This window comes from Phaenicophaeus curvirostris, chromosome 4 (genome assembly GCF_032191515.1).
Source record: "Phaenicophaeus curvirostris isolate KB17595 chromosome 4, BPBGC_Pcur_1.0, whole genome shotgun sequence".
In the NCBI taxonomy this organism is placed as follows: Eukaryota; Metazoa; Chordata; class Aves; order Cuculiformes; family Cuculidae; genus Phaenicophaeus; species Phaenicophaeus curvirostris.
Window position 1 is genome coordinate 22,559,808 of NC_091395.1, and position 72,089 is coordinate 22,631,896.

Sequence of the window (72,089 nt, forward strand, 5' to 3'; positions counted from 1 at the left end):
TAAAATGTTTTCATGCGCCTATCAGGTTTACAGCCTCCTGGGGCCCAACAGCTCAGGCTCAATAGCATGCACAGCTGTGGCTGATATGAAAAGGATTTGCAGAGCTAGTGTAAGGCAACACTGTAACAGTCACAAGTGGCCCCTCTAACTCCACCACATTGCACTTCGATTACTCAAAGCATTTCTCTACCTCACCGCATGCAACAGCTTTTGCTGTGGTACGATATGAATAGCAGAGCTTCAAAAAGCTGTGTGGATGTAAGGGGCCAGCCAGTTCTGCACTCCCTCACTTGGCTTTATCAGTGGAAATTCCTTCCTTGCTGATCGAATGACCAAGGGGAAATTATCTCTTTTTAAAACAGTTCGCATTTCTTTGGATTCAGTTTCAAATTGGCATTCTTAAGCTTATCACAGACCATTTGTAAATGCACTAGTTCCTGACTGAAAGATTTAGCGCGTACCAGATTTGTTATCCATCTAGAACAAACAGTCTGAAAGAGGCATATGCCATACAGTACATTCTCCATAAGCCATTTAAAGGTAGCAAGAGCGCTGCATAATCTAGAGAACATTACTTAAAATTGACAGACCCTTTACCCTGCCATAAAGACAGCCTTCTTCTGAGGCTTTTGGATTTACTTCCATGTTCACCTACCCACTTAAGATCAGTGTAGAAATACAGCTAACCTTCCTGTAACAGCAAAAGTATCCAAGCATGAGTCAAGTATCTTTCTGATTCAGTGTTGCTCAGGCACAAAAGCTGCATGTGATCCTTTTCTGAATGGTGCAAGAATTAAATGACAAGCAGCAATTGCTTGGTTCACAACTTTAAATCTCTTTTTCTCTTCTATTCATTCAGGGTCACAAGCCCAGTAGTTGTTCAGGCTTGTACTTTTTCTTCTTGCTCTCTCTTTGCCTCAGTGGCATTTTTCAGTTGTCTCTCTCTGATTGACTTTTTAAAATTTTTTTTCTACTGCAGTGATACACAATACTAGCGATATATGTCTTGTCTTGAACAGGGTATGTCTGTGTGATTTGGATGAAGGTTGCTTTTCCTATATCTTTCCAGCACTACAGCTTATGTTTTCCTTGATTAAATCCTGCTACTGTAGCTAACAGTGTTGGTATGTCTGTTCCCATTCAGTGGTAGCAAGGGCAAAGATAGAAATCTCTTAAAGTGACTACTTAATTTTGTATCATTCCCATAGCATTCATACCTGGTACTTTTCTTCGTACAGAAAATTGTGGCAGAAGCCTATAAATGGCTAAAAGACCTTTTTTGTCTTTTTTTTTTCTTTTGTCAAGTTTCATTTAATCCTCTCTGAAAGGTGAAAGAACTGAGCTATGTACTTAAACATCTTCATATTGGTGTTGCACTGTTACGTGGAGAGCTGTAGTTAAAAACTTTCAATTAAAACATACAGCACCAGCAGTGCACAAAGTTTTTCTCTGAGCTCGTTATACTCTTGTAGAGTCACAGTAATACAACATGCTCATAGTCAGTGTTACAGTGCAGTGCTACCAAACCAGTTCATGACCTTGAAACCAAGAGAGCTGTCGTTTGGCTTCTGCTCTTTCAATTCACTCATCAAAACTGTAAAAGCATGAAAGTGAGTTGACATATGTCCTACTGAGCAGGCTGCTGCCCAAGGACAGCCTGCTTCCTGTGTGCTGAGCTGCTGGCAGTTTGGGTGTAGGCAGCAGCTTCAATTCCACTGTCCTCTGTGGGTGAATCTGAGCAAGAAAAAAAACTAGAAGAGATTGCCTGGCTCTCTGCCACCTCTTTACTTTAAGGAGCAGCTGGTATCTATAGCAAGTTGTAAGCACTATTAGTCAAAATTCTGTCATGTTTTGTTTACAGAAGGCAAATGACTGGCATTTTTATTTAAAAGGACAACTGACTCGGTCACCAGATTTGTCTGGGCTTGTCACAGCTGTTTGGGTATCTAGGGAGAGGCCCAAAACAGTACCAACCCTGCATCTCCTGGGTGAGCAGGGTAAAGTGTTTCCACCTGGGGCCATATAAGCTTCTCTGGGGCCGTCTTTGCCATACCAAGACCCAGAGGTAGGCAGAGCCTGTACTCCAGGATTTCTGTACATTAGAGTCGTCTTCTCCGTGTCTCTAGCTTTCCCTTTGAATAGCATTGCAAGATGAGGCGAAGAGTAGTAGTTTTTCCATGCTTCTGTCCTTCCATCCTGCTGCAGAGTTTTCTGACAGCTGTGCTGAATCTCTCCCAGGGCTAACTATGGTGAGATGCTCCGTGGTCCAGCTGCCAGGGCATCTGGAAAGGGACTGGTTCTACATGGTTCCCTTCTGTGGTACCTTTCCACCCAGAAGACTAGAGAGAAGGCAAGAAGGCCAGCACTGATGCTCATGTCTGCTGCCTGCACAGTGTCAGCTATGTAACGGCTGCTTTTCTATATGCCAGACACTTTTACCACTTTATTAGAAAGAGAATGAAATTTCCAGTAAGATTTTTATGTTTTATTTTTCCATAAGAAAACAGACAGCAAGTAAAGTATGTCTTGTTTGTAGTAATGGCTGCTACAAATTATTCTTTCGAGAAGATTTAGAAATAAGACAAAAATAACCAAGACAACCCCTACCCCAAGCTACAGAATCCCAACTAATAACATTGAAAAATAAGATGATAATATCAATCCCTTGTGTACTGGTAGTTAAACTTAAAAAATCAGTGGAGAGGGAAACTTAACTGGCCTTTCTGTAGTAGCAGAATGCAAAGCTAAATCCCAAATGTAGAGTTTTTACAGCTGTAAATATAGGGGATGATTTTCAGACAATGTTAAAATTACTGCTCAATTCCCTTTCCTTCAGGAGAAAGGTCCTATGAGGTGCATTTGGAAAGGAATCCCTGAGTATAGTAGATACACTTGTGTGTGAAACAATAAGTAGCTTTCCAGAGTGGCACGTGGAAGGAGTGAGACCAACTTGATCAGCGAGGAGTCCAGCTCTGCCATCACTTCTGCTTTTTTTGCAACTTTAAACATTTGTCCTGTTCATTCAGTCAAATTAATCTCAAAATACAAAGCTATTCCTGGATACAAGTACTGGCGAGATCTGGGATCAGCAAGTACACAAACATTGCTCTAGCAGTGGTGTCCCAAGTGTAGAAAAATCATTAGGCCTTGGTCCTCTAAGGTACCTAGGTGAGACATTCACATTGCTAAATATCTCTGAGGATCTGAGAGCCCAGAATGAGTTCCTGGTATTTTTAACAAAGCAAAACTTTAAGAGCCTAACTGTTCTAGCCACGTTTGTATTTCCTCCTTATTTGTTTTTAGCCATTCAATGTTGTTCTTCACTTGCTCAAGTGACTGACTTCTGGGTGATTCTCCTGCCCCGGCATTAGGATATTTCTCAAAGAAATTTTCCATCTGGAAAAGAGAGAGGAACAGAATTTACATGAAGCAAATAACACTGCTATTGGGAAAGTGGCTTTTTACAGGGCAGTTTCAGCTGGGAGAGATATTTAAGGTCAGGCTAGTAGCACTGTTATAGTTTTACTCCCCTTGTTTTACAGTAGCTCATACTGCTTCACACATTTAGAGGATAAAAGTCAAGTTGCCTGATAGCTGATTGTTAAATATATTGACTTAAAACCAAAAGAAGTGCTGTCACCATACCTGCCAAAGCTGGAGCTCAGTGTTGAAGTTTTGGGTGATAGTTACTATTCGACCAAGATTTCTGTCATTGATAGTGAATCTAGAAAAATAATTTAATGAATTATGTTTGATGCAAAACTGTTAAAAAGGAAAAGGCCCTAGTAATTATTTGAAGCTTAAACTTCTAGCAATGCTACAGTAAAACAGATGCATTCAGATTTCAGCATTTTTGGAAATACTTGAAAAATAGTACTCCTACATAGTATGTATGCTGTTCTCAAATATGTTTACTAATGGAGGGATCTCTTCTGGGGGATATTTTATTAACGGCTTATTGTCTCAGGCTGAAAATTAGGTGCATTGCTGCTCAGCAACACAAATGCTGTCCAGTTCACGGCTGTAGGCTTGCAGGTGTGCTTTGGTTCTGTGCCCTCACTAATCTCTTAGAAAGAAGAGAGAAGTAACTCAAATAGGGAGCAGCAAAGCTAAAAGGTTTGTTGTTACTTCCACTGCTCATCTGTAGGTCTAATGCTTGCTGTTACTACTAGAAGAAATTTAAAAAAAAACTATACATTTCTATACCTATCTTCTTGTTATAAAATCAATAGAAAGTTTGGAGACACGACTGACTAATTTCCATGTGATAACCAGATTTCTCTGGCCTTGGTAGAGCTTTCCATACTTTTTAATCCTTATTTATTGGCAGTGATCATTTAGGGAAGAAGTGGTTTTCCAGCCGGCAGCAAAGTACTTTCTCACAGCAGATGGATATAATTGCATTGAATATGCTTTCAGTTATGAAAAGGCCAAAGATTATAGCTGTATAGTGAAAATATAGAAAAACATGACAGGTAACAAGATACACAAATGGATGTAGACCTCAAATTTCCAATGAACTCATCAGCATACCTGTCAACTAATTGCTGCCAGTTAAGTCGTATCCAATCCCAGGCCATCGTTTTCCCATAGGTGTTATATGAGATGTATCTCAGGACTGTGAACACGTCTTGGGTCTTGATGAGGCTGGTATTGGAAACAGATTTCAGATACCTAAGGGAAATGTCATAAGAGTCAATGAGAAACTTTCATGAAAGTCCATGGAAAGCAAATAATAAGTTAACATTTTTGGTGTAGACTTAACTGATGATGATGATGAGAAATAATGCAGTACTAATATCTGTACTTCTCAACTATTTGCCACAACGGTCTACATCACATTTCAAGCACGAATATTATTTTTGTCTTCAGTATTTTGAAGGTGAAGTACACCGATCTAAAACATAAGTATCTGCTGACAGCTGTGTCAAGAGATAATTGTATTGAAAGAAATCTAAGCAGTTAGGCATTTCTTGAGAAAGTAAGTAGGATTTATGCCTCTAAATTACTTGAAAACAGCCCAAACCCATTATTAGTCAAGTAGTGAAAACAAGATTGGATCAGTCAGTAGGTCAGCCTGTTTGGCCAAGTGCCAAAAAAGTAGTTGTTCAAGCTACAAGGATCTTATAGGGACCGTGAGTACACACACAGATGGCTTGCTAAAGCTGAAATCTTTGCTGTTTGTTCTGAAACTCTTATCCTCACAAAATTAAAATTAACATTTATTTAGACATAGCATGTCTGAAAGTGCCGCAGTTATAATTCCAGTTACTGCACAAATGGTTTTGACTGACAGAGTAGGGGGATCCCTCAGCATCCCTGTTTGCAGGGACATGAGTAGCGTGGTCACAGCTTCACAGCAGCAGCTGTGGAAGAACACTTTTAAGCTGTTGTTTGCTGGGGTTAAAGATTGTCTTTTTTCCTGTACATAAGGGACAATTTTCTCAATCTGTTTGCTCTTTCCCCATTCCTTGTTATTTTAATAGTAAATTAAGTGACAGGTTCTCCCTGCTTTAGGGGGAATTTTTTATTTTCTGCAAGTATAGGCTGATCTAGCTAATTAATTAATGTGTTAAGCATGTCAGATTATGGCTGTTGTGGTCGGAATAATTTAGGAATACAATTGCCTCTTGCCATTAATTTAATTACTCTAATTCTTACATTTACTCTTGTTGAACCTCCTATAGTTCCTTGTTTTATCTTGTTTAAACTTGGACTTCTTCCAAAAGGGCGTAGACTGTTCCATCTTACAATACTGAGACAGAGCTCCCACAAAATGGTGAATAGCCTTAGTGAAGATGTTTGCCCATATCTCATGATACAACTACATACAAAGTTATCAGAAAGGTTAAAGGAGCTGGTGTGTCTATGCAGGAGCAGCAGCCTGGGGAGATACTTGCCCATTGTGACAGCTGGACCAGCCTGGGCAGTATCCGGACTCCCCATCACTACCATGGCAGCATGGATACATATTTCTGGTTCTAGCTCAAGTACCTCTGCACAGTTCGTCAGCCTTCATGGAACTGTTAGTAAAAATTGCTTGAAATTGGTTGCTTAATTATTACTGCTTAGAAGATAGGCTTCTAGTCTTAGCAAAATCCCTCTGTAGCCAATGGTGGGTGAATATTAACACCCAAACCCAATTTTTTCCATTTATTTTAAGTCCCTTCCCTGGTCTGGAATTAACTGTGCTGTGGAAGTCCTGCTTCCCTTCACATAGAGGAAACATAAACGATTAATTTTCTTCTGATGCTGGAGGCTGTTGATTATGTGTAGAAACTAAGATGTGTTCAATATCTTTCCACTGAAGGAGCAAGGATTTTTTTTTTTACTATAGTACAATCTCAGAGGATGATGTTAGATAACTAGTCTTGAAAAATGTATTGCATTCCTCGTGCTGCAATCTGTCAAAAATGACAGTACAGGAGAGAGGAGAGGGTAGTGAGCAAATGGTGACAAATTGCATCTGTAAGGAAAGAAAAATCTTTGCTTTTTTAAATCACCTGTCCAAAAGGGTGATGTTATTCACTGATGCCAGGCCATACAGCAGCTTTTCTTTTTCTTGTGCTAATGAAGTTTTTTGGTATATCTCAAGCATGTAATTCCATGATGACTCATTGCCTGAGTTTTGCATCCCATAGCGATATACCAGCAGTCGGAGATTTGGAGAAACACTAAAATAAAGAAACAGTATTTGAATATTATTCCCCCTTTCCTGCTTGAGATCTGTGACTAAGTGAAGTGCTGTGTTCTTCACCAGCCACAAAAAGCCATAAGCACTCACTTTTTTCCTTGTAGCCATTGCTCAAATAGTTGAGAAGCGTTGTTCAAAGATTCTGTGTCACCCATACTGCAGGCAAAGTCTAGAACAGACGTACGAAGAAGCCTTTAAAAGAGAGAAGAAGAGAGACATTTTCCTCTTGCTTAGTTTTCTTTGAACTCCTCAATAATATGAGAAAGAAAAAAAAAAGATTGTTCAACCTCTCCAAATGGCCTCCAGAATCATTCCATTGCAGTTGATCCACAATGGGTTTTACCAGGGAGCGAAAGTATTCCTGAGGTAGAAAAAGGGCGTTGGTTACTTGTGCAGATTTCTTTAAACAACAATGTATTTTTGTTCATAGTTTATTCTTCTTCATTTTTCTTAGAACTAGCATATTTTAAAGAAAAAGTGACACAGGCACTCCCATGCACAATCTTTCCAGGTCATCAGAGCATGCCAAGCCTGAATGCTTGTAACACTGATGTGCAGGTAGAACAAAGCCAACCTGCTTCTCTCCAGCCTCATCTGTGCTGCCAGATGAAAGTTGGGTTACAGCAAGGACACACTGCCACAACTGTCTTGCAGAGATAATGTTGAGTTCAGGATATACTTATTTTGGTGACCATTAAATCATATTCAGCATGTTAGGTCAACTAATAAACCTGCTTGCTGACACATTGAGATATAGCCATCCTTCGTGCTGGGGAGAGGTATCAGGGATGTTTCTGCCCTATACATGCTTCTTTATTAGATGCAGGACAGCCTTGACTGACAGATGTCTGTACAGTGACTACTGGTGATGGATTATAAGAATAATTAGGCATAATTTCTTTCCTCCAACTGCATAGTCCTGAACTGAGTATCCAGGTAATTCTGAGGTAATCAGCTCTCAGCACTTTTAAAAAGTTCAGTAACAAAACATAAACACTGATAGCTCAGCAACATTGGAAATCACTTGCAATTCAATATTATTGATGTTACAGATCCTGAACTGTCAGAATCAGTGGTACCGTACAGGAATGGGGTTTTTTTGCTTCATCACCTGAAACCGGGGATAGAGATTTGTATCATCTTCAAGCATGTCTGCGAGGTAAGTCACAGATGATATAACTCTGTGCCAAGGTAAATAATCTGTTTCACTTTTTAGGTATTTTGTGAGCTCCAGGGGAACAAAGTAACTCACAAGTCCAGCTCTGTGGAAGGAGAAAACATAACTCCTGTTATTTTAATGAATTTGACGAACTTGCTTCTTTAAAGATATTAGAACACTATTTACTTTAGAAGGTCTGAAATAATAAATTTTGTGAGGTGGAAAATAGTCTGGAATGTAACTTTGGAGGTGCTTTCCAAAAAGGACACCGAGGATCACTGTCGGCCAATGTCTAACTGCAGGAGCTTTCACTGCTTTTAGGAGGCTGCTCACATTGCGCAGGAGCCCAATGTGCCCAGAAGTGGGTAGCTCTCGGTGGAACATATTGACTCCTCTCACACAAAAAAGGAATTGCTAGTTCTGGAGACACTTTGAAAGACTGGGGAGATTTAGGCTTACAGGCTGTTGCAGAAGGTCACCTAAAATTTATCTGTGTCAGCATGGCTGGGTACAAGAGTTAGAAGTTTCAAGTAAGTTTCTAAACAAGATAGTTGAGGTGGTAATTTCATAATACCATGCTATGCATTGTAGGCACGTCTCTGATTTTCTGGACACCTAACTTCTTCTGGAGAGCTTCTGTTGTTGTTACTTACAAGGCAAAACCACCCCTTCCTATGACCTGTGCAATTAAAGCCCTCTTTTTTCCCTTCCACTGAGGAAAAGGGGAGATTTAACTTCATTGGTACTGCAAATTGCCAATGCATGCTTGAATTTGCCCCTATTGAAGGACAACTTAAGCCAATAAAAAATTCAGACTTGTAACAAATTCAGAAATTTTCTTTCAATCCTCTAAGTTGAGTTAATTCTAATTAATAGGCAATGGAAAGTGAAAAACTTGGGTTGAAGTCTCTGCAGGAGATTGGTTTACCTTGCTAAAGAAAAGGCATCATCCAAAATTCCTGCACGATCAGCAGCTGAAAAATCCTGTGTGAAAAGAGGGAATAGTGACCAAGAATATATAGACTATTTGCAGAAAAAACAGCCTCGACGGTCCTCTATAAGTGACCCATCAGACAGGTTAATGTTATGACACTCACTTTGTGGTTGCTGAACAGAAGACTGCTTAAGCTGGCCCAGTTTTGACTATCATAATTCACTCGGTAGAATCCAATGTGGTCTGGATTAACATTTGTAAAAGTATTAGGGAGCGATGTTATTACAATTCCTGCAAAACAAACAAAGAGTGATTGATTTGTGCACCTTCTACAACACAGTACTCACTGGAGATTCCTTGACTCCAAAGTTGCCATTTGGTTTGAATTGATGTCAAAATAAGTTCCAAACCTTAATTTTTTTTTATTTCATAAATAGCTGTGAGTAAAGATGAGTTATTACAGATTTTAATGAATACTAGCACTTGTCCTAGAATAGTGAATTGTAGTAATTACTTGGGCCAGCTAGTTTGTTGTATTTAAAATGGAGATCATCGTGATTAGGGTGAGGGTGGAGAAAATTAATGTCACTGAGAAAGTAAAAAATTCCAGAGAAAATGTTCTTGCAAAATCTTTCTTAAAAGGTTTTTCACCTTTATGGTTACTGTTAGTTTTAAAGTTCTCATATTCTATCCTTTGTTTGTTTCTTTTTTCAATTTATCTCAAATAACTTTTTAAGGGTTTTCCTCCTTGTACTCCTCCCTGATTCAATTCTTGTATCTATAGATAAAGGAATTACAAGGCTGAGACTTTACTCAAGCACTCATGTTTAAGGACATTGAAAAGCTTTATCCATTCATTACTCTTTTAAGAGCAGGGGAAGTTTACCTGCAGGATCTGATGCATTGTAGAAAGTATAGTCTGTTGAACTCCCAGCTCTCCATTTCACTGGTATATTCCACTTGTACCTAAAATTATTTACAGAGAAAGAAAATTAAACGGCATTTGAAGCAAATGCCAAAAATAAGTTTAATGCTTAGATCTTGTTTTAAGAAGCTGTGTGCTTATTTACATATGTATTTACCAAATATCTCTTGTAACAAAGCACAGCATTATACCAATGGCAGTTGTTTAAGTTGTAAAGATGTTTTTCAGGCAACAAAATGTCAGATATCAGTGTGGTATGATTGGGGCAGTTATATTTCCTGAAACGCTAAATAAAAAGTGTGATCTGTCTGAGCACGTTCACACTTTAGGGATGGGGAATAGCAGCAGCTTGTCTTAATACTTTGTATTTATCGGTAGTTGTCAAAATGCATCTAGTGGACTGAGCAAGGGAGTGGAGTAAGATTTTGTCCAGGGTCTGACGTTGATGTATTAGTCAAGTTGATATGGCACAGTGTTAATAATGAGCCTAAAGTTAAGTCTTGGTCTGGTTCCTTTTTTTATTAAAATCAGTGGAACTTCTATGACTGTATCCTTCTGAACGCAATCTTCCCCTTTTGGTGACTCTGTATGCTGGAAAGCATAATAATTACCCATACTCAGAGAGAGATCACGTGAATGAATTTCCATTGTGATAAACTGTGTAGCTGTTACCACAGCTCTGGAACACACAGCCCCACCAAGGAGTAGCTTCCTGTCATGTGAGATAATAATCTAGCAGGGTAAAAGGCAATTCATTTAGTAAAAGATGATTATATGGGGATGGTTGGTGGCACTGTTAATGTTGACGGATCTATGGCTTTGCACAGACACCAGTTAATCTTTGAAACGCTAACTCAAAACAAGTGGTTAAGTACTGTGAAACCTTTTTTACAGATGGGAAAACTGGAAGAGATTTAGTGACCACTATCATACAGTCAATAGGACTTTTTGCCTTTTCCAGTCTATTTCTCCATTATAAAGCACTGGGAGCCAAAAGTGACCTTATCTCTTGCTCTTCAATTCCTTGAATAACTCTAGTGAGTGGGTGCAGGGTCTTCAGTCCAGGGTATGCCCAGGACAAAGCTGAGACATTTGGGCCAGAAAGCAGCCATGGCCAAGGCTGTGACGGTCAGGGAAGTAGGATGGCAAAGCATCTTCTGAGTATAGCTGCACAGCCACCTGCACAGGGCTGCTAAAATCATTAAGCCCTTTTGAGCTGTTAACTGCTGTTTCATGTTAGTATACTATAGGCCATGCCAGGGAAATTTTCTTCCATCTTAAACCTCCTGGAGACCAGCACTACAGGAAAACCTGAGTAATCTTTACAACTCTCAATTAAGTGAATGCTCATTAACTGCCAGGAAATGAAGATTTCATTTCAAAATGAAGATTTCTTCTGCTGCCTCCAGGAAGAAAGATCAGCTATTGTTTTGTATCTTCTAAACAAAAATATCTTAACCGATTTATACATGTCTAGTTTTTACTGTTTCTCTTATGGAGCTTACTGCCATAGAATTTAGAGAGATTATTGTTTGGCCAGAAACCCCAATAATGTATTTTTCCAAGAGAAAGCCCATGAGAGATTTTTTTTTTTTAATAAAAAGAACAACTGGTTTTGTCAATGCATTTAGTGAGGGGGGTTTTATTTAGTTTTCTTCACATGTTCCTGAGATTACTTTTCCTGAGCAGAAGATACAATAGCTGTGTCCTGTTATCAGTGCCTGCTGAGGACATGTTCCTGACATGCTATGCTATAGCTAACACATTCGCCTGGCAACACCATTTTAAGAGCACAAGTTATTTGTTTTGAATGCTATCATGCAGGAGAGGACTCTCTCAAGCCAAACAAGACTGAAACAAGCAAGCAGCTCAAAAGGCTATCCCTGTGGGGTTCAGCATACACAAGGCCTGGAGTTTTCACTGCTTAAATCAAAACCCCACACTCAGACATGAAATGAGCCAGTCCCAGGTGGGGTAAGATCTCTTCAGGAATGTCCTCATCTCCATCTGTGAGGATGGAAGATGTTAATTTTCAGTGGGCTGACTTTTAGGCAAGGGAGTTAGTCTGTCCCAGAATAGATAATATCAGCATTATAATAAGTACTACTGCATTTTATTTCTAAGTAATTTATAAAAATTGCACATGCAGAAACCTTTTCCACTCTCACTTTGGGAATAGCAGGGGCAGTGCATAGCTCTGCTTCTTGATAGGTTAAGGTAGGAACAGTGCTGGGATTTCTACTCAAGAAACGACAAATGACCATGAACTATAAGACCTGAGTCTGCTACCTCAGAGCATAGTGCACTAAGTCAAGATTTTTAACAGAAAGAAGTATTTTTGCCTGAATAATCTGTAACAGTAGCCTTCAGATGGCACAGAGCTGTAGGTTGCAGCTGGAGTTGCTTCAGAAGCCTGCAAACTCTTCTGTTTAGGTTAGAAGAAAACAACATTGCAAATACACAAGCAATTATATCATCCCAAATCTTTTGATACCTATCCAAAACTGCCAGTATCGTGGGCTTTCTCATTGCTTAAGTTTTTTTCTTTTTAATCAGATTGAAATAAAAGGGCCACAACTGTTTGTTCTTTTTTTCTCCTTGTTCTTGCTGTTTGTGTTAAAATAACTAGTACAACCTAATGGAAAACTACATTTGAGTAGATTTAGTTCCAGTTCACACAGGCAAGTTTTACTGATTTAGTTGTATTGGGCTGGTTCAGGGAATGAAACCTTCATAATATGAGTTAACTTGAATATTTTGCAATGAAATGTTGGCAAAGTTGTATTGCCTCAAAATTGGGGTTGGCTAAGAATACACACAATACCAGCTCAGGAGAGTTACTCAGCTGGTTGACATCAACATGCAGCTGGGCCAGTTTTCTGTTCAGGTCCCCCAACCCACCCATCTCCCCTCAGATTAATCATCTGTTAGTTAACAAATATGTTCCTATACAGTATCCCATCTGCCTTGAATAGGTAGATTAATTTCTGCAGCCGTCTGTCTGCATAAGAGCCCAAGATGGCTAGCTTTGACTAGATAACTGTCTTCTAGATGGTAAAAATTAAACAATGCCACCCTGAGTTAAATAGGAAAAAAATAGCTCTTTATGAGGATAAATATTTATACATGACTAGCTATTGCACATGTAGAGAAGACCCTGTATTATATGTGTAGATGGCTGTGATGTATTATAGATCCTATACCACATAGGAAAAGGAATAAACTATTGTAGTATAAAATACCTGGATCATGGTATTTCTGGACAGAGATAATTTTTCCCATATTTTAGCAGACTATAATTTGTAGCAGTTCAAAAGAGGACTTGCAATTATCTGAGCAGCTTGTGCATGGGCATAAGATCTGAATGATGTTGTCCAATTTTACTCTGCTGTCTTTGAGAAAGAAACCCTGAGACAAAGGGCTAACACTGTCCTAAATCTGAAATATTTGTACCTAACTTCCTACTGGTTTCTTTTTTAAAAAAATGCTGAGAGTAAGTTTATCAAGAACAGGTGTAACCCTGCCTATTTGTATGTGAATTAGAGAGAGTATTTGTATGATATTTCTATGTGTTTTGGATAGAGATTTACCACTGGAACTTACCCAAGATCAGAAGGAGGATAAGAAGCATCTGCATTAGGATCCAAGAGAAAACGTTTCTGTGTGAATACTGAATTACTTTCCATCACCAAAACAGGGTAGCCCATCTGTCTAGTCCATGTATCCATGACTTCCTTCACAGGTTTATTACTTGCCTATGAACAATGGGAGAAGGTTGTACTGAAAAAGTAAATTCAGTCCAAGTAGGAAACAACCCAAATATCTCCGATACTGAGACGAAGAAAAGCAGAAAGAGGCAGAGGAAAGAGCAGATTCAGTAAAAAAAAATAATCCATTAAATCATTTTATGGTGCCTGTCATTGAAAGAAGGAATGAGCTGGAAACTTAAACATGGACAGAGGAAATGAGAAGTAGGTGGCCACAAGACTAGCCAGTAACATGGACAAGACATACTGAGGAAAAGCCCCTTGCATGCTCTAAGATATTTCAATTTTTTATTGAGGAAATAACCAAACTGGACAGAAAGGATATAAAGAGACTTTTTAAAGCAAGAAGACTCCTTGCAGCATACAAGTTTTGAGTGTGGAGGAGGAGCCTGTATGAACCACCAGCAGCTGTGCTATTGTAAAATGTGATCCTTTATGTGGACTATGAACTTCTGTCCTAGGGACTGGAGCTGGAGAAAGCTGCCACTGCCTCCCCAGGCTGCCACTCATGAGAGAAAGGAGCTAGGATCACTCCTTCCTTCTTCAGACCAGGTAGATTTATGTGAAGATGCAGAGCACAAAGGAGAGAGAGCAGGAAGAAATCCTGCTGAGCAGGAAGAAGTCTGAGACCAAGGAGAAAATGGAAACTTGAAAGGACACATAAAAGCATAACTTGGGCTGCGTGAGTGTCAGCAGTGGTAGAAGGAAAGGAAATATTATCAGAGGAAGAACGTGGTAGTATGCAAGGGGGCTTTTGGAGGTAATGAGATGGAATGAAAACAGCCCAGCCTTAAGGAAACGGAAAGATCAGACAATGATGGCACAGAGAATGACCCAACTGGGACTCAGAAGTGAGAAATGGAGATAAGCATCAAAATTACTTTTGAGAGCTTTCAAAGAGCTCAGTCTGGATAGAGTGAAGGTAGCATGTGGGGTGCATATGTGTGGTGGATGAGGGGTATTTTCATCTATGAAATTAGTTTGAGTTGTGAGAGGAATGTTTCAGTAGCAGATTGTTATTCCGCTCCCACAGTCTTGTGGCAAAAAATGAGGAAATAATACATATTTGCTAGAAATCAGTTGTGTTGGAATATACTGGGAGGCTGCCTAAATTATGATCCCTCATTGACGGAAAAGCTACAAAATAGAAAAAGTTTGGGAAACTGAAATGAGTGGGTGAGATATGAAACATTTATTAGCAAAGGTTTTGGTTGCTGCAAAACGTACCTCTTCTAGAGCTTCCCAAAATTGTTCTGTCTTGGCATTCTGGAAATGGTGTTTCTTCAAATATGCCTAGAGAGAGGAAGAAGACTGAAAATACTACCTGGTCTTTCTCTTTTTTTTTTCCCTATGAAAACCATGCACATATTCACTTGTACAAAAATACAAAACAGTACAGACAGTACAGATCACTTGTACAGAGCAGCTATCCGTGGATTGTAGTATTTGGAGCAGGAGGTTATATAGATCAAAATTCAGCTGTTGAAGTTCCTTTGCTTTCAAATGCATCCCCTGATACTAAAAATCAGCATTTGCTAGTGTGACAAATAATTTTGAACTTGAAGAGTTCTCTGAATTTTGTCTGCAGAGACACCAGCATAACCTGTTGCAAATTTCTGATCATGTAAGAAGTTGTTCAGAAGGAGGAAGATGTTTTAGGATATTTCACTAGCTGTGGAGTCAGAATGGAAGTAGGAAAAGCTAGTCAGCTCTAAGCTGTGATCAAAATTACTATTGAAAGGCATATTGGTATTCAGCTAAGTGTTTGCACCTCCTAAACATTATTCCTGCCCTATGACTTAGCTGGCTGTTTAACAAATGCTTTCCTACCCTGTTAATCTGGACCCTGATGATGTTTAGTCAATAGATGGTGCTGTTCGTTTCACAGTTAGCCACAGCTACCTACTTTAATGTTCTTGAAGGTTGAGTAGAGGGGAAGTGTTCATCTCTTGTGGACAAGGTGTCTGTATTTTCTCATCTTGTGGAACTATCTGATTGAATATATCAAAGGAAAAGTAAAGAAAAATACAATTGTCTTGTAGGAGCCCATAAATGTGCTCTCCAGGAGAGTGGTAGGTATGAACAAATGCAGTAAATCTGTGCTGTAACTCTTCATAGAACAACAGGTGTCAGTTCAGAGGAAAGGGCAGGTAACCTTTCTCCTTCTAGGAGGGCTCCTTTTTCCCATTTTTAACTTTCTATAATTTTGCAATATCACGTTTTTTTCTCCATGAGAAAGGACTATGAACTGTGCGATATTTTCTACTTTTCTACTCCCTAAAGCCTACCTCAGCTCTCTAGGGCTGGTGCCCCTGCATCAGGACATAGATACATTTACACCTGTAAGACTGTCCCTGCATAGTGGGCTTTGGTGGGCTGGAGGATTGTGGCTGTGTGATGCTGCAGACATGCTTTACAGGTGTACGAGAGGATCCTAGCTGGCAGCAGGAAAGTAGTGTGTGGAGGAGGTTTCTCTTCTAAAAGCTGCCATGAATTTAGGCTATCAAATCTTAATGTAGTTCACGTTCCTGATTCTGTAGGAGCATGGGACTTGTCCCCTTGACTTTGTCCACTCAGTACTGAAATGCATTAAATACTTTCGCTACTGATGCTGGAATCTCTGATATTCACCTTTTGAATAAGGGCTTTACTACCGTCACTTGAGGATGGGCTGTGTTTCTGGCATGCTTTGCTGCCATTCTTACCTGACAGCCTTTCTGGAAGAGTTCCGGCGTAAGCCAGTCTCGAAGCATTCTGAGGATGGATGCACCCTGAGGACAAAGGGAAAGGTGAGAAGGTCATTCCATGCTGCTCTAACACTGAATTTCTGTTCACCTAGAAAACATGTGAATGAATAATTTATAGGGTAAAAATAGAACCTATCCATCAGACTAAGGAAGTGTTTTTACTGATTCCTTTGTGGCATGGCATGCCTGTCTGCTGGAGCTTAATTCTGGGTGTGAGAGCTGGTCTTCAGCTGTGATCAGGCACCCACTTCTAATTTCAGCTGTGCCAGTGGAAGGATCTCCAAGCCCTGTTGCTGGGGGTTACTGCCCTGCCACTCCACCTGTTTGTGAGCAAGGTGCCCTGTTTCATTTTGAACAGGACCGAGGTGAGGGCAGCTGGGGAACTAGCCCCATCCAGCTGCACAAGCCTGATAGCCCAACAGGTAGGGAACTCCCAAAATACTTCAAGTCTAGGACTTTACATGTTGAGGATGCCATCAGACTGAGTGTTGCTGAAGACTAGTGTAAAAGCTTTGGCCTCTGAAGCAGGGTAGAATTGGTATCAGTGAAGTTACTTACTTAGGTGTCACGGAAAAAAACCAACAGTTAGGTCCTTGAAAGAAGAAAAAAACAAAGAGAAGACAGGAGAAAGAAGTCAGAGAGTCACATGGAATGAAGAAAAGTGTGGTCACAAAGTGATGAAAAACAAAAGCAATGCAAACACAATCTGAAGCACAGAATATGATTTTAGGATTAGCATGTTTTCATTTTCTGAACTAAATAAGAGGGCAGCTGAAAGCCTAATGCTATGAGTGATTTAAAAATCCAGTTGTCCCATAAAACCAGACTGGTATCTGAATTCTCTGTAAATCCTGCCTCCTCTATATATGTGTTGTGTCTGAGAAAAACTTTGCTGCACAGTGTTGTCACAGTGGAGGGACTGTTGCAAGAGATATGCCTCAGACTGCTCACCAGACTGTTGGTGCAGAGTCAAGGTGGTCAGCAGGTGATTCTTTTCTGATACAGTAATTCAATATATTTGCCATGAATTATGCTCAAAAATTATTAACTGAAATTTAGAACAGATATCTGTTAGTGGTAATCATAAAGCCCCTTATGATTAATGGTGATCATAAAGCAACATGTATGCACTATGGTATCTCAGTTCCTCAGTTTTGTCTATTAGTCACTTCTTCTGTGGTTTCAATACAGGCTGGGGGATGATGTGATTGCGAGCAGCCCTACGGAGAAGGACTTAGCGGTGGTCATTGAGGAAAAGCTCAACATAAGCCAGCAATATGTGCTCACAGCCCAGAAGACCAACTGGGCTGCATCAAAAGAAGCGTAGCCAGCAGGTTGAGAGAGATGACTCTGCCCCTCTATTCTGCTCTTGTGAGACCCCACATGAAATATTGTGTCCAGTTCTGCAATCTTCAATATAAGAAGGATACGGAACTGTTGGAACAGTTCCAGAAGAGGTCTACAAAGATGATCAGAGGGTTGGAGCACCTCTGCTATGAGGACAGGCTGAGAGAGTTTGCGTTGCTCAGCCTGGAGAAGAGGAAGCTCCGAGGAGACCTTATAGCGACCTTCCAGGACCTGAAGGGGGCTACAAGAAAGCTGGGGAGGGATTTTTTACAAGGGCATGGAGTGACATGGAGAAGGCAAATGGCTTTAAATTGCAGAGAGGAAGATTTAGACTAGACATAAAGAAGTTCTTCATGATGAGGGTGGTGAGGCACTGGCACAGGTTGCTCAGGGAGGCTGTAGATGCCCCATCCCTGGAGGTGCTCAAGGCCAGGTTGGATGGGGCCTTGGGCAGCCTGATCTGGTGGGAGGTGCCCCTGCCCATGGCAGTGGGGTTGGAACTGGATGACCTTTATGACTTCCAACCCAACCCATTCTATGATTCTATGATTCTTATCTGTTATAAGCTTTCCCATTTATATTGAAGGTCAGAGTAGAAATACATACGTGTATATACACTTTGATGGCAGTTAAAGTTTCTTTTGCTTTAAATTGTATCTTCTAGTACTGCTTTTCAGTCTCTTCCCTCTATTCCCGTCATTCCACTGTCATCCATGATAGAGTGTGTTTGAGGAAAACTTATGCTAACAAAATCACCAGTGTTTCCACAAATTTCCTTAACTGTTTAGGAAGGTTTAAGAGAGTAACCTTGATTTGCAATTCTGACCTTGTCTGATGATGATATAGGGGAATATGTTTATCAACACCCACATAACTTCTCCTAGAGAGTTGTAAGAATTGACAATTACATGGCAAGATTGTATGTGGCACAATGTGGAATGTTTAATCCTATGCTTCTTTAGCTAGGAGGTTCCAAATACATGGGGGTCCAAGACCAATTTTCCAGCAGAACTTAGTTAAGTATCTGTTTTTTTGAAAAGGTAATCAATGTTTGAACACCAAAGACAAAAAACTCCCATTTCTTTGTAGACTATTTCACACAGAGAGAGGATTAAACTGGAAAAGAGTTGAAATACAATTCCTTTTTAAAAGCAGAGTAAAAACACTATATACATTAATTTTGTAGTCATCAACTCTATTCCAGCACACATTTCCTAGGCACAAAATACCCTGCTGTGAGAGGTTCCCTTACAGAATACACCACAATTACTCCACAGACCCTTAGGCAATTCATTAGAGTTTTAGTATTGTATAAACTCTGTAATTGCACTGGTAAAACTAACAGACAGCATTCCAAACTATGCTTTATTTGTTTAGTGGTGAATAATATCATGAGGAGGTTATATTTATAAGAAACATAAAGGAGAAGCTGAAATAAAGCCATTCCCCCCAAGTTAATTTTGTCATGCATTTATATAAAAATACCAGCAGTAATTTAAGCTAAATCTACACAAAGGCTTTCTTATTCAACCCAAATTATATCCCAAAACAAATTATATCCCAAAAACACTGTTCCCAAACAATGCATAAGTCCTCAAGTACTTTTGATTAAAAAAAATAGTTCATGTAGCAATTATCTAGGCACAGAGAGATAAGTAAAAGCTAGGAATTTTTCCTCCATTGCTTTTTCAGATCAATCAAAAATGTTTCTCTTGCTGAGCTCACTACTAAAATACATTTTTGTCCAGACTGTTTGATTTGGTTCTCTATGTTTCCTGACTTTAGTTAGTTTGATTTAAGAATAAAGTTACACAATGCAGGTTTTCACACAGTCTATGAATTGACTGAGAAGCATTTATGATGCCATAAATACTGGTATCACTGGATAGAGGATTTAACAATTGAAAACAGAAAACTTTATGGAAATAGATGGATCAAGTCTAGCTAATAAAAGTAATATCTACAGCTACAGACTCCAGCACAGCTAAAGCTAAAGACAATGAAATACACACTTTATGTTTAGCTGATAATGGGAGCTTGGAGGAAAAACAAGTAGGACTTTATAATGGTGTATTTTGTATGTTCAGTTGAGACTTGCTGTGGAATCAGATAGGAAACAATGACAGAATCATACAAGAAGCTGTCAGCACCAACATGGTGTAGCAGGGTCAGAAGCAGCATGGTCTGGGGCATGGTTGACCCAAGACTTAAGGGATTCTTCCAGTGAATTCCAGCTGACTCCTGAGAGAGAATTTATAGCACCGATTCCCCGCAATGACTGAGAAGGACAGCTTAAAGATGAGCAAAAATCTTGTCAAATACCTAATGGGATGTCCTTTACCACTTCCTAGGCTACACACTGCTTTACTGCAGGTCAGCCCCTGAACTCCACAATTCTGAGTGAAATGTGGAGCTAACTTATCACCCAATTTAAGGACAATGCCAGTAGAGACTGATGGTAGCCCATCTTTGCTACGGCTTCTTGGGTGGCTGGGATACTGTGAACGTGAGAAAAGAAAGTTAACTTTCCTGGGTTTGCTACTCTGTCCCTTGCCTTGCTTCCTCAAAACAGAAGTTATGCTGTCCTGAAGGTGTGGTGAGGAAGTGAGAGAAAGGACACCTGAACATCTGTCCTTGCATCATCTACCCTGGAATTAGATTTTGAGGCCTGATATAAATGAGCTGCATCAACTCATCATGAGGTGATGGGAGAGGGTTGTGCATAGCAGCTAGTTTAGGATTATTTTAATATTGACTACTCTAGTGGCAGAATCTCCTGACACTGTGATTTCCTTTCTCTTCTGCATTCTGTGATCAGGTTTGCATGGCACACCATGGCTGACTGGGCCTCTAGCAACACTGCCCCTCTCCCGGTCACTTTGACTGAATCATCACTGACAACAGTTGATAAAGAAAAGAAGATTCACACAGACAAGTAGCTTAGGAGTTATGATTTTGAGCTCCCCTGACTTTTATCTGCTCTCCCAAGCCTCTACTTTATTTGCATCCAAGGTCACAAGAGAAGTATATCCTACCTTACTGTAGGATATCCCATCGAACACAGAGGTGATTTCAGCTGGAGATGACACACTGACCACAATTGCATGGGAAGACAACAAAGAATCGTCCTTCATTACAGGAAGCACATCATCAATTAAAACCTGTTCAAGCTGAGAAAGAGAAGATGTTAGAATACAAACTGAGGCAGGATGATGTACCTAACTTTACAAAGTAAACAACTTGAACAGCATCTTCTCTAGGGGGAGACAGTTGGAAATGGAATGAAACTTCTCTTCCTATACAAAAGGACTTACAAACTCTTATTTCACCTTTGAGAGGGATACATTTTTTCTTCAACTAAGATAAATTACCTTTTGCAAATCCTGTTTTCCCCTGTGCATCATAACACTAAAAACTCAGGAGGCAAAAAAGGAACCTGTATTGCCAATTTCAGCAGTCTGACAATACTTGCAAAGCATTATGGACTTTTCTTGCAGAAATGGATCTGGGGAGGAAGACAAGGAGGGGAGAAATAGGCAGGGTTCCCATACCCAATGTTTGTAACTTAAAAACCCCTATATTTTTTAATTTTTTTAAAAATTTGACCTACACTCAAATTTCCCTTACTTCCTAATCAATATTGACCAAAATTACTAAATTTCTATTTAGTTTTCCTCTTCTAATACTCACTAGGATGATAACATTGAAATGTCTCTAGATCTTAGATGAACGTGGTCTCTTGATGCAATTAAACAGAAATTCTGCTTATGTAGGTAGCACAACAGTTCTCCTGTTTTAAAGTGTGAAAGAAGTGATCCAGGAATGGTTTTGTTCTCAGCCTAACTTAACATGGATGAGAAGAGATATTTATGGGGAACACAAAGGGAGGCAGGGGGAGCCCTAAGTAGGCACTGCCTGCTTCTAATGTTGCTAGGCTCAGGAGCTAGTAGATTTTGAAACCCTGTGCAAAACCTATCCTGCTTCCTTCCAGTGACATATGTATGTTTTAGTAGCCAGATTCTCATTATTCCTGGGTGTCTCGGGGAAATACACGGGCTACGCACATCTCTTTGGGTGGGGAAGAAGGAGAGAGCAGGAAACCTCCCTTTATTCACATACTGTTACCATTCTTCTGAGTATAATGCATGTTTCAGACTACGTTCTTTGTCTGCAACCCCCCTGAAGTGACTGGATTTGGTTTTGCCGCACATTTAGCACTATGGGCTATCCACTGTCACTACCTATTTTGCATTGTGCAGAGTAGAGATAGTCTGAGCTGGAGCATTTGAAACACTACTTAAGATACTGGCAGCAGCTGAATGGGGGACCTTGATATTCTCCTTGACAAACAGCCCAAGCTGTGGAGAAAGGCCCAGGTTCCCAACCCTCACCAGGCTGGATAACAGTCCTAAGACAAGTCCCGTGACGAGACATTACAGCCCAACTAAATAAATAAAGGGGAACCTCCATCTTCCAGGGTTAGACCTTTAAACAACACTGAAAAATTGCTAAGGCTCTGTCCAGAATCCATCTAGGTATTATCTGGCATAATAGTAACCAAACACTTGACTCACTTGTAAGAACCAATGACTCTTCCCTGCAGGCTAAAACTTTACAAAGTTTACTTTGAGTATTTTCAGATCATAACATAGATAGATGGAAAAGGTTATACCAACATTTTCTTTATGTGGCACTGCACTATGCTAGTTTTCCATAAATATACTTTGTCTTTATCATCCTTGTCTAATTTTTACTCCCTTCCCAAACACTCTCCTCAGCCCCGCCAACCCTCAATAAGACAGAAATAATTACCATTTCCCAATCTGGTTCTGCAGCATTTACTCCCAGGAACTCAAAATAACTGGCAAAGCCTTCATTTAACCACAAGTCATCCCACCAGTCCATGGTCACAATATTTCCAAACCACTACAATTATAAACATTGAAAGAAGTAGTGTTAGCTAAATAGTAAATGTACATTTCAGTTTCTAACATCTCCACATAGTGCATTCATTTGTTCATATTTCTTCCTTTTTCCAGGCAAAAATTATCATAATTCCTTAGTTTAAACAGGAATTCAGGCCTCAGTTTTTGTTAAAACATCACTTGCTGATGGTGTCACAAAAAATATTTTTAGTTTCATTCTCTGATGATTTGCACTTGTAAGGATATGTTTTCAGACAGTTTCCACAGTGTATAGCTGTCTGTATTTGCTTGCCTAAAAAAGACATCTGCACATGCAAATTTGCCTTTAAGGTATTTCAGTCACGTTTTCATAAGCTGGCTCAAAGTCTGGACCTGAGCATCTAACTTCCTGAGAAGTTAAAGAAAGTCATTATGGGGCTTTAAAGCACTAACAGGGAACACTTTCAAAGCAATATTTTGCAATCAAATTGTAAGCACACATAGAAGATCCTGAGATGGAGTTAACGACAGTATTTTCAATATTAGAATTTTGTTACTATATATTTGAAGCACTGTAAAAATCAATCATGTCCTAAAACATACCTGATGAACGAGCTCATGGGCTACCACAGCAGCTACTCTCTGTTTATTGGAAGTGGCCGACTCACTGGGATCGTAGAGCAGGTTTGTTTCTCTGTATGTGATCAGCCCCCAGTTCTCCATAGCACCTGTCCCAAAATCTGGAATAGCTATTTTATCTACATTGAAAAAAAAGAGAACGTGATTACTACTTTATGCTTTAAGCCACTTTGCTTGTCCTCTTTCTGTGTATTCACAGCCTGTTGTTTTGCTTGCCATTTGTGCTTCTGGCTTGCTGCAGTGGACCACAGCCTATAACCTGTGTCTAAGAAGCAGGAGACTGGCCTACGGCAGCTGATAGGCAGTGCCCTGATTCTGCTAAGATTAATAGAATCAGGATCAGCTGTACTAGCTGAGGATCTGTCCTGAAAGGTGATGCTATGCCACCTTCTGGGAGCATGTGTATCATGCATTACTTAATTTTGGCTCCAGAAATTAATAGGATTGTCTGGGGATGTGCTGTAGGCAGTAAACCTCCTGAAACTATCTGTAGCATAATGAGGCATGTCATTGTTTGTCACACTGTTGTATTAAAAATATTTATTGACGTGTTAACTGAAGTAAATCCCCCATGCAGTGAACAACATCTGCTTCTACTCCTGGCAATTTGTGGGGGTCACTCATTTATGGTCAGTAATCAATACAGGTTTAAATGAGAATTGTGGACTCAATTGTAACGGCATTTTCTTCTGGAAATAACTACCTCAGCCTTTCTGCATGGGTTAGTGGGAAAGTACAGATGGATTTAAAACTGAATAGAACAATCAACCCGATCTCCACTCTAACAGAAGATAGGCATTACTTATTTTAATTTAAACAACTCAATTAAAGAATCAAAGATGATAGTCTGGCATGGCCTTCACTGATGGTCCAAATGAGGATCACAGGGAGAATCACAATACCAGAAGCCATAAATCAATGAGAGATAGAAATACCATATTTAAATAAACCACTATTTACAAACATTATTTATGAGGTTTGGCCTAAACGATTTCTAATACTGGAGGAACAACGTAAGAAGTCAAGATTTGTGATCCAACAAATAGACATTCTGAGAAAAACAATGTAAATTCTGTAAGAGTCCCCATCCTCTGATATTACTGACCTGATGTTATCAGTCCACCCTGTAGCACAGACAGGCCCCTAACCATACACTGATGTGACAAAATCATCAGGCTTTTACATAAATGAAAGTTTGAATGTAAAACATAGGTGACGTATAGTTCCAGTTATCACTAGGGATCAGTATACAAAATAACACCATATTATATTGGTTTCCCTAATTCAGCTGTCATTGAAACACAATCAGATTTATATGGTGATGTTTTGAAAGGAGGAGGTTAAAATCTGTTGCTAAAACCTCAGGTTAGCCTGATAGGTACATGTATTAACAGCCAATAAAAGATTGGCACAACATTATTAATTGTCTTCAAAATTTTGGTGCTTTTTTCACAATTACATTGCTGTAATTTGTTTGTAGTTAATATTTTTATAGCTTTTTTTTTAAGAAGTTCATGAACCTAACTTCTTTGGAGATCTTAGAAGATGTCATTACCAAAACACTGATTACATCCCCAGCTTCAAGGCCAAGGCCAATGGCATCTTGGCTTGTATCAGAAACAGCGTGGCCAGCAAGTCCAAGGAGGTAATTCTCCCTCTGTACTTGGCACTGGTGAGACTGCTCCTTGATTCCTGTATTCATTTCTGGGCCCCTCACCACAAGAAGGATGTTGAGGCTCTGGAGCGAGTCCAGAGAAGAGCAACAAAGCTGGTGAAGGGGCTGGAGAACAGGCCTTATGAGGAGAGGCTGAGAGAGCTGGGGTTGTTTAGCCTGGAGAAGAGGAGGTTGAGGGGAGACCTCATTGCTCTCTACAACTACCTGAAAGGAGGTTGTGGAGAGGAGGGTGCTGGCCTCTTCTCCCCAGTGACAGGGGACAGGACAAGAGGGAATGGCCTCAAGCACCTCCAGGGGAGGTTTAGGCTGGACATTAGGAAAAAAATTTTCACAGAAAGGGTCATTGGGCACTGGAACAGGCTGCCCAGGGAGGTGGTTGAGTCACCTTCCCTGGAGGCGTCTAAGGCACGGGTAGACGAGGTGCTGAGGGGCATGGTTTAGTATTTGATAGGAATGGTTGGACTCAATGATCCGATGGGTCTTTTCCAACCTGGTGCTTCTATGCTTCTATGCTTCTATGATTCTATGATTCTATGATTCTATGATTCTATGATTCACTAGTTCATATTGCATAAATTGGATCCGAAGTCCAGATAGCCCAAGTTAAAGAATGCCAAACTGCATTATTTTTTTTTGTGCTTGTTTTATAACCACAGCTAAAAACTGATAATGTATCCACTCTCATTTAGATCTGGGTCTTTATTTAGCTCATCAGTAGAAACTACAAATAGTATGCTGGACTACTTTCATTTTTCTAAGAAGTGGATACATGTTCACTTTGCACTAAGGTTTATAAATAGTATGGCATACTCTCTGGCAGCTTACATCCTCACTTACCTCATTACTGATTTACGTTCTGAAATTCCTATGGAAATGGTAAATGTTTTTCTCAAACTTCTTCTGGCTCTATTTTAGCTCACGATGTTCCTTTGCTGACGACACAAATAATTCCCCTGTTTTTCTATAAGACACTTTAAAACGACCACAACCAGTACTTCACTGCAGTAAACTGAACTGTGAAAACTGGTAACTAAACTATTAGAGACCAACTCTCCCATCATGACATTTAAGAACACCTTGAACTATATGGATAGAGTTTTAAAACATCCTGACATAATATCAGCAGTTAACAACCAAATGCTTTCAGGCTCTCTTTTCCACCAATGCACATAGTCCTGTAGAAGAAACATAACCATGACAATGAATTAATAAAATGAAAAATATAAGTACTAATAATCACCTAGTTTTGGAAGAGAATAGCTCAAACCAAAGTACTCTTCAAAGAAGTCGAATACGAGTTTTGTTACATTTGCTGCATATTCTGCCGTGTGTAATTGCTGTGGCTGGGCATAAACTCTCAGCTGTAAAATACAGAGAGACAGAGCAGTTAGAAGTAATTAGAAGGTGGCATGGATTTGTGGATGCCCAGTTTTCCTAAGTGATCTCTAATGAGATCTTCCCTTTTCAAGGGACAGTCTTCCTTTCTCTAGACTTTTTCTCTTTCCAGCAAGGTCTGGGATTCCCGAGAGCTGGCCTTAGCAGCAAAGAAGGCATTCAGTAACTCCACTCTCTCTCTAGCCTCTGTCATGAGGGCATCCACTTCATTCAGCTGCAGGCCCACATTTTCCTTAGTCTTCCTTTTACTAATGACGTACTTGAAGAAGCCTTTCTTGTTGTCCTTGGTGTCCCTTGCCAAATTTAATTCAAAGTGGGCCTTAGCCTTCCTCGTTGCATCCCTACGTACTCTGACAGTGTTCCTATATGCCTCCCACGTGGTCAGTCCCTTTTTCTACATTCTACGAGTTTCCTTTTTCTGCTTGTTCTTCTCCAGAAGCTCATCCATGCAGGTCTCCTGCCTCCTTCGTTGATATCTTACTCCTATGCATGCACCAATTTTTAGCTTGAGGGAAGAGGTGCTTGAATAGTGCCCAGCTCTTGGACCTCCCTACCTTCTAGAGCCCTAACCCATGGGATTTCTCCAAGCAGATCTTTGAAGACCCTAAAGTGAGCTCTCATGAAGTCCAGGGCTGTAATCCTGCTTACTGTCCTGCTCAATCCGTGCAGGATCCTAAACTCCACTATTTTGTGGTCAATGCAGCCAAGGTTGCCCCCCGACTTTCACATCACCAATCAGACCTACATAAGAAAGATCAGGTTAGCATAATCCATGCACTCTTTCCACAGTGTGCCCAAACTGTAAAACTGTCAAGACCCATCCCCAGAAGCTCACAGTGGCCAAGCTTGGAGCAGGGTCTGGATGCATACCAGTTCTTCCTTCTGTAATGCCAGGTTTCCTCAAGAAAGAAGCCTGGGCAAGCGTAACCAAAGGGAACTCACTTGTTTTGAGTAGTTCATTGATCTGGACTGATCTCATTAGACCAATCTTCAGGAGCACGTTTGTCCTAAAATGTGTCTGAAGCCTATTACACCTTATTTTCTTCAATTTCTTCCTACCTTTCTGGGTTGCTATAATCATAAATTCCTCTTGTCCTTGTATGTATGAAAATCTCAAACGCTTTGAAGACAATGCCTTTACCAGATTCGTAACTCCTCCTGGACATGCTGACCCTTGCAGGTTGAGTGACTGTTTGCCCAGGACTTCAGACCATACAGCCACCTAGTCACAGCTGTGGTGCCTGCTGGGCTGCTGTGCCTCTGGAAATCCCAGACAAAAAACCCAGCTCTATCTCTTCCCAGGAGGCAGGTCCAGGAAAACTGGCATGCTTAGTAGTATTGTGTGCGATGACTGATCCTCTTGCATATCTGAACATGCTTTTTTCCCCGGAATGCAAAATATGATGTGTTGAGAGTTGACCTTTCCAACCCAAGGCTCAGTGCCAAGGACTGTTTTGTTTATCACTGTGAAGCAATAGTAAACCTCAAGCCCTGGAGAACTAGAGACCCTAATAACCACGATGAGGAGGCCTAAAGCTTGAATAAGGTTCTTGGGATGTTATCTCTACATTGTGAAGACAAAGTTTGACTTCAGAATTTGTGGAGTTGTTCAGGGGTCTTTCCTTCAGTCTCTTAGTTCTGAGGCTTACACAGTTCTCTGTCCCAGGGCAGAGCATAGAGCTGCAATGTCCACTGCCAGGAGCTGCAGGCTTTCTTCACCATCCCCTAAAATCTCCGGTGTGGAAAGTCAGAAATTTTAATATGGAATGAAATTTCTGTCTTTGAGAAAATGGATCCATCTCATTTTGCAGGCTCTACATCACTTATGAATGGGCCGCATTCTTCTGGCTGCATTGGTGTTACTTGTTTACTCCTCAGTCCTGCTTTCAGCCAGGAATTCAGGATCCCAACTGAGCAAAGGAGCTGGCCCACCCTAGGAACCCTCTTGGAACCTGACAACACATTGATTTCAATACCATGAAATTACACTTCCTTTAATGAGAGGGGAGGATGGGAAATTGGCCAAAAATAAAGCTGGAATGAAAAAATAAAACCAAAAAAGCTTATGAAATTCAATCGGGAATCCATTCCAGCCAGAGGATTTCCCTCAGGGTCAGTTTGCAATTACAGTCTGCAATTTCCACTTCAGTAAGCTCTTTACCCAATTTAGCAGTCTTCGTTCCCCTAGCTGATCCATATTAATGGTTTCCAAAACCCTCAGCGTGTACTAGAACTGACTTTGGGTTTCATTTGTATAATCTTCTTTGTGATTCTCCAAACCAGACATTTGGTACCTGACAGGTAATCAGCTCAGGAGCATAATTTCTAACTTTAGGCATCATTTCCCACCATCGATTCCATTAATGGCTTTGTTAGGGCAGTAGTTTTCAGAGTGAATGGGAGTTTTTAAATATTTACCATGTGATGTGAGTTGAACATTGTTTTTGTTGTTCATGAAAGCAATATATGGATCACAGGGACATATTTTATTGGATGAGGGATTTGTTGCTAGCAATTTATACAGCAAATTGTGGAATGTTTTTCTCAGCAGCTGAGAAGATAAATACCTTATTGCTCGTCTGGGCTTCAAAGTTTTTGGAAAAGGATTGTTTGGTTAGGAGAAGGAGTTTCTAAACATCTGATTAAAAGCTATAAGGCAGTCTGGTTTCCCAGGGAAAAGGCAATTTTTAGTGTTGGAGTTTGTGTTGTTCACTTAATTAAAAACAATCTTGCTCATATGGTTTATACTGGTAAAACTCTGTCCATACTAAGACAGAAGGAATGGTTACGATTTTAACCTCACTTAAAACCAAAGTTTTCTAGTGTAGACAGTTCCTCAAACAATTGTTTAGCGAACAGTATTAAAAAATACGTAATAATCAAGGCCTGATTTGGAAGATGTTTCTTCAGGCAACCTCTGTACTGACACGAATACCTCTGCTTCTACTCACACACCCACACCCACACACCCACACCCACTCACACACACACTCACACACACACACACACACACTCACACACACACTCACACTCACACACACACACACTCACACACACACTCACACTCACACACACACACACACACACACTCACACACACAATAATTACCATGTTTCAGTGAACACTCCTTTCTATTTAGAAAAAATTCAACCAGTCAGGTACATTGTGGACTTTGCTATTTTGCTTGAGGAGAAAAACCAAATATTGTCCTCAAAGTCATATTCTGGAGCATGACATGTATGAGCAGAGAACATTAACTTTTGCATCTAGATAATAAAGATTTTTATGTCCATCTTCAGCACTATTTTGTTTCTTACCTCACTACGTTCTACAAAAGCTGCACAAGTTCTGACTCTCAAAATAACTAAACTCTAGAACATATCTGTTGGGGCCAAATAACCAAAGTCCCACCCCTGATAGTGAATGGAGCAGCCATACTGAAGAGCATCTGGTTGACAAAATCATGAGGCTGAGTGGCCAAAAACGTACTCCTGTTTTGCAAATTACTGAGCCAGTGAGCAGGGAGCAAGACCATACAACCTTGGGGTCATACTCAGTCTCAGATAAAAAAAGATGTGAACCAATAAGTAATTACCAGTGGTTTGAGCACACCAGTCTAGGTTTTGGCCAAATGAGGAATTCATGTCGAGGGGCAAATTGTATTTCACATTTCAGGCTGTGAGTGTCTTGTGATCTCCTTATGCCTGATCAGCTGCACCTTAAGGAGATTCAAATCTAAGCAAGAACTGGATTGAACTGCCTGTTGCATCTAAATAAAGGGGCAGTTTTAATTTTATGTATTCAGGTTCAAACATACTCACTTCATTAAGGCACCTACCAAATACCCAGCTGTTTAGGCAGGCATGATCACTTGTATACTTATTTGCAAGGAATTTAAACTAGGCATTTGCCTTTAGCCACTGTTGTAAACAAAGAATCTTAGAGTGTATATCTAATGGCACTTAGAATTGTATTCCTATGTCTCCATGACTGTAAATAGGAAGACATCATGTGCATAGATTCACACCTTTTAAGGTGTGAAGTATTTGTATCCATAGCCTGTGAATCTCTTGTACCCCTTAAATTGTACATTCCTACAGTGTCTAGGCTTGAAATCAGGGATGAGGATGGAGGAAGAGTGTTTCTTCCTGACCTATGTGCCTATATGGGAGGTACTGACCAGGATGCCACAAAGATGGAAGGCAGGGAAGAGCTGCAAAACAGTGTATGTAGTCAAAGGTCAGTGGGACCTCTGAGAATACCCAATCTAATCTGCTGCATAAAATGGGCTATAGGAAAGAGAAAAATATGTTCCATTTTGTATTATAAAAAGAGATGATTCATTTTATGAAAATACAAATCACAGTATATTTGTCATCTGATCCATGTTCAGGCTGCAAGAGGACTTACAGGTTTTCCACTAGCGGATATTTTCTCCACCCACTGAAACTGGTGCACCGCAAAGCATACCAGGTAAGTGCTCATGGGAACTGACTTCTCAAAAGTTGTCCGCGTCCAGCCATTGCCCAGCTGTACAGTTTGCTGCAGAAATGGAACAATAATTACTTTGCTTTTTGGAATTGCAAACATACACAGAAGAGGGTTGAAACTACATAGAAATGATAAATCACCTCTCCAGGATGACCTCGTCTGGCATCCCATTGCTAATGGCATAAGAACAGACAGAATTTTTTTTTCTGCAATAATGCAAGATACTAAATGGGACTTTGTTTTTCTCTGCTAAATAAGCTTACCTGGTTCTAATTTTGCATTGAGGATTTGAAATCACGCACATGCACAGGAATTTTGCCAACAGGAGTTTTCCAGTGCTTGCTAGTGTGTTTTGTTCTTGAAATAATTGCATAAAATAACATCACTTTGGACAGATCAGAGAAGAGAATAGATTCTCTCCTCTCTTAAATACATACACCATGTGGGAGTCAGGGACCACAGACTGCAGAGATGCTGCTCAGGATAAAGACCAGTCTAATGAATCTGTCCTGAATTGATTCAGATATAAATTAGCACTGCTAATCAGCGGGTTGTTTAAATGTACAAAAGGTTTAGTGTTGATCATAGTTTTTATTTTGTAAATCAATTTAAAAAATTCCTGATTTTCCCAAAGGTCCTTAACTCTCAGCTGAACCAAACCTGCAAAGTGTTGTATGTGATTCATCCTCTAAATGTTTATTTCTGCTATTTGTTATCTGCTGTTGCCTGTCTGATATTTATTTGTTTCCAACTAGATGACTACCTTAAAAAGGACAAAAGAAAACAGCATATAAAAAACACTAACCTTCTACTAGAGATGCAACATTTCATTATATTTGTTTGATATAAATACAATGTTAATCAAGCACAAAGAGTAAATGTTACAGGTAATATGATTCCATGCTTAAAAATACCTTTTCACAGATATATTCACAACTGCCTTTTCAGAGATATTTGCAATCTGCTTTTACATAATTTGACTCTATTTTCACTCTATTTTGCTATCTTTTGTTACTTCAACAAACTCAGAACTTCAGTGAAAAAAAAAGGTAAAAAATAATCACTGAAGTGAAAAATGCAGACGAAGAATACATGTTTCTGATTTTGTTGAACTGATTTGGCCTGTTGATGATAAAGCTACACACTACCAAAACTGCTACAGGATGTGTAACACACAATGTGCCTTGCATTTACAAACTACTACTTTTCAATCTGTTGAAGTTATTTCCCAAAGACCTTTCACTGCTAAGATCAGGGCTATTGACTTTGTGACTGTAACAGATGAAAATGTTCAAGCTCAAGTATGAGTCCAGCATAATCTACATTTCCCTGCTTGTACCTGGATTTTAGCAAATTAATTAACAAGCAGTAGTTAGCCCTTTGAAAGCTTAGTTTTGTTTGCTCACATTAGAGGTAATGTCCATGTATGAATGTGCAAAATAAGTTTTATAACCCAGTAAATCGTCATTACATCCCCTTACCTTCCTTGCCTGTACCTTCACTTATCCGAGATTTGTGAGGAAAGGCACAGCAAACATTCTCCTTTCATGTTCATCAAAGTGCGGGGTGCTCTTTCAGGTATCATAGAAATATTTTTAATAACAATAGGTCAGAGCTTTAGATTTGCAAACAGTCTGGGAGCCACCTGTACGTCTGTATCACATTGGTAACTGTTGTCTTAGTGTCATTTCTAGGGGATAGTTGAGGTTTAGGGGGACTCTTAAAATAAAAGAGTACACAGTAAAGCAGGCCTTTATTTTCTGAGTGGGGGAATGATTGGGAAGTTGCAAATGTCAATAGCCTGGAGGCTGGAAACTGTTTTATTTTTTAACTTGGCATTTCAGAACATATTACTTAGAAATTATACATCAGAGTACATACTCAGTTAAACTATTCATTAGAAACTCTCTAGGCTGGAAGCCATTCAATCTTCTTCCAGAGCACCCAGATGTAGATAATTGATGCCATTGAATTTTGTACAAATCTTAGAATTTGATCCACTAGGTCCAGAAATAGATTATTTAGGAACTTGCAGTCATGGTGGACTGACAAATGTCCATGTTTCTGAACTGACAGATGGATTTCAGATCCTGTATTTATTAAAAATAATAATCTTAGACTTGCTAGCAACATCCTTTGCCATTAGATTGTGATCAGCAGACCCTTGCTTTGGAACATTGGGTAGTTTCAGTGATTATTTTAGACTTCCCATCAGGGAAGCAGCTGTCTTCTAGAGTATTTCTTCCCCAAGTCCACCTGGTTTGACTGAAGAACCTACCATTACCTATTAATGGTTAGTAGGGGATGCTCATCTAGTGTCTGAAGAGAGAGGGCCAGCCAGCTAAAGACAGAAGAGATGTTTCCTTTCTGCTTTAGATTTGTCTCTGTTTTGCCATATTGTGTGCTGACTGACCATGGGGAGTCCTAACCATCCAACCAGTCGTGTTTTCCGCAGTATTTATTAACCTTTAGCTTTACAGTGTCTGGGAGGTAGAGTCTGAATACGCAAGGACCTCGCGATTTATGCTACATTTCCAGTAGCTTTACAAAACCATTCCAATTAGGCAGTACAGTTGGGAAATACATACCTGTACCGGCATGTTTGAAAGTGCTTGGTATGTGTCTTGATGGATGATAGATATATTGTAAGTTGCCTTTTTGTTTGGCTCGTCAAAGCAAGGAAATGATTTCCGTGCATCTGTTGGCTCATGATCAGTAGCTGCAATGCTCCTTGAACAAACAACACATTGACAAGGCTTCATTATATACCTTTTAAATTTTATCTGCAATTTCGAAGCATAATTATTTAGCAATTTCACAAACTACAAATATTTCATAAAAGTAGGTGACATCAGAAATGCACAAGCTGACATCATGTAGGCATGTGTAACATGTATACATCAAAGTCTGTCATCAACATCCTGTAGATTTCAGAGCAAAAGCTAAAGCTAACTGCTTATCATCAAATACTTTCAGGAGCCAGGCAATAAGATACAAATGATCCCTCATGAATTGTAAAAATTTTGCTTACCTTCCTGCTTAGCTTTTCCATTGATTTTTTTGTGCCTAAAATAAATTGTGATGGTATAATCTGAAAGGAAATTAAGGTCCTGGTGTAGTGATGTTTACTTAGGTCACTTCACGTGTTGTTTAACCCCTAGAGCACGTTTTGGGACTGGAGCATTGAATATCCTGAGAAGACACATTGAGAGTGAACAAGGGACTCTAAAATCTCATCCTACTTGTGTGTTTCTTTTTCTGCAGTTACTACATACAGTTTTCTGCTGGTGCTGTTTTGCTCCCCTTACTCCATTAATCAAACTGCTGAAGGAAGCTTGGAAAGTCCAGGTAAACATTCTGGTACACAGCTGATGCTATGCTAGCCATGTTGTGGGGGTTAGAAAGTTATCTCAGTTATGCAAAAACAACTGAGGGAGCTAGAAAATAGAGGTCCCATAAAAAATAAGGTAGAGGTTGTGAACATTCATACCATGCGCCCACTTCTCACAGTAACATTGGGTTCCTCCATTAATGAACCATACAGTGGCAGAGCGTATTCTCCAGTGATTGATGGCAAAAGGGATCACAGATGCTTCTTCAATTAATCTGGAATGTGGAGCATTTTCTGACAGCACTTCTACAGCTGCTCCAACTATATTAAGGTAGTTTTTCTTTCCAAAGAGTAATTAAAAGTGTACATCATAAATTACAGTTATGCAGCAATCCTACAAGCTCACTTGACAACCAATTTTTCAATGTTTCTGTTGCCCTTGGCATTTGCCTGTGATGGTTAAATACTAAACTGGTCATTAGGAACTTGTAGCAGCAAGGGTCATTTACCAGCATGATGGAGGTAATATGTCTGGGTTCTTACTGTTCTTGTTCTTTGGAATAGTAACTCAAACATTCATGGGCAAAAGTATAATGGACGTTCACCTTAACATAAGTCCAGGCTCAATAGAGTTTCTTTTCCTTGGTAAATTGTTTGCTGTCACTTTCTACTTTTTTTTGTAGGATTTGGAAGCTATTTCACAATTAAGTTAACTTCAAGTCCTCAGAGCAATACTTCATGGCTATTGCTTAAAATATGGCTATATATTTTGACACATCTAGTTCCTACAAAGTGATAACATTGTGATATCTCTGTTGATTTATAAGGTGATAATCCATCTATCCTCATACGCTTGCGGAGGCAAATGAACATCAGCAGTGCAAAACCTTAGCACTACCTTTTCTATGGGGTAGATGATAAGAACTCCAGGCTACGACGTGCGTAGAAGTGGTACAACATGAAATGTTGCAATATCCTTTCAAACTTTACAACTTATTTCTCAGATAAGATTTTCTTCACAGCTTGGTGGCTTCTGCCCTTCTGCTTGCTGTTGTTCTCCAGACATCTAAATGTGAACCAGAGGTGATAGACTTAAAAATCATGGTAAGAAGTGAAGATACGGCTGAGACTGCATCCAGCTGTTCCCAAAATAAAAATGTTTCAACTAAGGCTATGATGAATTTCCCTTTCCTCCCTACCCTCAAAGCACAGAGAGTTAGTGCAAAGGCCTTTCCTCTTGAGCTATTAAACCATTTTTCTCCTAGTCTTCCCCTAAATGCAAATGCATTCTTCTTCTGAGAAGATTTTCTCCTTGAGGAAGAAATCCAGGAGTGCTACTGAAGAACATGTCGCCTTTCCCTAATTAATACAGTCCTAAATGCAAATCTCCCCGTTAGAGGTGCATCTAGCTGAGTATCTTTTTTTATAAGGCTCTTGTCCTCCTCTCATGGAGGTCACAGAGAATTCCTATAAAAGGGAAGCCATACCTTGTCACTGATAGTAATACAAAATCAAAAGCAGCTGCTGTGACATGTCTATATTATCTGTGATACTAAGGAGAAAAAAAAAAGGGGAGGGGTTTAGCACATTCCTTGAGAGGAGCTAGAAGAACCCTACAATAGGCAAGGACTCCTGCTGTGCTTCTTTCCCGAGCATCTGAAGATAACATAACTGTAATGTATCTACTCTCACTGTATCATGCAAAGTAGGGAAGGACTGCTATTCCCCTTTTATCAATAGGAAAATTAAACGCACAGACAGATGAACAGTTTTATCAAAAGCTTTCAGTGCTTACAGATGGATTCATGTACCATAGGAAGATCTAGGCAGGTATATATCTAAAATTTCCATTCTCAAAAGTTTCCGCTTCCTGCTCTCCACTGGAATGCACACATCGACTTAAATAGTTGTGTTGCCGAGGTATCCCAAGATCCGCTTCTGGGCATTTCCAAAAGCACCTTTGTTCTGATGGGGTCTATGTGATCTGTCTGAACAGGATGAGGTGTTTTTTTCCCTAAGCCTCCCATCAGACTTGCAGGCATGTTCAGCACATGCCTACTGGTTTTCCACAAAATGTGGTGGGAGATTTAAATCTAAGCAACAGCAGAGCCTGGATTTGTGCCCAGTTTGTAAACAAAAGACATTATAGCAATGCTTTGGCAAATCTTTGCCCTCACAGACAGACAGCTGGGGAGCAGCTCAGCCCTGGAAGCTGACTTTCTAGTGTTATGAATTCTTTGAAAAGGTCCCACTGCTTCTAACACTGCCCAGAAGGGATGAGAGAGTAGGTGAATTACACACAGGCTCTCATTCTCATCTCAGCCCCAATCTAACATCCACTATCAAGATACTTGCTTGACTTTTGCTATTATCTGATCCAATTTATTTACAACACGACATAGAAAGAATTATTTGGGTTGAAATTTTCCAAGGGTGATGTCTGTCTCAGGCAAAGGCAAAGTAAAAAAGCTGATTCCAGTCAGTATTGTTTTTGAGTAGAAAGGCAGGAGAAAATGCAGTTTTAATAAGTAATAAACCCTTTCCCTTGCCATCCTTTGCCACCCCATGACTTACTCATGCCACATAGCAGCAATTTGGCTGGTGGTGGCAGCACCACTTGGCTGTTTGTTGGTTTTATTTCAAAGCTGTGTTTATCACTATTATGCACATTGTGTCTTCCACCTCGAAGAAAAATTTGCCCAAACCTGGGCATTTCAGAAATTCACTCATTCTTACTAGAGCCTTTCTCAAGTCTAACAAACAAACTCACAAATTCAAGTTCCTTTCTGTATTGAGTGCTTTCAGACTGCTGGCTAGGATCATCCTTGCAATTATAAGCTTCCAGCATCCAAATCAAGAAGTAGGTGCCTTCTTGAAGTGAGCTCACATTTCATGCTTTCTCTAGTTTATTAAGTCCTCCTTCCTTCCTGATGTCAGATGCTTGGTCCTTGTCTTCTTACACTACTTGCATCTGAGGTATGGGAACTCACTTCTACTCTGTGACTCAGGAGACCTGCTGTCTGGTCCTGCTCTTCTGGTGTTGTGACAGACCTGGGACAATTGATTTCATATCTAGGTATCCTTCACCAATAAAAACAAAGTAACAGACTTCAACTTAGAAATATGCTAAGTGGTTATACTTTAAAACTGCTGTGGCAATATCAGATACTCAATGCATAAAACCAAAACATCTTCCAAGTCAGAGCAATACTGAGGTGGTAGGTGGAGGAAAACGATAGAGAAAGAGCTGTCTGGAGTTCAAGCTATTCTCTATGCGGCTTCTTCCCAGACCAGACAACTATGTTTAGGTATGAAAAATAAATGTCTGTTGTTTTTTTTTTTCTCTTGGATTCGCTACTTCTGCTGCTACTGCTACTCCTACTGCTACTCATTACTGCTACTCCTGGCACTGCTTGTCATCGACTGAATGCAGCTGATGGAACTCTTACTCATAACACCACTGTCCCATGAGGGCAAACAAGCACCTTGAAAAACATACCAGTGTTTGCCCCTGTGTTCCTGGTACAGGGCCTTGGAAAAATCTACTCAAGTTTATCTTCTAGCCGTAAAGGTTGGACGAGTCACTCTAGAAACAAATACTGGAAAATGGATGAGTATCCTCTCCATATAAAAATGCCTTTGAGCGGCAAGCAATGGCTTTTTCAAGCTTCCACCTTGACATAGTGCAAACCTGGGAAGAAGAATGGGTTAACTGAACTGGTAGAGCCTTTGTAATCTTTTGATAGCTATTAAGAAGGAAGAACTGAGGCACAAAGAAACCAAGTCAAAGTTAACCTTAATCCTTTGAACTTTCGTATCCACAATTTAAACCAGCTGCAGGAGGGACAGAGCAGTTCCTCTGGTTTGGATATTCCTCAGGCTTACAATGTCAAGGAAACATGATGTCAAGAAAACTATCACAGGAGCATTTTACAACAAAACTGTCACTTTTGGGAGTGACAGGAGAGAGTAATGGGAGTGGTATGATATTTATTGTACTAAAAAATAAAAACAGGTCTTGACCCCGCCAGCTCTCTGAAGGAGTCATTCACAAAGCTCAAGGATAACTTGGGACCAATAGAGTTTGAAAAAGTTTTTCATAATAAGGATAACAAACATTTTATCTCTCTAGCCTGTATTCACTTGTCAATAACCAAAGGGATTTGAATACAGCATCTTCCTTAGGGGAATGAGAAAATTAAAGAACAGCCCAGAAATGTCAGCAAGTTGGTGAGAGAAAAGATTGAGAAGCTGAAACAGAAATAGAATAAGACCGAGCATGTAGAAATAGATAAGAAATTTTAATAAATAAAAGATAAAATTCTTTACTTGATCTGTCCATTCTCTGTGTAGGTGGTCCTATAAAACCCAACCAGGGAACCATTCAGCCATCCTTGAAACTTCAGGGTGAGTATGTAGGGATCATTTTCGTCAGTGACAGAGAGCTCAGCTTCTGCCTTCATCACTATGTACTCTTGTAGGTTGTACTCAAAGCATTCATTCAAAACAATCTGCTGTCCTGAGGATTTCCGGAGTGTCGGCATTTCTGTAATCTTGGTCTCTCGCAGGTGGAGCCACAGGTAGCTGGTAGATTGTTCCAAAACAATAGAGATACTGACTGTCCCAGTGTAAATGTCTGTCTCCATTTCAGGCTTCATTTCCAGATCATAGTGGACAGGCTTGACATAAGTTGGTAGCCTGAAATGTCTCCAGTCTCCAGTCTCATCATTTTTAGGAGGACAGGGACCCAGTTCCACTTGGGCAGGAGGACTTGTTGGCTGATCTGTTTCCTCTGAAGGTTGCTGAGATTGAGGTCTGGTCAATCCCACACCAAGCCCCACGGCAAGACCTACAACGACCACGACACCACAGATGATAACCACATGCTTTGTCTTCATGCAGTACCTCTTGGACTTCTTATCCTCAAAATCCATGCCATCCATCTCTGTTCCCAGGTCTGTTCTCAGAGCAAAACATTAACTGTAAAAACGCTTATTAGTTACTTCAGCACTCGCATTCAGTAAACTCAGCAAACTTGTATTTTACTTCTGTAGCTATAGCTGTTTGTTGCCTGTCTCCCCCACCTCGCTTTCCACGAGACACTCAATTAATTAAAGACAACACACATTTGGTGGAAATGTGAGTGATCAAAAGGAGTGCAGCTGGGCTGGGAGACAGAGGGAACTAACACAGAAGAACATTGTTCTTGCTGTGCTCCCCTTATAAGCAGTGCAGCCCCACCCCCAGCCCCTTCTGCTCTGGCCTGAGTTAAATATAAAACAGTGCTATGTTAATCAGCAGTTAGGAGATGATCAGATGCCAAAGCTCTGTCAGCAGCTTTCAGAATGAGTTTGTAGATAGAGGTATAACTGCTGCAAACTCTCAACCTTTGCCACTAGTTCTTTTTTTACTTTCTCCGGCAGTGTCTTCTTTGTGTTTTTGCGGTTTGGGGATTTTTTACTTTTTCCTCTTGCTAGCAAAGATTTCCTTGAGCTTCCACCCTATAGTTTGTGAAATGACATCTCCAAAGTCTCAAAAATCCAGCAAAACTCACATACATCTTTCAAGCCCTTTTCAGCTGTTTCCTCTCTTTTCTAGGCTCATTTACCTTTGCCGAGTAATTTGAGGCAGTCACAGGCAGAAGAATTCACAGTGGAACAATATATTTTGATTGCTGACTTCAAATTTTAAAACATGTCTAATTTTTCTCCCCCTCACATAGGGCCAGTTTTCCAGGAGATTGCTCATATAACCATGCATGCAAGCTGGTAGCCTTGGGTAGTGTTGCCTTGTTGGGCAGCACAATTACAGTGCTGCCTGTGAACCCTTGCTGTGAGGGACACTGCTAAATATGTAGTCATATGATTTATGTGCTAAAGATCTAATTTAGCATTTACTGCGTGTTGTCACCATGTGGCGCTTCATTGTAACAAACTAATGTAATAGAGCCTGACTCTGCTTGGGGGAACTTATTCCAAGTAAGGTTTTGCTAAGCCTGCAAGCAAGATGTTGCTAATGCAGTATGAAACCAAGTACAGCAGTAGTCTTGACCTTGTTTAATGCTGAACTAAAGGAAAACAGTGCAGAACAGAAACCTCAGTCCCTGGATCTCTTAACCATTTTTCTCCACTTATGTAGCCCTCTTGAGTAAATTTTTGGTCAGGCATGTCAGTTTGGCTTCGTGCCTGCTGTTTTAGTTTACTAGGAGACAGATTAACATCACTTTTCTTATTAGTTACAATTGTTTTGGTTTATTTTGGGTTTTTTTTTAAATGGTTGAAGTTTCACCTGGATGGCTTTACTTAGGCACTTGGATCAGTCCATACATGCTCTGAGTGAGATGCACTGAATCAGAGAAGGAGTTTTTCCAGAACAGACTTCATTTAGTCTGTATAAGGCTCCCTTTGAAATATCACCAGCCACCATGGGGAACTTTAGCCACCCAGTCCTCACCATTCTTACAGCACACTGCTGTTTATATAGTATCTTGTTTTAAAGGCAAGGTTTTCCAACAGAAACTGAGAAAAGGACTTTTTTGCAGAGCATCCAGTTAACTCTCACTCAGAGTTTTCAAAAGTGAAAAAAACAATGCAAAAAAACCCTTAAGCAGAAAGCTAAAAATGTGTTTCATATTATGTCTTTTTTATTGTAATCAATTGTGGTCAAAACTAGATATGACATGGGAAACCAGTGCCCTTTAATGGATTGGATAAGAATTTCACTTCTAGCAACAGAGCCAGAATTGAAAGTCATGTACTTAACATCTAATATCATTTCAGGTTTTCTTTTGTTCTGGTTGGACAGGACAAGGAAAAAGACAGAGAACAGATTTTAAATAAGACAACTTAAGCCAGAGGAGGTTATAAGTAATGGGATAGTAAATGTGTCTTGATTTCAAGAATGCTTTTTACACCAGTCCCATTTTCATTCTCCTTAGCCATGAGATTTTCTATTATATTCTTAATCTGAAGATGAAGAATGTTGTTTGAGCTTACAGACTGCAGAGCAGGATATTTATTGTAATTATGAAGAGACTTGCTTATTTCTTCACTGGTAACAAGAACCTCCTTTGGGAAGAGCTAGCAAACATTTGGATGAGCTGGTTCTAAACAGCAAAAATATATGTATTTCTTATTCTAAGCCTTAAAAACAACACTAGGAGTAAAAGCCACTGCAAACTAACAAGCAGTGGAAAATTAATTAGCTCAACAAGTAGCAGAGATCATTGGTGTCTTTTGCCAGTCCAGACAAGCTCTAGCATTGATCTCCTCTTTGTAGAACTGAGGTTCAAGCCTATTTGCAGCCAAAAATAGGCATAATATATTTCTGATAGTGGTAGTTATGAGCAGACTTATCCCTCCCATATCAGAAATATGTTTTGTTCCTAGCTGACCACACTGGGGTCATCTAGCAGCACTAAGAAGCTGACTAGATACCAAGACAGCTAGGGATCAATGACCCAATATATAAGTCCAAGTGTAGGACAGGGCTCCAACTATTAATTCTTCTACACAGGACAATAAAGGAGGGCAGAGCTCCCAAAGGCAACACCAGTGCTCTCCCTGCCTGGCTGTCTAGAAAGTGGCAGGGAACAGGATCTGCCTCCCCAGGAAGGAGAACACCAGGACTTTTATGAAAAAAGTATAGATACTGTGTCTATCCTCTCCCTACAGGCATAAGACAATGAACCCCCATGTGGAAATTGAAAAAAAGCACACCCCAAGCTGCTCCATCACAGACCTCAAGCATGACTGCAGACAAGTGCTGACCAAGTTTGGAGAGGTTTATATTTCTTTAGTTTAATTTCTAGAAAACAGATTAAAACAATTTTATCAGTCAACTAGGCAATCCTAACACCTGCTATCGTTTGTTTGGTGTTGATTTTTAATTGAAAGTTAAATTCGGATTTATTCTCAGTCTGAACCAGAACTACCACAGTAGCTTGACTCTGCCCCTTTGGCTACCTAAAATTGAGGCAAGGTATGAAGCCACCTTACTCTGTCATGACATTGCTGGTGGGGACACGTACATGCCTGTAGGATCAATATCCCAATTTTCAGACAACTATCAGGAATATAAATAATACCTAATTTTTATCCCCAAATTGTCAGCCAGTCATTTCCAATATAATTTCTAATTTTAAGTTTGGAAAACGGAATAAAATTTCCACAAGTGACAGTCAGGATCAGCATTAGCACAGGCCTGCTGTAGTCGCATTGTCCCAGGAAATATTTAACTGAAGCTGACAAGGAGAAAAGAGCTGCTCTGGAATGTATCAAATACAGGGAAATAAAAGAAATATAACAAAAAGAGGAAAAAACCCTCCACCACAACTCACAACAAATGAAACTCCTCCAAGCCAATTCCATCCTTGGAATAACATGAAACACTTACTGGGCCTATGCCAGGGAGGTCTTTAGCTCCTCATGTCCAGGGACATTAAGGCAACATGAGGACAGCAGAGTCTGTGGACTTCTGATTTCCTTCTGTTCTCTGAGCTGCCCCTGCTATGAGATTTAGGGGTAATACATGGAGCCTTTCTGCCTCTATCAGAAGGAAATTGGCTCACTTTATGTTAAACTAACATTCCTCATGTTTGTCATTGAAAAAAAGGAAGGCGTGAAGCAAATTGCTGTAGTGACTATTTTCTGGCAGAGCTGCACTTGTAGACTTCTCTTCTGTGGCTCTTTACCAAAAAAAAGTTTGGGACACTTGTTTGAGAAATGTGAACCGGTTGTGTTATTCCACCAGGTCACAAATGAGCTGTGTAAGAAATAGTTCCTTTGTCCAATGTTTTCCTGTGTCTGCAATGACTGCTTTTATCTCCATCTTTCGCTTTGAACGCTCTCTAGCAATCATTAATCCCCAAGAGTTCACAAGTCTTAGTAATTACTGGCTTGCAGTCGTCCTTGTTTGACTCACAAGCTTTTCTATGACAGTTTTAAACTACGGAACAAGTAATTTTGGGTTTGTGTTGTTTGGGAATATAAATGTTTTGAACTAATTTGAGAAAGACCATCAGGATTTCTTCAGTCATAACTGTTTCCCCATTTATATCTTTGAAATCTGGCCCCAGCTGTGGGGTACTGTAGGCTGCAGTGCCTTGGAAGGACTTCTATTTCCTGGTGCAGCCTGATGATCTTGAGATATAACAGGCAGGTTGAAGTACAGTGCAGTCTCATCACCTATTCTGGGTTGTGCTGTGTTCCCCCAGCAGGTTAGTGCTGGATGTTTTATTTATCACTAGGGTCAAGGCTGAAGAGAGTTACCTCAAACCTTCTTCACAAGGAAGTACTATGAGTTACCTTGCTCAAGGCTTTATTTTCTTTCTTCCATTTTTTTTCCTGTTTCAAATTCCTGGATGTAGATTCTATGCCTTGAAATGTGACTATCATCTCTTACACTATTTGTGTAAACAAAGCAAGTTGAAATGTATTAATTTGCTATATCATATCATATCGTATCATATCACATCATATCATATGTGATTTTTTCTCCCTCCTTCCAGTTGTGGGTGGTGACATTGTAAGGATCAGACAAGTCCAGTCTATTAACACATGACCCTCCATATCACTGTAATAACTTTGGGTTTTTTGATAATGGGATGGCCTACATTGCAACACGTTTACAGGTATCACATGGGAGCCACCTTTCTGAAAGTGGGAGGAGAGTCTTTGCTCTGGAGCTTGCAGTGCTCATTGATAGGGCTTTGAACTAGATGTGAAGGTAGGGAGGATAATATCAGGCTTGCCTATAACAAGCAGTAGGGGCATGCTGGTGTTGCCGCAGCACAGTTGAAGTCCTGTGGAGATGAGCGGGAGGCTCCTGAGGTAGTAGGTGTCAGGAAGGAAACTTCCACAGGACACCTTAAGGGAAATAAGGGATCTTCCACTAAGAAGGCGATGAGGCCAACGGCCCAGCTGAAGTGCTTCTATACAAATACACGAAGCTTGGGTATCAAACAGGAGGAGCTGGAAGCTACCCTGCTGCTAGAAAGCTATGATCTGATTGTCATCACTGAAACTTCGTGGGAGGAATCCCATGACTGGAGCGTGGCTATCAATGCCTACAGGCTGTTCAGAAGGGGCAGACTGAGAAGGAGGGGTGGAGGCATTGCCCTCTATATTAGGAAATGGATAGAGTGTGAAGAGCTGTCTTTGAAGAGTAGCCTTGAACAAGTTGAAAGCTTGTGGGTCAGAATAAAAGACCGAGGCAGCAAAAGGAATCTTATGGTTCATGTATACTACAGGTCAACTGATCAAGGAAAGCCTACTGACGAAGTTTTCTTCCTCCAGCTACAGGAGGCTTCATGCTCGCAAGCTCTCATCATATTGGGGGACTTCAACTACCCTGACATATGCTGGAATAGTAACATGGCAAGATGTACACGATCCAGGAGACTCCTACAGTGCATTGAAGATTATTTCTTTACCCAGCTAATAGACACCCCCACCTGAGGGGACACAAAACTGGACCTCATGATCACCAATATAAGTGAACTCAACAGTGACACCAAGATCGGAGGCAGCCTGGGCTGCAGTGATCATGTGCTGAAGGACTTCAAGGTCCTGAGGGATATGGGGAAGGCAAGGAGTGTAGTCAGGACCCTAAGTTTCAGGAAAGCAGAATTCCAGCTCTTCAAGGAGTTACTCAGTAGGACCCCCTGGGACATGGTCCTCAGGGACAAGGGAGCAGAACATAGCTGGCAAATATTTAAGGATGCTTTCCATAAAGCACAAGAGAGCTCAGTCCCTGGATGTAGGAAATCAGGCAGGAAAGGGAACAGACCAATGTACCTGAGTTGAGAGCTGCTGGTCAAACTGAAGAACAAGAGGGAACTGCACAGGCAGCGCAAGCAAGGGAAGGAAACCTTGAATGAGTATAGGGACACTATCCGGTTGTGTAGGGATGGAGTCAGGAAGGCCAAGGCACAGCTGGAGCTGAACTTGGCAGAGCACTTGAATATTAACAATAAGGGGTTCTACAGGGACATCAATCAGAAAAGGAAGGTTAAAGAGAATGTACCCCAAATGATGGATGAAAGTGGGGACCTCATATCAGCAGGCAAAGACTGAGGTACTCCAACAACTTTTTTGCCTCAGTCTTCACAGACAACTGTTCTCCTCAACCCCTCCTGGGTCAATGGACAATGTGATAGTGACCAGGAGGGTAAACTCCCTCCCACTGTAGAGGAGGATCAGGTTTGTGACAACTTGAGGAACCTGAACATATATAAGTCTATGGGATCTGATGAGATGCATCCCTAAGTCCTGAGAGAATTAGCTGATGTGGTTGCCAAGCTACATTCCATGATATTTGAAAAGTCATGGCAATCGTTAGAAGTCCTCGGTGACTGGAAGAAGAGTAACATCTTCTCCATTTTTTAAAAGGGTAGAAAAGACAATCCTGGGAAGATTATGGAACAAATCCTCCTGTAAACTATGCTTAAGCACATGGAGGACAGGGAAGTGATTAGTGACAGCCAGTATGACCTCACCAGGGGCAAGTCCTGTATGACCAATGTGGGGCTTTCTGTGATGGGATAGCCATATCAGTGGACACAAGAAAACCAACAGATGTGATCTATCTGGACTTCTGTAAAGCCTTTGACACCCACCCCCACAACAATCTTCTCTCTAAATTGGAGAGATGGATTTGATGGGTGGACTGCTGGGTGGATAAGAAACTGGTTGGATAGAAAGCAGTGTCACTCAGGGGTCCGTACTGGGACCAGTGCTGTTTAATATTTTCATTGATGATATAGACAGTGAGATTCAGTGCACCCTCAGCAAGTCCGCAGATGACACCAAGCTGAGTGGTACAGTTGCCACACCAGAATGATGAGATATCACCCCGAGAGACCTGGACAAGCTGGAGAAGTGGACCTGTGTGAAGCTCATGAGGTTCATGAGGTTCAACAAGGCCAAGTGCAAGATCCTACACCTGGGTTGGGGCAATCTGCAGTGTCGATACAGGATGGGGGATGATGTGATTGAGAGCAGCCCTACGAAGAAGGACTTCGGGGTGCTGACTGATGAGAAGCTCAACGTGAGCTGGCAATGCACACTCACAGCCCAGAAGGCCAACTGTATCCTGGGCTGCATCAAAAGAAATGTGGCCAGCAGGTCAAGGGAGGTGTTTCTGCCCCTCTGTTCCGCTCTTGTGAGACATCATCTGGAGTATCATGTCCAGTTCTGAAATCCTCAGCATAAGAAGGATATGGAACTATTGGAATGGGTCCAGAGGAGGGCTACAAAGATGATCGGAGGGCTGAAACACCTCCCATATGAGGACAGGTTGATAGAGTTGGGCTTGTTCAGCCTGGAGAAGAGAAGGCTCTGAGAAGACCTTATAGCAACCTTCTAGTACCTGAAGGGGCTACAAGAAAGCTGAGGAGGGACTGGGAGATTGGCTTTGGAGAGGGGAAGATTTAGACTAGATATTTAGACTAGGCATAAAGAGGAAATTCCTCATGATGAGAGTGGTGAGGCATTGGCGCGGGTTGCCCAGGGAATGTGTGGATGCTCCATCCCTGGAGGTGTTCAAGGCCAGGTTGGATGGGGCCTTGGGCAGCCTGATCTAGTGGGAGGTGTCCCTGCCCAGGGCAGAGGTGTTGCAATTAGATGATATTTAAGGTCTCTTCCAAGCCAAACCATTTTATGACTCCATGATTCTATGATTCTATGATTCTACATTATATCATATCATTTAACCTTCCATTGTGTTGCTATCAAGATGAGCTTTCTTGGGTTCTTTAATTCTAATTGTTAATCTTTAATCTAAAACTAGAAAAATAGCCTGGATTCTACTGGATACAATTCCTGCTTTCCAATTCTAACATGTTTTATTATTTTTACATTTTAGAACCCTATTCTTTTCAATACTGGTCATTAAAATAGTAACAGTTTATGGCACCATATTTCAAAGTCTAGCTTCCAATTTGAAATTTTCTTTCTGTCTTTAAAAATATGCCTCAGGAGGCTTCTACTGTATCAACAAAATGCAGTTTAACTTACATGGACATTTTTTAAAGCTTAGCCAACACATGTCTTCTTTAACAACTTCCTATGCCAAAGTGAGAAAAGGAACAAGCTTTTACAGAGCTCAAGGCACCTCGGGGAACTGCCACTCATATCAGCCAGATTAATAGTAGTGCCCTGAATTGCAGGTGGAGAGAGGATGTCTTCTAAGGTACCACACACACTCACAAAAAGTGAAGAGATTGGAAAGCAACTTTTTAATTCTAAGAGGATAAAATTCCTCCGGGAGTTCATCAAGGAATTTCCCACTGAATTTCTAAACTGCAGTATTTGTTTTTTCTGTGGGCCTGCTGGTGTCCCAGCATATCACGCCAAGTCACAGAAGAATAATTTCTCCCATGGTTTGCTGCACTAGAAAAGTCCCATAAATGAAAACAAGTTAAGAGGAGACAACAGTTAAACATTTTTGCTCAGTTGCACATGTAATCTCAGAGGAATTGTCTGTCAAAATGCATTTAGGTTACTTCCTAGTCTATTGCCTCTGCATTTGCCCTTGATTTCATCTTATTGGCCAGTGTGATGAAGTTGATAAAAGAGAAAATAATCACAGTTGTATGAACGTTTTCATTTACTATTACATAATAAAAATCAATTTTTCTCTCTCCTTGTAAATAAGATTGTTAATAGTAAGGGATTTGAAAATTAATCAAGAGATTGGTGGATGAAAGTAAAAAATTACAGATCAGGCTTTCCTCCCTCTACCCCCGCCTCCCACCTTCCTTCAATCTATTTGCCTGCAAAACAGGAACAGAACAAGCTATGTTTTCAGGTCTTCAGCTGGAGGATCAGTTAGCAAGTTTCCCTGAAAGGCAATGTCACATTAGGAGGAGGGCTTTGGCACAAGTAGTATTTATTTTGGTGTTATTTGGGAGTCATGGCCTTCAAACTAACAACCAGCCAATTTTTTTTCTCACAGAAAGAAAACTATAAAATATTTTGCTTTATTTTAGCAAACCTAAACTGATGTGGGAGTTCAAATTTATTGGTCAACAGTAAGTTTCTACACGAGGATGAGGATGTCTTTATTCTTCAGGCATATAGCATGTTCTTTTGAGCTTGTGTGCTTCAGGCATATAGGATATTATTTTGTGCTTGTAAAGATTGCCAAGAGTATAAATGAACAGACCAGCAAAATTTAGCACTTGCTAAAGATCGTACTGAAGAAAAATCACTACAAGCAAAATCAAATAAATATTGGACTTTAAGATCTTACTCATGATAAAAACAATATTTCACCTTCTTTTAAAAATCAGCTAAGGAGCCATACCACACCCTTTATATTCAACAACAAATGGAGCCAAAGAGGCTTAAGAGCTGGGGAAATAATGAAATTGTTTCTTGGGCTATCTGGATCCAGTTCAAGGTTTCAAACCCTTGACCAAGATCAAGATGTTAATATTATGGACCAAGTCACTTCTAAATTTGTAGGATCACTGCATCTGCTGTTCCTGGAGGAGCTTAAGCATTGGGGTTTTACACAATAAGCTACAGGATGGGGTATAACTGTACAGCCAGATATTTCCCTTCTCATTTTAATTATTTTTTTTTCCTTTTGCTCAAATGCCAATGATAGACTTTAGCAGGAATCTTCCTTTATTAGGAAGAACTTCCTTCATAGAACTTCTGGCAACTGAAGTTACAAAAAATAGCAACAAACCTAATAAATGAAAATAAATACGAGTAATATTTATTACCCAGATGAGTAATAAATGTAAGAAAGACTGTACTTTTCAGCCTCTGTCCTAATATCTCTTAGAAACAAATGCTGCTACTTGTATATGCTGTTTTTAGGCTATTTCTTGCTTCTTCTAAAGTCAGTATTAATGTTTCCGTTCACTGCAGAGATACCAAGAAGTAGAGCAGAAAACTGCAGACCTACATTTATTTCTCATCTGAGAGGATTGTTTAGGCATAGGTTGTTTGATACTTCTTCCTCATTTAATTTTCTATTTATATACTTACTTTCAAGAGCAATATAATGGTTTTGAATGATGTAGAGGCTTAGTTCTTGCCCAGAGATTCAATCTGCTGGTGCTAGACATGAGAAAAAAAGTAGGGCACTAAAAAATAGAAAGTGAGAATGAAATGAAGTGGTAGGACAATTATATCAGCACAGCCATGCAGACAGGTAAGTATGTGCTATTAATCTTGATTATTTCTAATCCAACATATGTAAAGCATATTACATGATAGGTTCCCATTCTATTGGCTTGTTTCTCATAATGACACAGGACTTCAAATGATGTTATTTAAAATTATATTAAATAATTGTGTAAAAATATCTACTCAGCTGAGAAGAGCACTTATTGGACTCTCAGACAAAACAGTTGCCAGATTGTCAGACTTCATATCTGTGGTGCAATCATCAGTGTTTTTCAATTCTGATGAGTCAGTCTAAATATTAAAAAACCAAAGGACAAAGTGTTCAGCATAGTTTCATAATAGTCATTACTTTTCCAAGAAAATAAAGTTGTTTCTGAGGCACTTACTTAAGTAACAATAAAGCAAGGTGCAATCTATTTAAGTCCCTTCATAACCTTATGTTCCATGTGATTTTTAGAATGGAAATAACATTTTATTGAGGAAAATACACTACTACTGTGATACACAGCAATAAAGAGCTCCCTCAGAGACAGAAATTTAATAATTTTCTTAGGTTTCTATAAGTTATGCATCAAATTTACTACGACACAAGGGCAGCTCTGTACAAGGTACAAGTCTGTCTGCTCCAGCAGAAGGGTGAGCTGTTTTGTTCCAGAAGCTATGCCACCCTCTTCCTTCCATTTAATTTGGTCTGTAATATCTCTATTATTAATAGAGATGTTTGGCTCTTCAGACGTGTCCAGTAGGAGGGAAAAACTGGCCAAGGAACTAGAGCTAATCACAAGTTGCAGAGAAGCTCAAAACAATACTATTTTTGTAGTCAACTACAAAGTTGTTAGTATAAAAGGACATTCAAACATAAAAGGACACTGAAACCTATTTCCACCCCCCAGTCCTTCCTGCTTACAATTCTAATTGTCCATTGTCCTAGAACAGGACAGATATCTGGATTGCTGATGTTCTGGAGATGTTTTGCCTACATTGCAAAGGAATGCTTCTGACTGTGTGTAGCATTTTTAACAGTGCTCTTTTAACAATAACTGGTAAAACCCTCTAAATGTTTCTGACAAAGAAATAGAAAAGGCTTTTTGTGCTTTGTAAAGGTGGGGTTTGGTTTTCTTAATTCTTGTGTTCCTCTAGGAAGTAGATGCGCATTTAATGCTGTAGCCAAAGCAGAGTTCATAGCTTTGACTTCAGGCAAACTCACTACAGTTTAAAGTGCTGCACAAGCTGTTCCTTTCTGTCCTGTGGCAATGTTTTGGCACACACTCAGCTGAGGCTCCCAGATTCACATGAAGCATTTAAACAAGTGGACCATTTTTCCAAATGCTTCCTAGTGAGCTTAAGCATGAAATTTAACTCTGAATCTTCAGAAAAAAAAAAAAAATTTACCAAAAAGCAAGAAAGAAGATAAGTAAAAAAAAAAAAATCAGCACCTGCTTTCCGAAATTATCCTGAAAGTTTACATGTATTACATGCTGCAGCTCCACACTCCAGGAATCCTGTGAGAAGTGGTGCTGTAGCCCTGACTATATCTAGACTTGAAGGCAGAAATACAGCCCCATTTTAATAAAAAGATGACTTCTGGTTAGACTTGTCTGATCATTTGGGCTATATCATTGTCACATTGAGCTATGTGCTCACATCATGCCACCCCTTCTCTGCAGTACAGCAACACACAGGACTATCTGTCTCGTGTAATACACTGAAAAAGTCCCACAGAGAGGAAAGCTGTCAGGCTGCGTCAGGTCATGCACATGAAAAACAATGATGTACAAGAAAATTCCCTCTATGGCCTGTTACTGCCTTTTATATGATGACTGTAAGTGCAGGGGTCAGAGGAAGACCCTCATATCTGGTTCTATCATTCCACCAGGAAATAGAATTCAGCACTAATCCTGCAGCCTCGCCCAGAGCAGAGAACCCAGTGTAGCAGGGATTAGAGCAATTCTCCTGAGCAGTGCTGAACCCACATTTGGACAAGAGGGAATGGCCTCAAGCTCCGCCAGGGGAGGTTTAGGCTGGACATTAGGAAAAAATTCTTCACAGAAAGGGTCATTGGGCACTGGAACAGGCTGCCCAGGGAGGTGGTTGAGTCACCTTCCCTGGAGGTGTTTAAGGCACGGGTGGACGAGGTGCTGAGGGGCATGGTTTAGTGTTTGATAGGAATGGTTGGACTCGATGATCTGGTGGGTCTCTTCCAACCTGGTTATTCTATGATTCTATGATTCTATCACAGCCCTTCTGAGTACCTACATGGGATACTGTCTGTCCCAACAAGGGATACTGTCTGCTCACACTGTCTTCTAACCAAGTCCTTGGGAACTAGCTCAATTCAGACAGACCATAATTTCTACTGTCTCTAATTAATTTCTGTAACACTAAATACAATGCCTCCTTAAAGCCTTTGCATTCCTCCTTTGGGGTACTAAAGACCTTCATGCATCAATGCCTTTTGCCAGAAGATTCTAAAATTCAGTTTCTCAGGTGTTTTCCAGCACGCATTCACAGCTTTAGGGGTGTCAGAAACAATTGTAACAGGGGAAAGAAAGTGCTTTTTTGCAGCAAATCACTAAAGCCACCTCCCCTCCGGGAATAGCATTAAATAGTCTCTTAAATACAGTTCCAAATCCTTTGATCTGCTGGGATTTACGGCCTCACCCAGAAAGCAAGGGTGAAGCCAGGCAATGACCAGGGAGCAGAGGAAACAGACTCAACTGCTCTGAATAAAAGGGCTGGGAAGAGAGTGGCCAAAGGAGGTGGTGGCTAAAGGAACTTGCTTCCTGAGGTGAGGCCTGATGACTGAATGAGATTTCTGTATATCTGCTATGGAGTATGGTTATATGTAGAAATGTTTCCCTGGATGAGCAGTTAATTGTTGGGTTTAGTTGGTTTATTTTTGACACCAGTGTGACTCAGTGACAGATGTATAACACTTCAGATTCAATTCCCTTTTGCTAACATTACATGCAGAGCCTCTCATGTCTATCTCCCATCAACATAAGAGCATCCAGGAACAGGCCTATGTTTATGCCTGTCCCTAGAGCTGTGTGATTATTTCTATATTTTGGATAATTGAATTCTAGAAGTTCTGAGCCAAGTGACCTGGCAGCAGTGGAAATGTGTCTGTGATTTTTCTGTCAGATTATGATTTAATTTTCTGTTCCAGCAAGTGGAAACCTATGCTGCTTTCCTGAGTTGCTTGTCTTGAAGTACTTTTGCTATTCTCATGAGGACAAGCTTCCATTGTCTTACTCTGTAGCAACTTCATTGCTCATTTATAAGTAGGAACAGATGTTTCACTCACATACCAATGAAGAACAGGTGTGGAGAATAAAAATATTTCCTCCTGTTTTAGTACTGGTTCCCTTTCTTCACACTAGCTTCTCTGTGAAGATAATTCACTCCCCTGTTGGCTAGCTGCTCCCGCTGGAATGGAAGAGCCAGGCTGTACTGCCTCCCATATTTGCTGCTCCAGGAACATCTGGATTTAACACTCTTGTTCTCTGCTCTGCCCAGAAGCACAAAATAGAAGACTTGACAGCTGTGTGAAGGTGGTAGTGAGGGAACTTGATTCAATATGCCTAATGATGCAAACGGTGTCAAGGTACTATACTGTCTTAGACTTCTGCTGATTTGCAGTGTTTTTAGTATTGATAGCTACAGCTGTTGATTCTAAGAACAGCATATTTCTGAAATGGAAACTGCATATCCATTTTCAGAGGGATTCCTCTGCTATAGTACTGCAATTAGGTTTCTAGTTAATCAGATTAATAGTTTATTCAGGATTCACTTGTATGTTTTTAAATGCTAGAAGTGGCTTGGGCTTATTACAGGTTCTTGGACTTTATTCTTTCACCAGGAGTGGCTTTAATGGTTGTCAAATTACACAGAAACAGCTTTTGTGTTCTCCCACGCAGAAAGCAGAGCAAGTATAAAAACTAGACTCATATGAATGCTTATCACCACAGAAAGATTTTAAAATGTGACCTTCAGCTAAATAGCCTCAAAGATGTATGAACAAGGCCCTAAGTTTCAAATGCTGTTTTGTTTGGGAGATTATCCACCATGGGATTGTTAGCATATGTACTTTAGGTTTATCCTTCACTGTTTTTGTTAAAAAGAAACCAACAGTTTAAAAGGACAAGTTCTTACTGCATATATACAACCTCCCTCTACTCATGTAAACAGCAGAATGATAATGCTTCTCTGACATCCATTCTGAAGTTAGATGGATAATATTGCTAATACTTAAAGCGTACTTGGTCATTCTGGTTCTGAAATGTACTTTTATGAAGTGAACTGCTCTATTTCTTTTCACAGCCTAGCTGTTTATAGAGCCAGACTCCAACATTTCATTGCTACATAAGTTAAACTGTGCCTTTGCCTGTGCATGATAGCTATAAGTTACTTCTCTGGAATTAAAAAAGGAACCCACTCCATTAAAATGCTAGAAGTGCTCCTTTGCAAGACAATATACAGGCACCCAACAGTTTAACTGTTCAAATCTTTCCTCCTTATTCTGGTGCTATCTATGAAAAGTGCTATACTTCCTAGAAGCTGGTGAAGGGGCTGGAGAACAAGTCTTAAGAGGAGCAGCTGAGAGAGCTGGGGTTGTTTAGCCTGGAGAAGAGAAGGCTGAGGGGAAACCTTACAGCTCTCTACAACTACCTGAAAGGAGGTTGTGGAGGGGAGGGTGCTGGCCTCTTCTCCCAAGTGACGGGGGACAGGACAAGAGGGAATGGCCTCAAGCTCTGCCAGGGGAGGTTCAGGCTTGACATCAGGAAAAATTTTTCATGGAAAGGGTCATTGGGCACTGGAACAGGCTGCCCAGGGAGGTGGTTGAGTCACCTTCCTTGGAGGTGTTTAAAAGATGGATGGATGAGATGCTGAGGGGCATGGTTTAGTATTTGATAGGAATGGTTGGACTCAATGATCCTGTGGGTCTTTTCCAACATAGTGATTCTGTGATATGACTGTGAGGTCCCAGTTCATACTGTGCTGAAGTTGTTCCTGGTATTCTTATGGCAGTTGGTTTCTCATCACATCTAAAGATGTTCTCCTTAACTCCGTTATGCAGTGACATTCTTTGATCCATCTTTGAGTCCTCATCAACAATATACCTGAACAGTACTTCTGTCAAGTTCTTAATTTTGTCTTTCTTGGTATTTTCCAGCAGGCAACATTAATGTTTCCCTCAAAGAGGTTTCAGGAGGAAGCGCTTTCAGAAAAGAGGCATTTAATGCAGAATCTGAGAAGCCTCTGTCAATGGACTGGGCTAAAGTACTATCATTAATGGCAGTTCCTGCATGGTGTACAATAGAATGATAACTCATATTATTTATGAAGGACTTAACAGGAAAAGTCTGCAGGCTTTTCACATCAGACTACACAGCAGGTAGTATGGCTTGCCCTGTCAGGAAATGCTGGGCTCCAAGCTGGCAAAGCATGCTGATACTCAGGGAAACTGAATCAGAAATATCATAAGTAGATTAAATTTATATTGGGGGAAGAAGGATATTGAACGAAGAAAGATTCATGTTCACATTAACATTATGGATAGCGGATCCAACATCCTTTGAGCCACTTGTAAAACTGGACATTTAAATAATACTTCTTCCTACAGTGTATATGTGGCAGCATCATGAGGTGTCACACTCGTTGCTGGTAGCTTACAGCTCAGCATATGAAAGCTGCCGCTGAGACTAGATATTATTATGCAAGAGACTTAAAAACAAGGAAACCAAAGGCAGTTCCAAATATTTAAATAGTGTTAGCTAAAGATAAAACAATAAAATGTTACATTGTGCAACAAAATATTACATTGTAGAATAAAACCGAGTGTAAGAGGATAGCCTTAGAGTTTGACTGCAGGTGAGTATTTCTGAAAAACATTTCTTCAGTCTGGAAGCATCTTGGATTTAAGACTGAGACCCTCCTTCCCTACCCAAATAGAAGGCTTGTAAAACTGCACAGCCACAAACCAGATATTTGGCATATTTCAGGATTGGCAGTTTTCCCTCAAACCTTAATTATTTTCTTGGCTCCAGTTTTGGACTTCCCAGTAGGCTGCTTTTGGTGTCAAGGAGGAGGCTGCCTTTCCTCAAAGGGAAAGGCACAGATTTTCTAATAGTAGCACCAAAAGCACATTATCCCTTGAGGAAAATTCCCACCCTTAAAAGTGAGATTTCTGACAGAGCTGCATAGCACCATATGGGTTCCTACAGTGACGAGGCAGGGCTGAAGTCTAGTTGTGAAGTCAGTCCATAGTGTGAGAGTCCTTGACCAGGCACAGGCTGTGACAGAGCTTGAAGAAGAGAGTAAAAGCCTAGCCTGATCCTAAGCAGGGCCCCTATAGGTAGCGATGTGTGTGGAGGTCCACATGTGGGACACACGTTTTGGGCGATCTGTATGGCACCCACTGTATTAGCAGTGTGGCTTGGAGAGGAGGGAATTATTCAGCTCCTGGTACCTGCAGGAAGCAAGGGCTGCATAGGTCATTCTTTTCAAAGCAGCTCGTGGGATGAGGTGGGGTTGGATGTGTTTCTGAACACCCAAATGCAGCAGCTGCAGGAGGAGGAGGAAAACAGATACTGCGCATTCCAAAGGGTGGTTATTTGACATCTACTACCCATCTTAGAGTTGAATTGGGTGCTTCATTTCCACCTTGGATGTAGGACTGGTTCTTCCTAGAGTTCAGTGCTGGAACTAGCGAAATGGGCATTGGAACAGGAGCAAGAAGGAAGGGAAGAGTCTTCCTGTGCATCCTCACATGGCAGCTGAGAATAGCTTGGCCTTTACTATCTGTCTACTATTTAATAGACAGAAAGAAAAGATATAACTAGTACTTATAGTAAGCATGAATACAAGTTAGGTCAGCTCTAACCTTAACAAAAAGATTGGATGTATTTTCTAGTGTTAGGCAGCTCTTCTAAGTGAGCCTAGGTGCTCACATCACTCCCACTATTAGAAATTAAGTAAGTGCAACAACTAATTTCCAGGGACACTAGACTCCTTGACTTTTTGCATTCTTTAGGTTCTTCCCTCCTGCTTCATTATTCATACCACCAACAATTCTCTTGTTCCAGTATTGGATTCCAAACTTTCAAAGTGTTTTTTTAAGTTTTACTTAATCTGTGTGGCTAAATGTTTCTACAGTCTATGCTATTAAAGTCATCAGTGGTTGTTCTTTCTTCTTTCCTGCTTTTGATTTTTCCTTATCAGAACGCAAACTAGTTTGAGCAAGGAGAATGTTATTTATTCCATATTTACATGCAAAAGTTTCTCAAAAAGTGTCCTGATAATCTATTACAAGGTCCTCTCTATGCAACATTTGACAGCAAAGACTCAATAACTGCTATTAGTGCTCAGGTACCTTGTAATTGTGGTATGACATTACACTTGTGCCTTAGTCCTTGGGAAAATCATTGCAACAATGTGTTTCCTGGTACATATCTAATGAAAAATTATCTTAGCTTTACATAACCATCACCTTGCAGTTCTCAGATTTTGAAACAGGAAGATATATGTGTATTCACAATATCCATTCTAACATGACACGACATTCTTACTCATTTAAATGCAGTGTCTTCCTGATCTCATTTCCAAAGTATCATAGTGTGATGAGCTGAACAGCAAGATATCTTCCTTATTCAGCTGTCAGCAATCCTTTGGCTGAAAAAAAAAGACTTGACTGTGGTGGGATGACACGGTTTCATGTGCTGCAGCTATCAGTCTGAATTTGGAGGAGATGATGAGCACTGTGTACCGTGTGCTTGTGCAGCTGACCCGGGACTGGGCCAGATTCCTTGCCAGGGCGAGTCACTGTCCAAAGGGGAGGAAGGAGTGGAGGTGAATGCCCGGGAGGTATGGGAGCTGTCTGTTTCTTCCTAAAAGAGCTGACAGTTGCTGATTATTAGCACTGCTGTGGACTAGCATTGAATGTGCTCCTTTGTAAAAGGTGAAAGGTGGGCTTCCTCAAGAGATCAGAGCACCCCATTGCTCTTGTCTGTGTTTTCTTGAACACTGCCCTCTCTCTTGTGTTGGCAACTAGCTGAGGGACACGTTAACTCTGAATCCAAATGCAAGAGTGGCAAGAAAATCTTCTGGAGGCCAAGTCTTGAATTTGTGCAGTTGTTGCCACACTAAAGCTCTGATACATATTTTTAGAGACCATAGATGATCTTACAGCACAAAAATTATAGAGATGTTTGCAGATACAGAAGGATGTTAAAACATCATTCTCTTGCAAAAGTAATTTAAAAAAGAAAGCAAAAACATCTTGCAAAGTAAGATACATGCTCATAGCATCAAATCACTTTTTCTCTACTATCTAAACCAAGTAATATTCATATAATATAGTTTTATATCAGAAAATTGCATTTTCCTCTTTCATATTTAAAAGAGATGTAGCCTTGGTTTAAAGGATGCATTAGTGTTTAATTTAGACAGAGTATGTCCTGCTTCTTAGAGATCTTTGTGTTCAAGATCAGCAGTATTGCAGGTATATATTAGTCTTACAGAACTTAAAGGCAGCCATAAAAACTTTAATGTAAGTTCAGGAAGTTCAGCTCAGGAATAGTCTCTGCTGTTGCAACACTATGAAATGTAGAGCGAATGGTGAGAACAGATCAGAAATTAGAGAATTCATCTGTTCTGTGATTTGCAGGGAGATAATCATTAACAAGACTAATGCAGTAAAGATTATACCACATATGTGATATTATTTTACTCTTCTAGGACAACAACCTTTAACCAGCTTTCCCTAGAGAAGAACAATTTAGATAAAAGAGAATGATTGCAAGGGGAATTCTGAGGCAAGGGTCTATTTCTTTGTCATCCACCTTCTTTTTCCTGATCTCTGATTTGCAATCTAAGGGCTCATGTGAGCTGCATTTGTATTACTCATATACAACCACTTCCTTTTGGTAATGGACTGGTGCCGAGGCAAGTCTTCTTATCGTCACTTATGGTTAATCTAAGAAGCTTGAATCTTGATCATAGCGATAGGAAGGGGTCAGAGAACAAATTACAGGTAAGTATTCTTATGTGTGTTTCCAGGGACCTTAGTGAAAAACATTCTCCTTGTCTTCAAAGGGGTTATTAACAGCTGCTCAACATCTGCATCTTTACTTGGTATCCCAAACGTCATGGACTCATAGCGGGATCCCACTGAAACAAGCAGCACCGTGACCTTGTTAGTAATGAACCAGGTCCTCTAAACATTGAAGAGGAGCCAACAACTCATGGTGTATTATCACCGATTTTTGTCAGGGATTTCCAAAAATTCAGTGACAATGGTCACATTGACTTTAAGAGTCAAGAAACCCTTGTTCAGTAAGGTCTGTAACACAAGTACTAAAGCTGCTTCAGCTGGGGGGGAGCCTTGCATGTGCATGTTTCTCCTACACAGAGGAATTTTAACACCCTTTAAAGACATGCTGGGATGAAGGGACTATTTTAATACCATCTCTCCTTTTTTACCTTGTTTCATTTCTTTGTATGATTTCAATGAATTTTATCTTAGTGAGACCTTTTCCTTATTATATCTCTTACCCTCTGTTCCATAAACCAGAAGATTTTATTAAAGTCTAATGAGACTTTAAAAAGATTCAAAGGTTTGAATAATTACTAAGACATTCCATTCTTGCAATAAATTTTACAAACAGACCTTTTCTAATACACTCCTAATCAGAAAACTTCAGTGGGCGCTAGTCACAGACTAGCTAAATTTGGTGTATTCCTAATGAGTTCTCTTAGACTTTAGGCTGGGGGCAGGATCCATAATTCTTCTCAGTCTTACTAATAATGATGACCTAGTTCAGTTGAGAAGAAAGGGGTTCATCACTGCCTCAGACCTCCGTCTCAGGATAGTGGCGATGACTCTGTTCATGTGTTTAATATCTTGCTGTAACATGAAGAATACTTTATTGCTTGTAGACAGGCCTTCCTTAAAACAAAAAATATGACCAGTCCCGAAACTATTTTTTTTAATCATTGAAGTACCAGGATTCTTCATTTTGCCATGGGTCCCTTATCACAAGGTGCTGACAAGAGTTCTTGTGTAATCTCAGATACTGCCAGTTGAGGATGGTCTAACGCTGTTTCCCAACAGTGCAAAGGCAGAGGTGGTTAATGCTATGCCCAGTAGCAATCTACACCTGGTGGTCATTTAACATATGACCATCTAAAAGATTGAGTGTAAAAGGTCTGCTATTACAATAACAGAAACATCACGTTTCTAACACTAGGACTGTGTGGATTTTGTAAACCTCCAAAGCAAACTGGCCTTTAGATATGAAATTCCCTTGAAGACAGTAAAGACTGTTAATCTGCAGACATACAAATGAGATGAGGATTCTCCTGAGAACTCTGAAAGGCCTAGGAAAGGCAAGATCCTGTTATCACAGGTAATGCCTTTTCCTTCAAGCATGTCCTTAAGCAACCCTGCATGGTGTATAGTGATGCTGACGTAGTGACATGTTCTGGCAGTCTTCATGGCAGTACACACACACATGGCAGTACACACACAGCTGTTGGAGCACTGAGTTTTTCCTTACTGCTCATACAGAACAGAGCTATCATAGATATTTTATTGTTAATACACTTTGAATCTTATGTATCTAGCTATAGTAATTGTAGCACAATGTTACAACCCAAATAAGGGAAATTAGGGGGTCATAACACATAAATATTCCCACATGATTATTGAAGAAACTGGTGTCCTTTGGTATGTATGGCATTTGCATAATTATTACTGAAATTCATGGTAGATTCAAACTGTCAATGCTGTTTACATTGCAGTGAAACACTATTTACTGATCCGTGCAGATGCTACATTTGCAGCTGTAACTGAAAAGACATACCACTTCAGTTCCTAACAAGAAAAATTGTATATCTGTTTAAAGAAACTTTGTTAGAGGCAGAGCTGGTATTCCCGTATCCCACTAATGTATGGATACACTACTTCTCTCCCTGGAATTGCAGTCAACTCTGAGAACATGTTGTTGAGGAAATTGAGTGGTGCCAGAATTTATATGAAATATTAAACCCAAGTCTTCTGAGCCACTGACTTACAATAGTCACAGTCTCATTTGACTGACCAAGTAACAAGTACAGCATTGATATAGGATTTAAAACTAGAAGAACAAAATAAATCAGGCATTGCCCTGTTCTTTAAAGGGCTGAACATTTGGGGCCTCAAAAACAGTGTCTGAGAGAGGAGATACTGAGTACCTGACAGGATTTAGCACCGGGACACTCAGCTCTCCACTTCAGCTGTTAAAACCCTGACTGATAAACTGGATACAAACCTGCAGACAGACTCTGTGCAAAGCAGTTCAGGTCCAATTAGATTTGGTAGCTTAGCCTCAAAAGCGATCAAATGAAGCAACACTGGTCCAAAGCTGGCTTTGAGGGACCATAACCTTAAACCTAGGGGAACATGATAGAGCTATACCTAAATGGCTCTTCAGAACAAATCCAGATGGGTTTGATACATCTGGGTTGGAGGTGGTCGTGTTAGCTCTCAGCTGGTTTTGTGCAGAGTGATTCAGCGTCTTTGGTCTGTGCACAAGAGAAAAAGTTGGGGGGCTTCATTCCTTATCTGTGCAAAGACTAGAGGACTGGCTGCAACTCAGTTGTCTTATTCTGCTGGATGCAGAAGGAAAACAATGCAGTCTGCAATAGTCTTCTGCATCACAGAAAGAAACTGGTTTACAAGAAATAACCTGAAGAAGCAAATGTTCAAATATTATGGTTCATGTTCTAAATAACATGGTCTGGCTTACAAAAGACTAGTTTTGAAATACATATTAGGTTCTCTTTCTCTTTAGAATCTTCCAGATTTATTGATCAAATTACAGACTCGTCCCTTGAATTTGAACGTATGTGGGTTTTCTTGTCATACAACCAAACTTGACACTCTTGTTAGTAGGAGCTGGGACATTAAGCAATACATCAGTATCTATGAGACCTGAAATAAAATGAGCACTGTATCCTTCTGAACTGATGAACTTGTATAGTCCCAGACTTCTACTGATTGCCTTGAAACATTTGTGTGAGGTCTTTAAATGGGTAGGTCAAAGATAGTTACCAAAATGCCTTGTTCTATTAATACAGGAGATGTGATAGAATAAGAACCGGTTCTTTGGAATTAAGCTACTTAAGGAAAACATTCTTGTTTAGATCTAGGGTTTTATTTTGTACCATCATCTATGCTGAACAGAGATGCTTGATCACGTCAACTCTCCAACATATAAAATGATTCTCTTAAGTATATTTCCTTATTCATAATAGTGCTCTTCAAAGTAAAAATTAACTAAAAATGTCCAAAAAGTGAATAACTTAACTGTGAAAAGTATCTTTGTACTAAATACATAGAGACATGAAGCTGCTTCTTGCTCTCAAATGCTGATTTCCTTCCTTCCATGACCCTTTCCTTTAAGAAATGCTGCTATCTCATTCTATCCGTTAAAAATCTAAGTGAATTATTAGTTCTTTTCTATACCAGAATATATTATATGTGTCTTAAACTGTTATTTCTGTTACCTGTGGGAAATCCTCAAACTGGTTTCTTCCTCTCTTGGGTAATAGGGCTTTCAAGTGCTCTTGCCACTTGCGTGCTTCATCACTATATTGTCATCTTTAAATGATGCCCATATTATTGCATATTACTCGTAATAATTGTCTTTGAAAAATTTATCTGGGGTTAAGACATTTCTCATTTGTGGGCATATTCACACTAGGAGCCTGTTTTATTGATGGTTTTAAATCTTCCTTCGGAACTGGATTTGTGTTCTTAATACAGGTGCTGCTTGCCTCTGTAGTTGCTTGTGGCCTAGGGTTTATGTAACCTGGGCATATGTTTAAGCTGGAAAACTGACATAAGCTTTAAAATCTTAGTCTGAGTTTAATAGATTTTTGAAGACTGATAAAGTGTTTTTGTTTGTGTCCTCTGTAATTCAAACTGAAAATTCATGCTGTTACGTCTCCTCTGTATTTCCTCCATTTTAAGAAAAATAAACAATCAACTTTTACTTATCTGTATAATAAACCAGAATGTTGTCTCAATCTTTGGCTGCAGCAAAAGATCATCTCCATGGGCAAGGAAAAGATACAGCTGGCAGAAACTGGCAACCTGAAGGCACGGGGAGTTCCTCCTGCAACAAGTTTAGTGCAATAGGATGTGACATTTTTTCTGTTCTTTCTGCAAAGTGTCCAACTTTCAGCTTCAATTTCCTACTTTGCTGTAAGCCCCCTGTCATTTTTTCTACAAAACCTTCTCCCCAGATCTAATTGGCAGCTCCAAGTTTTCCCTGCAATGGAGGAACCCCAGGTCCAAGTTCTCATTTCTTTCACATTCCATGTAAGTATCTTGATCAGCTGAGGTTTTAGATCAATATTTCCATAACCTTCCAAAGAAGACTTTGTGACTGCCGTGACTTGAACGTGGATGAAAAAAATACCCAATTGTATTTCTGGGGGTTCAGCTGATTTTTACAGCAGTGTGTCCTTGGGCTTTAGGGAAGACTTTTGCAAAAATCTGCCTAATAAGTTAGTTACTTTGTGCTGAGTACATTTACTTTGAATTCTCTAGTCAGTAGAAGCCTCTCCCCTCATGGCACAGAAATCTTCTGAAATTTAACCTCACATAAAGAAACTTACTTCTCTGGCTCACAGGGTATTGGGTCACTAAGGCAGAATATCTACATATGTAATATTCTATGTAGCACATGAAGCTAGAGATGAAGAATGAATGGCGTGAAAGGAGAAGAAAGTGTGATGATGAGCTCTGTACAGCATACCTTGACGTGTCCGTGAGGGTTAACAATCAACTCTTTGTTGGGATGAGGAGCTGTGAGTGTGACCTGAGCACATATGAAGTGGGACAGAGCCCAGACGTAAATGTACACAGTACATTTTTCAAAAACATGTGGCAACTGCTGCCTGAAACCTTAGGAGTAAGCCTTCTCTGATTTGGTTGTGCTTGATTCATACCAGCAACCTAAGGACCTAACAGTAGAATTCCAGGTGTTCAGGGCTTTTCTTATTATCCTAAAATTTCCTCAATAGTATTTTGTTGTAGGGCTCAAAATCCTTGATTATTTTTGTTTTTTACTGTGAAAGTTTTTCTGTTAGTTCATTTTTAGGGTCAATGTTAATGCTATCTGATATGCCGACTCCAAAACAGTAGATGTGGGAAGAAGCTAAACTATAAGATGAGGAAAGTGGAAAGCAATTTTGGCAAATCCAGGTTATAGAGAATTAAATTGCTCAGCTGTGCTCCAGGAAGCAAGTTTATGCTCAGGTTACGGAGCAAGGTTTGGTTTAATTGACCGTATTGTAATTTTCCCACACCCTTTTGGTCACAGAAATCAGGTGCAGTTCTCTGATGCCTGTGGCATCAAACCAGACATGTTCTGAGGTATCTGAGAGTGACCAAAGCTCCTTAATGGAACCTCATGGAGTGCAGAGCAAATACGTTTATATTGCTTGCATTCTACTTAACCAGAGAGCTGCAAACAGCCAGGCTATGTATGTTACTTTTTGGTAAGGGTGGTGAGGGTGGACTCCATTAGTTGCTGCAGTGACAGGTGCCTATAACTTTGAGGGGTTGACTGGCACAGAAGTATAAGTAAAGACTATCTTGCAAACATACAAACTTCTAAATTCAAATATCCTTTTAATCTTCCTTTGAAAGAATTTTAAAAAACCCAGTTTAATATGTTTATCCCAAGTAAATATTTGTTTTCTACAGAAAGGTTAACAGCAAATGATGAATAGCCCAAATTTTAGAATACAAAGATGCCGTTATTTTACCTAAGAGGTTATGGTACTTGTGCCAATGTAGACTTGCCAATATACTTAGGAATATAAATACTACACTATAGTCATAACAAAGGAACAAAATAAATTTGGAGATACGTGATGGCTTGCATTCCTAAGTTGTATGCATGTGCATGTAAGCATGTAAGACAACTTCTTTTTTTTAATAATTTAAGTTCAGTCCTTTTCAGTAGGATTCTAACTCATGGTACAAATTATCAAATGTCTACAAAAATTTGTCAAGGAGAATCCTATACCACTGCTCTAGGATGCTTAAGACAAAATCCCTTATTAAAAAAAAGTAAAAGAATGAAAGGATCTGAAAATAGCGCGTAATGACTTTGAGCTTAAGTTCAATTATTATTATCTCTCTGTCAATGAGTGAAATGCGTATAATCTACTACTAAAGTGGGGTAATTAAGTTTCACATCAAGAAACATGTTCAGTTACCATTACCAATTAATTCCCCAGCATTTTTCTTCTGTTTAAGTCAGTAAATACTATTACATAAGCTTTCCAGCTTCTCAGCTGTTAAAAATACCTCATGGAAGTAGTAGACACAGATATATCTTTGTTGTAGTGCAATAAGCTGGCCTAGCACCCAAAACCCAAAGACAAGAAGGTTCAATCACCCTTTCAACAGAATCAAAAAATACTCTTTCCCACTTCACATGGGCAGACTACAGCAGCGCATGAACCTGGTTTGTATTCCCTTGCTGAATGGATGCAGTAAATGGTTACCCTACTGACTGGAAAATAATTAATATTTTCAAAATCTCATACTTAGTATTCTGTTTATTTTTCACATCAGCCCAAATTATGGCCAGGATGTTATTGTCACGAAATCACGCAGGCGTAAGATGGATATGCAGTAATACGGTAGTTACAGTGTAATTCAGACTCCACTGATGAGTTATTAATATAAAATGTCAGCAGGAATGCATCCTGGATATGAGATGAGGGTCACCTCTTAACATGTGTTAAACGCAGTTTTCTTCTCTCCCTGCCTCCTACAAACACAGCAGAACGTCTGTTAATTCCTTTCAAATACACATTGTGTTGGAGACTCCAAGGCCAACATTGCTGTATTTAGTTTCTGAAGCCTAGGAGAGCACAGGAGCTCCCCCAGGGCTGCTGAAATGCAGCTGTGAGCTTCCAAGTGCTGCCTGAGGTAAAACTGTGCTGGATCTTAGCCTGGGGAGCGTATCAAGTGGGATGCACTGAATTGGTGTCACCCTGCCACCTCCCAGCCCTTCTACCTGCCTATGAGGCTCCAGGCATTGTGCTGGGCAGGTTTACTGCCTTCTTTCCCATCCTGACTGCTGGTCCTTCCTTGCTTAGTCTGTACATGGTGCCTGGAGGATATTTCCACAGCCTGAATTGATGCTTTTCCCCTGGTTGAGGGGTCAAACCCTCAACATAGGTAGCTCCACAGACATCTTTTCTACAGAAAAGTAGCTCAGAGCACAGACCTACAATGGCCAAATCTATGAGGCCTTCTCCTTCTAGAGAGGGAAGGAGCAAAGCACAAGCCTGAATCAGCCAAGACAACCCTCAAGGAACGCTGCTTTCAGCAGAGCATAGACCTGTCCTCAGGTGGCATGGACTGGCACCAAGAGCCAAAGAGATCCTAAGGAGAGATTGAGGTGGCTTAAAAGCCTGTATGTTTTTCCTCAAGCCCAGGACTCATCCTGGTGCAGCCCAAGCTGACTCCATGCTGTGTCATTGGTTGTTTCTGTCATCCGAGAGCATTTATTTTCTCAGCATGCTGATGCCTCTGTGCCCTACTGTCTGTGTTGTAAATACTGGATATCCTGCTGTGCCACCAGTAGCCCCAACAAGCAACCCCAATTACTCTAAGATATATACTTGCCACCAAGCGCTTCCTCCTCGATGACAAAGGTAGCTTTGTTCAAATTCACTCTCTGGAGAGGGTGTCAAATAAATTCTTCCCACGTGCATCTACTAAATTTCTCACTGAAGCCCTGCATTACGTGTCTATGGATTCTTGTGCTCCTACACTTGCCTCAAAGAGCTAACATGGGCTCGGTTTGACCTGCAAGTGGCAGTATATAGCTTAAAATGCATCCTTCTACAGCTCTCAGGGAAGGATAATCGGAGGGCTGACTGAATTGCATTGACTCGTGGCTTACTTAAAAACAATCTTGTTGTCTTAATGGTATCATGCAGCACCCTATTATTACTACTATTGGTCAAGTATAGGAAAAGATTTTGAATGTTGTCTTTTCTCAAGCTGTTTTAAAGCTGCTTTGTATAGTGGTCAAAAGAGTTATTTCCCTGCATATTCTCCTATGTGAATTTTGAAACAGCAGCTTATTTCTACATAATTGGTGTGTGTCCTTATAAATATACATAGAGAAACAAGTACAGTCATTCAACAAAAGTAATTTAACTTACACACATGATTTCCTGTACAAAGCTGACATTAAAGTTCTCTTTGAATTTTTTTTGGTAGCTGCCTAAACTTTTTGCATTGCTGCAACATTTCCCAAGACTTCCTGCTGACCCAACACGACAGTGATAGAGTTTAGTCAGATCCCATGGCAATGCATTGAGTATGAGCAGATGACATTGTTCCCTATTTCTTAAATCTTACTGACCGTGTTCTGTGGACACTCTTCCGTAAGTAATTGCTGAAGTAGCTCCCAGGTGGGACTGACATGCAGAGGAAATTGCATTGATCCAAGCATTGTATGGGTTTTGTCAATTGGAGAAGGCAGGGACACTATGGCTGCGTTATTTGCTGTAAGAACAGACCCACCCTCAGGTAGGGAAGAAGTAGATGACTGCCCAGCGATTAATATTTCTGTGACAGATTCTGCTAAAGATTTCCTAGGTTTTATGCCAATGAATTGGCTCAAGTTTACTTGTGAAAGGTCAGGAACAGAAGATTAGCCTTAGCTTTCTTCTGAGAAACTTCAACCTGGTTTGTCTATTTGTTGGTTGTCACTCAAAGTCTGAAAATAGCTAGAGTGACACTGCAAGCCTCTGATATTCAGATGGAGCATGGAGGCATAGTTTATACATCCTGGATGTTATTTTGTTGTCTCACCCATGAATCAACCCTCCCTAGGGCTGAATGGCACTCATAAGTGATGCTTTTCACTCTGCTTCCCATCCTCTCTCTGCTTTATGTGTAAAAATGATACGCTTCAGCCCTGTCAGCTGCAGGTCTGATGCTTTTTCACAGGCTTTAAAAATAAATCTTAAAAGAAGCCATTCTGTTCTGTTTGGCTATAAAGGACACTAAAAGTTTTGTATATAGCATATCATGCATAAAAATAATCGCTGCAACTGCACTGTACAAGTACTTATTGTTCTACGGCAAAATCAAAAAGTGTCACAAGTGAAAAATATTACTCTAAAAAAAGTTCCTGCTCTAAGAAGTAGAGAAAAATAGCTATATCAGTGGAAAACCAGAACACAGAGAAGGTTTTATTTGTAAGTCAGCCTTTTTGTGATACTCATCAGAATCCCTTTAGTACCTCATAAATATGAATTAATTTATGCTCATAACTCTTCTGTGAAGTATGGAAATATTATATTCATCAGTTTAGAGAAGGGAAAATGGGCCAAGGAAAGATCAAATGAATTGCCTAACATCTAAAGATCACCTATAGCAGAGCAGAAAAGAAATGCAGATTTTGAGTCTTCAGCCATAACTTTAACCACAAAACAATCTTTCTCTCAGAGATAATTTTTGCTATCTATCACAAGTGTCTATCACAGAGAAAAAAAAACCAGCCCCACTTTCAGGAAAATAAAAACATAGGACAAAAATGAAGTACTTCATCTGGAAATCTCTGAGATTTGAAAATATTTAGATGCTAGTAAACTTTCCGAAGTTTAACTTCAGATTCAGCTATGTTCATAAAGTAGCAAGATTTTAACTCCATAAACAATAGGAATTATAGATGAAGGAGGAAATAATGAATTTAAGGGTCTTTTAGGCTTTTCAAATGTACATCTGAACTCTTCAAACCATCCATGAATATTCTATTTTTAATACCATGGGTCTCTATCTCCTTCCAGTTTTATGATACTCAATTTTAGACACAATGTAAAACATATCCTTCAGCCAGTATGCTTATGGTTTCATTTCCATGCTAGGTCTGCCTAAACCTCAGTGCACTCAGCCTGTCAAGAATAATCCTGAAGTCTGGAGCTTTTTAGAATTATAGGTATTTCTGGTTCAATTTTCTCCAGCAATACCAGGAGTTATCAAGTAAGTGAAGGCCTACAATTTGCTAAAAAGACAGCAGCTGATGCAAGACTAAGTCCTGGATCATCCTTTCCCTCAGTGCTCTGACTGCAACTGGACATAGCTGTGGGGACAGGGAAGATGTTATAAAAGGTACAGTGACTTGTCAGGGATAACATTATGAGAGCTGCAAAGCCAGCTGAACAGCCCAGAATCCTACTTTATTTAATAGAACATGATTGCATGCATTGCAAATACTACTGATGTATTTTGTTTGTCATTAATGATACGCAATCAGCTAGCAATAGGATGCTAACGCAGCGTGGAAGGAGTTAGGTGTGCATCCAGCTGCATGACACTATATTAACATAGATCTCAGTATGCTGAAGACAGGAATGGCTTTAAAATAAGAATCTGTGTTTGCTGGTCTGTACCCAGAACATTTTTCCCACTTTTAACTTTTCCTGTCCATTTCCCTACACCATAATGCTTTTAAATCCTTGTCCTCTGCACAGTTGCCTACTAATGTGAAAGTTTGTTTTGAGATGCTACATAGGACTTGTGGATTGGTTGCTTTCATCTTAACCTCAGCTCTTCAGTGTTCTAATCCTAGACACAACAGTGTTTTAGCTTTAAGACTTCTGGTACCAGAATATACGTTCCTATGTGCTGACTTTATTCCACAATAAAAGACTCCTGGAATTTTAGTTTCCAGAGTGTGTTTATAACAACTAGGAAGTCTCCAGTGTGATATTAGTGAGGAAATTGAGTAGAAGGCAAGGTGGGAGAGGATATGCATACCTATGTAAAGCAGCCAATGATGTCTGTGATCAGAGGGGGAACAAAAGAGAATGTCATAACCATACATTGCCTTGTTACCATAACAAAATGCTTCTTGCTATATGTTGCATGAGATGTAGTGCCTGTCCCTCAGTGAGAAGTGCCGTAGAAGTTTGACTGACCGGTCACAGGGGTCACAAGAAATCTCTGTGCAGCTATATCCAAGTTATATCTTAATTGCAAAATGTTTCTTGCTCTGGCCACTTACTCTGAGGCATGTGTGTCGTGTCACGTCGTGTTGCACACACTGTAACAGTTAGTACATAAAAGCATTTGCCTTGTGTTACTAGGGCTGATGTTAGCCTACAGGTATTTTCTCATGTGTGCCTGTGTGTGGTGAGAGAGACTGGTGGATTAGAAAGTCTAAAAGAGGTATCTGTTTTTCTTCCACAGCAGCACAGTACAAAGCCACTCAGTGTCTGCTTGTTTCTGCACCTACCACTGCAAAATGCTGTTACCTGATAGTCTAGGAGGCAGAAGGTAGATTTTTAAAGTATAACCTCTTTTTTTTTCACTGGAACCTGACAATTCAGACTCCTGCTTGAAGATGAGGTTGTGCTCAGCACCCAAGTGAAAATCCTTTCGGAAAGTAACAGGCAAGGGGTCATGTGGCTGATTTCTTGCAGCACCAACGGCTCAAGTCTTAAAATAATTACGTAAGAAGCAGTAGTTCTAATCCCTTTTTCTTTGACCATCTGTGAACAGAAGTATCTCTTCCCCCAGCACTGAAGTAAGAAGGGAAATCCATGAAGGAGTTGGGACTTGCTGGGATGCACATCACTGGAAGAGAAGCAGTGGTGTCTAAAGAAACACAAGTGGTACCTGTCAGCTCTCCCTTTTTCTCTCAAAAAAGCCATGTCTTATTCATTCTCTGAAAGGGAATACGAAAAGACACATTATGGTCTGCATCCATGGGGAAGCTGGGAGGATAGAAAAAGAAAAGAAAAGCCATCTTCTCCCAGAGAAGGATGAACACAGGCACATTGAACTGTCAGGTTTACTATTTCAGGTTGTGAGCAGCCCAGAAAAATAAAGCCTCAAGGAGACTTAAGGATATCTAAAAATGCAAGGACAAAGTGGAAATAAAAGAAGAAAACCTAGGTGAATAAAAAGGGGAAAATACATCAGATAATAACGAGCTTGCAGACAGTTAAATGATGGAAGGCGGTAATTACTGAGAAAGACATGCAAAAAAACACGAAAGAAAAGATTCATGATAAGCCTTTAAAGAAGAGTAGGAACATCAGTGTCTCCTGCAAATATTTTTGGAAGGTTTTTTTGTTCTTACTTCAGTTCCATGTGCTTAGAGCTGATCCCAAGTTTAGAGTTGATCGCCTATGCCTTTCTACCAAGCATTTTTTTCTCAGCTATGCTAACAAGTTTTTTGGGCAGGAATACAGTACTATGTTTAATGTGGACAACAGAAAAGCCTACTTTAAAGACTTTCAAGCTTCTTGAAACTCCTGCTTTTTGAAAAGCCATTTATTCCAAGACATATTCTATTGAAGACCAATAAACTAAGATAAACTGCTTGCTGTTCATGGCTGGGTTTATAACCAGGAGTGGTGTATAGGCCTACTTTCTGAGAAGTGTTAACTGTTGCCCAGGCTTTTTTTTGAGAAAAGTAAGAATCCTTGCACTTTGTGTCATAGCACTTCCATGAAAAAAAAAAACACTAAAAGAAAAATAGCAGTAATAAATAAACTTTATATGTTTAAAATAAATTTAAATAGATTTAAATAAATTTAAATCAAAATTTAAAATATTTGTTAAACAAATATTATTAGATTCTACTATAAAGCACCTCTCAGAACCCATTATGGCAAAGCAGATACCTCCATATGGCTACATGTCTCACTATAGGTAATATTCTTTGATAAGATCTTCAGCAAGGTATTCACAGTGTATTTGTAGTAGGAAATCTGCAGTTCACATTCACTGCTGTTGTTAGAACATTTAGGGCATGAGGTGCACAGGAATGATAAGCAGCATCAGCTGCCTCCAGAAAATCAGCTAAAGGAAATCCAAGACTTCATCTTTATAGCATATATAGGTGTATTTTTGCAAAGGATGAGATAGATATTGCACCATTCCGGAAAGCTCTGCTCCCAGTTAGCAGGTGCTGAAGCTGACAGTGTGTGCTTTGCTCACTTGCATACTCTGGGAGCAGGAGCTCTGCCAGCTGCAGTAATGAGCCAGCTCCCCAGATCACAGTCTGCAGGGGCTAGAGGGATAGCACAACACAGAAACTTCTTTACAATTGCCTGAGTTTCCATGTTTCAGCTGCCTGGCTGAGGAATTGAGAATTTCTCATCTCAGGATTTCAGGGTCTTTTCTGAACTGGGGACTCACAGAATCTTTCCAAATACAAGGGAAACAATTTAAATGCAGAGGACTAGAATGATCTGCAACTAGGGGTGACATCAGATTTCCAGGAATAAGAGAACCATAGAATCTCTAGGTTGGAAAAGACCTTTGAGATCATCAAGCCCAACCATACCTGTCCTCTACTAAATCATATCCCTATGCATTTCATCTACCTGTCTTTTAAATAGCCCCAGTGATGGTGACTCAACTACCTCCCTGGGAGGCTGCGCCAGTGCCTAGGAACCCTTTCAGTGAAGAATTTTTTTCCTACTGTCCAATCTGAACCACCCCTGGTGCGACTTGAGGCCATTCCCTCTCATCCTATCACCTATCGCTTGGAAGAAGAAACCAACACCAACCTCTCTACAACCTCCTTTCAGGTAGTTGTAGACAGTGATATGTTCTCCCCTCAGCCTCCTCTTCTCCAGGCTAAACAACCCCAATTGCCTCAGCCACTCCTCATAAGACTCATTCTCCAGCCTCTTCACCAGGTTTGTTGCTCTTCTCTGGACACCCTCCAGCCCCTCAATGTCTTTCTTGTAGTGAGGGGCCCAAAACTGAACAAGTATTCCAGGCCTCACAAGTGCTGAGTACAGGGGCACAATCACTTCCCTGGACCTGCTGGTCACGCCGTTTCTGATACAAGCCAAGATGCCATTGGCCTTCCTGGCCACCTGGGCACA

General features: G+C 40.1%; 1 protein-coding gene across 1 annotated transcript; it reads right to left on the reverse strand.

Annotated features, from left to right (window-relative positions):
• Positions 1 to 2,504: 2,504 nt before the first annotated feature.
• Positions 2,505 to 39,212, reverse strand: ENPEP (glutamyl aminopeptidase). The gene is made up of 20 exons (XM_069855502.1): positions 38,338 to 39,212; positions 33,266 to 33,407; positions 30,597 to 30,728; positions 26,032 to 26,152; positions 23,081 to 23,235; positions 22,386 to 22,499; positions 20,609 to 20,743; positions 16,185 to 16,250; positions 14,707 to 14,772; positions 13,316 to 13,467; positions 9,674 to 9,753; positions 8,951 to 9,078; positions 8,782 to 8,837; positions 7,806 to 7,956; positions 6,982 to 7,055; positions 6,785 to 6,886; positions 6,504 to 6,674; positions 4,534 to 4,674; positions 3,646 to 3,724; positions 2,505 to 3,396 (listed from the first exon to the last, which is right to left on the reverse strand). The coding sequence occupies exons 1-20, from the start codon at positions 38,949 to 38,951 to the stop codon at positions 3,250 to 3,252; spliced, it is 2,826 nt and encodes a 941-aa protein (XP_069711603.1). The 5' UTR covers positions 38,952 to 39,212; the 3' UTR covers positions 2,505 to 3,249.
• Between the last annotated feature and the right edge of the window lie 32,877 nt (positions 39,213 to 72,089).

Bases quoted from the DNA above. Each gene is read 5' to 3' on its own strand.
- ENPEP (XM_069855502.1), bottom strand. From the start codon at position 38,951: ATGGATGGCATGGATTTTGAGGATAAGAAGTCCAAGAGGTACTGCATG. The intron at 20,744-22,385 runs GTAATTATTTCT...TCTCTTTCTCAG, and splicing joins CAGAACCAGATTGGGAAATG to CTTGAACAGGTTTTAATTGA. The intron at 9,079-9,673 runs GTAAACTTCCCC...TTTGTTTTGCAG, and splicing joins CAATGCATCAGATCCTGCAG to GAATTGTAATAACATCGCTC.